This window comes from Lithobates pipiens, unplaced genomic scaffold (assembly GCF_037356315.1).
Source record: "Lithobates pipiens isolate NorthernLeopardFrog02 unplaced genomic scaffold, aLitPip1_a1.2 Scaffold_24, whole genome shotgun sequence".
Lineage (NCBI taxonomy): Eukaryota > Metazoa > Chordata > Amphibia > Anura > Ranidae > Lithobates > Lithobates pipiens.
Window position 1 is genome coordinate 9,399,528 of NW_027507786.1, and position 72,089 is coordinate 9,471,616.

The window sequence follows — 72,089 nt, forward strand, 5'->3', positions numbered from 1 at the left end:
GGCTGGGAGTGTGAAGGAGGGGCATTCATATACAGCACACTGGCTATAAAGCTGAACTCCAGTTCAATTCCTGTAAGATGATAATTGTTGGATCTGTGTGTAGATAGAAGAACCCGACACCAAGTTCAAAAAGTGATGAAGAGCAGCATTCCGCACCAGGGTGATCCACTCCGGCCTCTTACCAGAGAGCAAAATCCTCAATTGTAGAGTGGTCACAAGAGCTTCTGGTTATATTGGTATCCCAAACACCCCAGTAGCACCGGATGCTCCAAGGGTTAAAACATCACTTATTGACCAGCACAGATCCAAAGTGGGCAGGAATACCCTCAATAATGCAAAGAAACTTCCATAGTGAAGTACACTATATTACCAAAAGTATTGTGACACCTACCTTTACACGCACATGAACTTTAATGGCATCCCAGTCTTAGTCCGTAGGGTTCCATATTGAGTTGGCTCCGCCCTTTGCAGCTATAAGAGCTTCAGCTCTTCTGGGAAGGCCGTCCACAAGGTTTAGGAGCGTGTCTATCGGGATGTTTGAGCATTCTTCCAGAAGAGCATTTGTGAGGTCAGGCACTGATGTTGGATGAGAAGGCCTGGCTCGCAGTCTCCACTCTAATTCATCCCAAAGGTGTTCTTTTGGGTTGAGGTGCAGGCCACTCAATTTCCTCCACCTCAAACTCGCTCATCCATGGCTTTATGGACCTTGCTTTATTACTGTATTATTACTGTATTTTGTATTTTTATTTAAAGCAACCAATGCTTTGGATGTACCCGAATGTGACTTGGTATCACCCTCTTGCAGTCCCTGTAAAGCAGGGCTGGAGTGTAAGAAGCAGGGCAAGGGGCCAATTAGTTCACCTGCTGACAAGTTGCATGCTGATAGGAGGAGAGAGTAGACTGCCAGAGAAATGAGCTCGTCACGGCACTGCCTCTCTTCTCACTATCCAGTCATAGGCAGAGCTCCGAGGATGTAGGTTGAATGGCGCTGACCACCATCGAGTGCAGTGCTCCTCAACCCTGTCCTCAGGTACCTCCAACAGGCCATGTTTTGGGAATTTCTCTTAGATAAAATAGCTGTCCAAAATACCAAGCCATTGACTCTGATTTAAAGCACCCGTGCAAGATGAGGGAAAACCTGCAAACATGGCCTGTTGGGGGTACTTGAGGGCAGGGCTGAGGACCACCGATCTAGTAGAAGGAAAAAATAACATTATTTATGATTGTTAATTCTGTTTTCTTCTAGTATCGGAGCTTCAAGAAGAAGGCATTAATGCCATCAACCTGCCTCTTAATCCCATTCCATTTGAGCTGGACCCAGAGGACACCATGCTTGGTAAGTGTTTGTTGGTGTTGATTTGGGATGGGAGCGGGGGGGGGGGCATTGATAGGTCTATAGAAGATCTGGGGCTAGAGACCATAGCAGCGTAGTAAATTTGGGCGGGGCATACACATGTATATACAGTAATATTCATGTGTGTGTATATATCCCCAGAGAGCCCCCCCCCCTCCCCCACTTATATCAGGTCCCTAGAGAGCCCCTCCTTACATCAGAGTCCCCAGAGAGCCTCGTCCTTACATCAGAGTTCCCACAGGGCCCCCCACTTACATCAGGGTCCCCAGAGAGCCTCCTCCTTACATCAGAGTTCCCATAGAGCCCCCCACTTACATCAGGGTCCCCAGAGAGTCTATTCCTTACATCAGAGTTCCCACGGGGCCCTCCACTTACATCAGGGTCCACAGAGAACCTCCTCCTTACATCAGAGTTCTCACAGGGCCCCCCACTTACATCAGGATCCCCAGAGAGCCTCCTCCTTACATCAGAGTTCCCAGAGAGCCCCCCACTTACATCAGGGTCCCCAGAGAGCCTTCTCCTTACATCAGAGTTCCCACAGGGCCCCCCACTTACACCAGGGTCCCCAGAGAGCCTCCTCCTTACATCAGAGTTCCCAGAGAGCCCCCCACTTACATCAGGGTCCCAAGAGTGCCTCCTCCTTACATCAGGGTCCCCAGAGAGCCTATTCCTTACATCAGAGTTCCCAGAGAGCCTCCTCCTTACATCAGGGTCCCCAGAGAGCCTCCTCCTTACATCAGGGTCCCCAGAGAGCCTCCTCCTTACATCAGGGTCCCCATAGAGCCTCCTCCTTACATCAGGGTCCCCAGAGAGCCTCCTCCTTACATCAGGGTCCCCATAGAGCCTCCTCCTTGCATCAGGGTCCCCAGAGAACCTCATCCTTACATCAGAGTTCCCACAGGGCACCCCACTTAAATCAGGATCCCCAGAGAGCCTCTTCCTTAGATCAGAGTTCCCAGAGAGCCCCCCCACTTACATCAGGGTCCCCAGAAAGCCTCTTCCTTGCATCAGGGTCCCCAGAGAGCCTCATCCTTACATCAGAGTTCCCAGACAGCTTCCCCCTTGCATCGGGGTCCCCAGAGAGCCCCCCACTTGCATCAGGGACCCCAGAGAGCCTCCTCCTTATCAGAGTTCCCAGAGAGCCCCCCACTTACATCAGGGACCCCAGAGAGCCTCCTCCTTATCAGAGTTCCCAGAGAGCCCCCCACTTACATCAGGTTCCCCAGAGAGCCTCCTCCTTACATCAGGGACCCCAGAGAGCCTCCTCCTTATCAGAGTTCCCAGAGAGCCCCCCACTTACATCAGGTTCCCCAGAGAGCCTCCTCCTTACATCAGGGACCCCAGAGAGCCTCCTCCTTACATCAGAGTTCCCAGAGAGCCCCCCCACTTACATCAGGGACCCCAGAGAGCCTCCTCCTTATCAGAGTTCCCAGAGAGCCCCCCACTTACATCAGGTTCCCCAGAGAGCCTCCTCCTTACATCAGGGACCCCAGAGAGCCTCCTCCTTACATCAGAGTTCCCAGAGAGCCCCCCCACTTACATCAGGGACCCCAGAGAGCCTCCTCCTTATCAGAGTTCCCAGAGAGCCCCCCACTTACATCAGGTTCCCCAGAGAGCCTCCTCTTTATATCAGGGTCCCCAGAGGGCCTCCTCCTTAGATCAGAGTTCCCAGAGAGCCTCCCCCACTTACATCAGGGTCCCCAGAGTGCCTCCCACTTAAATAAGGGTCCCCAGAGAGCCTCCCCTCCCCTTGGGGACCCCTGCACAGACTCTGGGCTGTGCCCCAGATTCGGGGCTATAGCCCTAAAAGCCACCCCCTAGCGACACCACTGGATGAGAGGTTGGAAGGATGAACATTCCCTTTAATCCCTCTTTTCTGTTTTTGATTTGTAGAGGAGAATGAGGTGAGGACCATGATTGACCCGTACTCCCGGAGTGACCCCAGATTACAGGAACTCATGAAGGTACGTCCGTTTCCTATAGGGTTGCAGAATGAAAGTACCACACCACCATTCCCTGCTACTCAGCAGCGGCAGCCTGCATATGAGATGTCTAATATGGGTGGGCTTCGGTGGGTTTGCCTCCTTCCTTTTATCCCAGGAAAATTTCAGCGAGGTTTCCCATGGCGTTAAGGCCAGGTTCACACCGGAGCGATGCGGGAACGCCGCAAATCCGCAGCGTTTTCCCGCATCGCATGCCTCCCGCCAGCAGTTCACACTGCCCTATGCGGACTGCTGGGAGTGTCAGTGAAATGTTAATGACACCCCCAGATCAGTTCGCATATCGCAGTGCGATCTGCACACTCGCACAGGAATCGGATCGCATGGTGTGAACACCCATGCGATCCGATTCTGCTGCGGACCAAAAAAAGGGTCCCGTGCGAGTTTGCGGCGGGAGCGATGCGAATTCAGCCATACTATCTGTATGGCTGAACTCGCATCGCACAGAGATCGGATGTGATTTGCACTGCAGTGCGGCGCGAATCACATCCGGTTCTCGCTTCCGCAGCGGTGTGAACCCGGCCTAAGGCTGTATTAATCCAACAACATAAAATGTAATATATTGCAGCTTACCAATCATTAGATGTGACGGCTGCATTCGTTTTCTTCTTTTTTTTTAGGCTTTTTTCCCCCCTCTGTTTTCACCTGATGATCTGGCCAATAACACTCCTATTGTATTAGAGCACCACTCTGGATGAAGGAGCACAGGGGGCACCTTTGGACAGCAGCATTGTCAGTCTGTATTCGGATACATTGTATATATAGTGTAGTGGATATTTAGATACATTTTATATAGTGTATATAGGGGGATATTCGGATACATTATATATATAATGTAGGGGATATTTGGATACATTGTATATAGTGTATATGGGGGGATATTTGGATACATTATATATAGTATATATATATATATATATATATATATATATATATATATATATTCGGATACATTGTATATAGTGTATATAGGGGGATATTCAGATACATTGTATATAGTGTATATAGGGGGATATTTGTATACATTATATATAGTGTAGTTGATATTCGGATACATTGTATATAGTGTAACGGATATTCGGATACATTGTATATAGTGTAACGGATATTCGGATACATTGTATATATAATGTAGGGGATATTTGGATACATTGTATATAGTGTATATGGGGGGATATTTGGATACATTATATATAGTGTGTATATATATATATATATATATATATATATATATATTCGGATACATTGTATATAGTGTATATAGGGGGATATTCAGATACATTGTATATAGTGTATATAGGGGGATATTTGTATACATTATATATAGTGTAGTTGATATTCGGATACATTGTATATAGTGTAAGGGATATTTGGATACATTGTATATAGGGGGATATTCGGATACATTGTATATAGTGTAAGGGATATTCGGATACATTGTATATAAGGGGCTATTTGGATACATTGTATATAGTGTATATAGGGGGATATTTGTATATATTATATATAGTGTAGGGGATATTCGGATACATTGTATATAGTGTATATAGGGGGATATTCGGATACATTGTATATAGTGTATATAAATGGTTTGTCTTGGCTCTGTAACACATACATCTACGAGAGAACTTTTTTGGGGGGAAAGAAGGAGTGAGTGTTAGATGGACTAGCAGATTTAGATACACTAGCACGTTGAAGTCAAACTCCAGTTTACATTTTATAATCAGGTACAGCAAACAGTTTTCTTTTTTTTTTTTTTTTTTTTTTTGGGGGATAAAGGTTTTATATGAATAAATAAAAGTTGATCATTTTAAGCACCCCTGTCAGTGGTAAATGGTTTGTCTCCAGTGAGCTTTTCTGTTGAAAAACAACTGATTTGATGGCTGGATCACCAGGTGAAAATGGTCAATGGTTTGTCTTGGCTCTGTAAATCCCCTTTCACACTGGGGCGGGAGGTGCGTTGGCGGTAAAGTGGCGCTATTTTTACCGTCAGATTTGTGGCGCTATACAGCCGCTAGCAGGTTTTACCCCCGCTAGCGGCCGAGAAAGGGTCAAAACCACTGCAAAGCGCCTCTGCAGAGGCGCTTTGCCGTCGGTATAGCCGCGGTGCCCCATTGATTTCAATGGGCAGGAGCGGTATACACAACACTCCTTCACCGCTCCAAAGATGCTGTTAGTAGGATTTTTTATACCTTCCTGTCAGCGCACCGCTCCAGTGTGAAAGCCCTCGGGGCTGTTTCAGGTTTGTATGAAGCCAGCAGGTGATTCCCGTGGGCAACCAACACAAAATAGTGAAAAAGTTAGCTTTCGGGTGCAGTTGACCTTTAAAGTGGTTGTAAACCTCAGACATGAAATGTGAACAAAGCCTATCCCTCTATATCCCTCTATAGTGTGTAATCTTAATTGGGTGCTTAAAAACAAAACCCTGGATACTGTAATTCATGCGCCCGGTGCCCTGAAAGGGGCCGGACGCATGAATAGGGGGTGTCAGCCATGGATAGATTCATGCTATGCATGAATCTATCCATTGCATATAGGGGGTGGCCTGGAGAGAGGGGGCGGCGGCCGAGCCCCCCTAATGGGCCAAGAAACTAAAAAAAAAAAGTACAGCACACAGCCTGTGATTGACATCTTCATCTCTGTTCGTGCGCGCTGTGTGAAGGGGGTTTGTCCCTTCGCTCCAATCAGCTCTCAGAGCTCTCCTCACTGAGCGCTGCAGTGTGTAACTTCGGCTCTCCCTGTTTTCTGATATCTCAGACAAGCTGTATAAACTCTGCACTTTGAACGGCTGTAGAGAACAGGAGACAGCAGATACAACAGGTACAACTTATGTAGGAGGAATTGTTTCATCTCTGTGTATCACCTGAGGCCAGTTACTCCACCGGGTATATAGAAGGGTTTACAACCACTTTAAGTGATTTAGTGGGTTGAAGGTATGTTGTGTTGTGCTACTTTTTATTCAACTTTCAGACAACCTCTGCACTCCAGCTGCTGTGGAACTACAAGTCCCTTGAGGCATTGCAACTGTGAGAGCCACAGGCGTGACTCCCTGAGGCATAGGCATGATGGGTTTAGTAGTTTTTACCACAGCTGGAGGACCAAGGCTGCCTACCTCTCGGCTCTACATTGTCCACATTGTCCTATAAAATGGGGAGCTCACCTTTCTACGAGTAAAACGTTCCTTTTATTTGGCGCCTGCTAATGCCCATGGCTTTGTTTTCTCTATGTGCCCAGGTCTTAATTGACTGGATAAACGACGTGCTGGTTGGGGAGAGAATTATCGTAAAGGACCTCGCTGAGGATCTGTATGATGGGCAGGTGCTCCAGAAACTTTTTGGTAAGACGAACATTGTGCTAAGCCCGGAATTTTTGAAGGGTCAATTATCCCGATACAACCTAGTAAAGCAGGCTTTCCAAAATGTCTTAGGCAGGGACCTTGAAATTTTTTTAGCTCTTTAGGTACCCCTGCTGAAACCAATTGATTGGGGAAAAATGAGGGAAAAATGTCTCTTGCATTGGTGGCCAATGTAAAGAATGCTTCTTACATTTGTGGTCATTGGGAAAAATGCCTCTTACATTGGTGGTCAGTGGAATAAATGACCCTTTTACATTAGTAACCAATGGAAAAAAAATGACCTCCTTACATTGGTGGCCTGTAGGAAGACTGCTCCCCTTACATTGGTGGTCATTGGGAAAAATGTCTCTTATATTAGTGGCCAGTGGAAAGAATGACCAGCTAACATTGGTAGATAATGTAAGAAATGACCTCCTTACATTGGTGGCCAGTGGAAAGAATGAGCCCCTTACATTGGCAGTCAGTGGAAAGAATGAGCCCCTTACATTGCTGGCCAGTGGAAAGAATAACCCCCTTGCTTTGGTGATCAGTGGGAAGAATCATCATCTTATATTGGTGGCCAAGAAAAGAATACCCCCTTTACATTGATGGCCAATGGAGAGAATGATCCACTTACATTGGTGGCCAGTGGAAAGAATGTTCTACTTACATTGGTGGTCAGTGAAAAGAATGACCCACTTACAGTGGTGGCCAGTGGAAAGAATGATTCCCTTACATTGGTGGCCAGTGGAAAGAATGAGCCCCTTACATTGGTGGTCAGTGGAAAGAATGACCCCCTTACATTGCTGGCAAGTGGAAAGAATAACCCACTTGCTTTGGTGGCCAGTGGGAAGAATGATCCTCTTATATTGGTGGCCAAGAAAAGAATGGCCACTTTACATTGGTGGTCAGTGGAAAGAATGACCCACTTACATTGGTGGTCAGTGGAAAGAATGGCCCACTTACAGTGGTGGCCAGTGGAAGGAAGGATTCCCTTGCATTGATGGCCAGTGGAAAGAACGGCCCACTTACATTGGTGACCATTGGAAAGAATGACCCACTTACATTGGTGGTCAGTGGAAAGAACAGCCCACTTACATTGGTGGCCAGTGGAAAGAATGACCCACTTACATTGGTGGTCATTGAAAATAATTATTTCCTTACATTGGTGGCCAGTGAACAGGATGACCACCTTACAGTAGTGGTTAGAAATCCACTTTTACAGATGGCTAAAAAAGATCAGTGGTGGCCTGCAACTGGCTCCGCCACATGGGTGTCAACCATAGGACTACTCAGACCTTCCTGTAGCATGAGGATTGGACAGTGAAAGAGAATGATCACACTGATAAGGTCAACACTCTACTGATTCCAGCCAAATTCCCTGTCAGTAAGCAGAATGCCCCAAACAGGGGAAATCTTCTAAATTGAACCAGCGAACCCTATTAAAGTCTATAGGGACCTGAACAGAAAATAATCAAAAGTGCCCACTTTGAAGGCTTATAAACAAGTAATTGGGCATAAAATGGTTATGGGGGTCCGGGTACTGCCATGGGGGACATGTATCAATGCAAAATAATTTTTTTAAAACACTAGTTTTTTCAGGAGCAGTGATTCTTATAATGCTTAAAGTGCAACAATAAAAACAAAACTTCCTTTTGAATATAGTGCTGGGGGGTCCCCTTAGTCTGCCTGTAAAGTGGCGCATCCGTACGATGTATAGAACATGATGCAGCAGTCAGCAGGGAAGCCCATTTACAGCTGGCGACTCATCGGTTGTTAAGGACACCACAGCCGGCTTCCCTGGCCCCCTTCTTAACAACCAGCTTATACTGCTCCCTGATTGGGAAAAACTTTGCCCAATCAGGGCGCAAAATGCATTGTGCAGCACGCAGTGTACAGCTCATTCTTTTAGGAGATTGTTGTGCATACTCTATGTATAACTGTTGGGGAGGTGGAAAGATATAAATGTGTCCATGCACTCCTAACAATTAGCTGCACGGGGACCATTAAAGATTAACTCAACTGTTGTTGAGCAAAAAGCAGGGATTTTAACAAGCTTTGTTGCAGATTCCTGCCTTTTGTTATTCTGAAGAAAGAGCTATTTGTTTCCCTGTGTCCGTGTGCTAATTGAATGTGAATGGGAGCGATTTTATCATTTATCAGTCAGCTGCTGCACTTGCAGGGCTCTAATGAGGAAAGTGGCAGGGTCTGCATCTCTTTCGGAGCATTTCATCAAAAATTGTTGCAGGGGATGCCCAAAATCAGATGTGTGTATTAGTGCAGATTTCTGGGAAAATCAGTGAGCGAATCACACAAGCAGGAAATTACATATTTGGGGGCGTTCTGTATACCATCTGTGTACAGAATCCCTCCAGGCAGCCATATTGGGTTTAAAAGGATAACTAAAGTTCCTCTATTATTATTTTTTTTAAAACAAACATGTCATACTTACCTCCTCTGTGTAGTTGGTTTTTCACAGAGTGGCCCCGATCCTCCTCTTCTGGGGTCCCCCAGTGTCACTTCTGGCTCATCCTCTTCTCGAGTGCCTCATCGGAGAATAACTCTCCCTCACGGCACTCAGGCCGATGCACAGCCATGTCCTGTGTTGTGTCCTTTGACAGCAACAGGACTCAGCTCCCGCGTTATTGGATTTGATTGACAGCAGCGGAAGCCAATGGCTGCGCTGCTATCAATCTATCCAATTAGGACGTGAGACACCGACTGGACCGAGTGTGCTTGTCCCTGGTGCAGGAAGGATCAGGCTCAGGTAACTAAAAGGGGGGCTCTGGGGGGCTGGTGTATTACTAGAGGTTTTTCACCTCAATGCATAGAGGAACCCCTTTAAGGAAAATTACAGCGGCTGAAGATTGAGAAGGAAAGGTAATTTTTAATAACATTCAGTTGCAATATGACTAGAGGAGGATAAGGGAGCAGAGGGAGCTACACCATGTACAGTCTCTCACCTCAGGCAATATGGCCCGCATAGAGGATATGGAAAATAGACACAGGCGTAACAGTTGCAATATGACTTGTGTAACAATTGTGTATGCTAGATTATTTTTTTTTTATTTGCTAATTTTTTTTTTTCTCCATGAAAATGGAGTTACCCTCTAAATACCTAATTTTACCGCGCCATAGCCGAAAGACTGCTACAGCACAGCTCTCTCGTTCTGGGAGGGTGTCCATAGATGTCCTTCCAGAACCATGCGCTCCCTTGTGCGCTCCTCCGGCATGATCTGATCGCTCCCTTGTGCGCTCATACAGCACGATCTGATCACAAATCAGGGTAAAGGGCCAATCGCAGTGGCCCTTTACCATGTGATCAGCTGTGTCCAATCAGCTGATCACATGTGAACACACTTGCCGGTTATCGGAATTCTTTTCCTCACATGCTGTCAGGAGAGGAGAGTTGGTAACCACCAACTGTGACAGGCGACATGTACACAAATAATCAGGGCATTGGATGTAGGTGCAGCCCCATCAGTGCCCATCAGTGCTACCTATGAGTGCCTAACAGTGATACCTATCAATTCACATCAGTGCCGCCTATCAGTGCCTGTCAGCGCCGCCTCATCAGTGCCTATCAGTTCTGCCTGTCAGTGCCACCTCATCAGTGCCTATCAGTTCTGCCTGTCAGTGCCGCCTCATCAGTGCAGCCTCATCAGTGTCTGTCAGTGTACTTTAGTGCAACCTATCAGTGCCCATCAATGCAGTCTACCAGTGCCCATCAGTGCAGCCAGGAAGAAAATTCGTTATTTGCAAGATTTTATAACAGAAACTAAGAAAAACGTTTTTTTTTTTTAATTGACCTGGGCAAGAAGGGGGTTGACGTGCCTGGTATTGAAGTGGTTAAAGTTGACTTTTTTCACAGAAGGGATTCAAGGTTTCCTACATTATCTACAGGCTTTGGTTACATAACACAAATACCAGCTGATGGATCCTTTATATATGTCAAATTATTCCCGGCTGTTGTAAGGGCCGCATTATATGCTTGTGTCAATAAGCTGGGTGTATGGATTCCTCATTATCATCACAATTATTGCCTTCTCCACCCCCCCCCCCCCCCCACACTCCCTCCCATCTAACCTGTCCGTATCATTTAATGAAACCAATGAAGTCATTCATCAGTGCTGTAACCTTCCAGTGACCCAACGCATAAATGCTTCTCCCGAGAGCCAGGCTTCATGTTTCATCTATTATTTCCTCAGTAAAAATGTTAGTTGCATCTTTTCAAGCTTGTCTCAGAACCTGGTGACCCTGTCTGTGCTTAAGACTAGGCCCATTGATTTCCAATACGGCATCTTAAGGCGGTAGATGAAGGAGGATGCTAGTACGTCTGAGCTTTTAGCCTCTCCGCTTCCTCCTCCTCGCCGTGCTCAGATCTTTTTTTATCTTTCAGCCGCACCGTCCGGCTCTTCATCCTGCCATCTTGCCGGAGCCCACTTAGCATCGTGCCACTTCACGCTGTCTTTAATGTCGGTAGTCGGGAGGCTTTGGACATTTCGTCTACTGCTGCAGTATGCTATAGTCATTTGTCTGTGCGTCAGTTAATGTTTTATTTTTTTCTTCTTCCCCATACTTGGGATATTATTCGCTGCAGTGGACCTGCAATGGAATGTTCCTTCAATGAGTACACACTTGGGCCAATATCGTCTTTCAAAGATGAACTCCAGGCAGATTAAATCTGACTTGGATACCACCAGTTAAAATTGGCATATCCTTTCACTTAAATTTGACTCATCCTTTCACTTAAATGTCCAAACTTATATTTTGAATCTTCAAAGTGGTTAAAAACTTAAAAAATTTGAAGATTCAAAATATAAGTTTGGACATTTAAGTGAAAGGATGAGTCAAATTTAAGTGAAAGGATATGCCAATTTTAACTGGTGGTATCCAAGTCAGATTTAAAAACTTGGCATATCCTTTCACTTAAATTTGACTCATCCTTTCACTTAAATGTCCAAATTTATATTTTGAGTCTTCAAATTTTTTAAGTTTTTAACCACTTGCAGACCGTACCATTTTGCTGGTCAAAGACCAGACCACTTTTTGCGATTCGGCACTGCGTCGTTTTAACTGACCATTGCGCAGTCGTGCGACGTGGCTGCCAAACAAAATTGACGTCCTTTTTTTTCCCACAAATAGAGCTTTCTTTTGGTGGTATTTGATCACCCCTGCGGTTTTTATTTTTTGCGCTATAAACAAAAATAGAGCGACAATTTTGAAAAAAACGCATTATTTTTTACTTTTTGTTATAATAATTATCCCCCAAAAATATATAAAAAAAATTTTTTTCCCTCAGTTTAGGCCGATACGTATTCTTCTACATATTTTTGGTAAAAAAAATCGCAATAAGCGATTATTGATTGGTTTGCGCAAAAGTTATAGCGTTTACAAAATAGGGATAGTTTTATAGCATTTTTATTAATTTTTTATTATTTTTTTTTTACTAGTAATGGCGGTGATCAGCGATTTTTTATTGTGACTGCGACATTGTGGGGGACCCATCGGACATTTTTGACACATTTTTGGGACCATTGTCATTTATACAGTAATCACTGCTATATAAATGCAGTGATTCCTGTGTAAATGACACTGGCAGTGAAGGGGTTAACCAGTGGGTGGCAGTGTAGGGGTTAAGTGTTCCTAGGGGTGTGTTACTAACTGTGGGGGGGTTGGGCTTTCATTTAGTGAACACTGATCTCTGCTCCAATCACATGGAGCAGAGATCAGCATCACTAGTTGCTAGGCAGAATGGAGAAATGCTGTTTACACAGCATTTCCTCCATTTAGCCGCCCCGTAAGACGATCGCGGGTATGCCCGCGGCAATCGAGTCCGCAGGTCCCGCGACCGGACTCACGGGGGTCCCGACCAGCGCGGGAGCGCGCCGCCGGCGGCGTGCTCCCGATGGCAGGGCGGCATTGAAGATTGGACGTACCTGTACGCCAATATGCCTGCCCGTGCCATTCTGTCAACGTACATAGTCGTGCGCTGGTCGGGAACCAGTTAATCTTCAATTTTCAATCTTTCGATTTTCAATCTTCAAATTTTTTAATTTGACTTATCCTTTCACTTAAATTATCAATCTTAAAATTGGCATATGCTTTCCCTTAAATTTCACTCATCCTTTCACTTAAATGTCCAAACTTATATTTTGAATCTTCAAAGTTTTTAATCTTCAATTTTCAATCTTTCAATTTTCAATCTTCAAATTTTTAAATTTGACTTATCCTTTCACTTAAATTATCACTCTTAAGATTGGCATATCCTTTCACTTAAATTTGACTTATCTTTTCACTTAAATTTCCAAACTTGTATTTTCAATCTTCAAATTGTTAAAATTTTCAATCTTCAAATGTTTAAATTTGACTTATCCTTTCACTTAAATTATCAATCTTAAATTTTAAGTCTTCAAATTTTCAATCTTAAAATTGGCATATTATTTCACTTAGATTTTCAATCTTAAATTTTTAATCTTTCAATCTTCAATTTTTAATTTTCAACCTTCTTAAACCACTTAAATTTCCAAACTTATATTTTCAATCTTCAATTTTCAATCTTTTAATTTTCCATCTTCAAATTTTTAAACTTGACTTATCCTTTCACCTAAATTATCAATCTTAAATTTTCAGTCTTAAACTTTCAATCTTAAAATTGGCATATTATTTTACTTTAAATTTGACTTATCCTTTCACTTAAATTTCCAAACTTATATTTTCCATCTTCAAATTTTTACATTTGACTTATCCTTTCACTTAAATGATCAATCTTACATCTTCAAATTTTCAATCTTAAAATTGGCATATCTTTTCACTTAAAGGGGTTATAAAGTCAAATTTTATTTTTTTAAATAATAAACATGTTATACTTACCTCCACTGTGCAGCTCATTTTGCACAGAGTGGCCCCGAACCTGCTCTTCTCGGGTCCCTTGGTGGCTGTCTCGGCTTCCCTCACGTTCATGCGAGCTCCCTTGCATGGTGAGAAGCACTTGCGGGCGCGCTCCCGTGATAGAGCCGGCGGCTATAGCCGCTCACTTATAGCCGCTCACTTAAATATTTACTTATCCTTTCACTTAAATTCTCAAACTTCAAATTTTCAATCTCTAAAGTGGAGAAAATTTTTTAAAGTCAGCAGCTACAAAAAGTGTGAGGTCAGGACTCTGTGCAGTCCAGTCAAATTCCTCCACCCCAAACTCGCTCATCCGTGTCTTTATGGACCTTTCTTTGAGCACTGGTGCGCAATCCTGTTTGAACAGGAAGTAGCCATCCCTAAACTGTTCCCACAAAGTTGGGCGCATGAAATTGTCCAAAATGTCTTCGTATGCTGATGCCTTTTCAATCTTCAAATTGTTAAAATTTTCAATCTTCAAATGTTTAAATTTGACTTATCCTTTCACTTAAATTATCAATCTTAAATTTTAAGTCTTCAAATTTTCAATCTTAAAATTGGCATATTATTTCACTTAGATTTTCAATCTTAAATTTTTAATCTTTCAATCTTCAATTTTTAATTTTCAACCTTCTTAAACCACTTAAATTTCCAAACTTATATTTTCAATCTTCAATTTTCAATCTTTTAATTTTCCATCTTCAAATTTTTAAACTTGACTTATCCTTTCACCTAAATTATCAATCTTAAATTTTCAGTCTTAAACTTTCAATCTTAAAATTGGCATATTATTTTACTTTAAATTTGACTTATCCTTTCACTTAAATTTCCAAACTTATATTTTCCATCTTCAAATTTTTACATTTGACTTATCCTTTCACTTAAATGATCAATCTTACATCTTCAAATTTTCAATCTTAAAATTGGCATATCTTTTCACTTAAAGGGGTTATAAAGTCAAATTTTATTTTTTTAAATAATAAACATGTTATACTTACCTCCACTGTGCAGCTCATTTTGCACAGAGTGGCCCCGAACCTGCTCTTCTCGGGTCCCTTGGTGGCTGTCTCGGCTTCCCTCACGTTCATGCGAGCTCCCTTGCATGGTGAGAAGCACTTGCGGGCGCGCTCCCGTGATAGAGCCGGCGGCTATAGCCGCTCACTGTATCACTTGGCCCCGCCCCTAGCACGCCGCATCATTGGATGTGATTGACAGCAGCACGAGCCAATGGCTGTGCTGCTTTCAATCCATCCACTCTAGCCAATCAGCGGCCAGGCTGAGAGGCTGTCGGAGGTGAGCATGGGACTTTCGAGGGGTCAGGTAAGTAAAACGGGGGGACTGTCAGATGTTTTTTCACCTTAATGCATAGAATGCATTAAGGTGAAAAAATATTTACCTTTACAACCCCTTTAAATTTTCAATCTTTAATTTTTAATCTTTCAGTCTTCAATTTTTAATTTTCATCCTTCAAATGTTTCAATTTTCCTAATTCTTTCAATGAAATTTTCAGTCTTCAATTTTCAATCTTAAAACAGGTATACCCTTTCCCTTAAATATGACTTACCCTTTCACTTAAATTTTCAATCTCAAAATTGTTAAAATTTTCAAATATTCAATTTTTTAATCTTTCAAATTTCAATCTTTTCATTTTCAATCTTCACATTTAAATATTTACTTATCCTTTCACTTAAATTCTCAAACTTCAAATTTTCAATCTCTAAAGTGGAGAAAATTTTTTAAAGTCAGCAGCTACAAAAAGTGTGAGGTCAGGACTCTGTGCAGTCCAGTCAAATTCCTCCACCCCAAACTCGCTCATCCGTGTCTTTATGGACCTTTCTTTGAGCACTGGTGCGCAATCCTGTTTGAACAGGAAGTAGCCATCCCTAAACTGTTCCCACAAAGTTGGGCGCATGAAATTGTCCAAAATGTCTTCGTATGCTGATGCCTTAAGAGTTCCCTTCACTGGAACTAAGGGTCCAAGCCCTACTCCTGAAAAACAACCCCGCACCATAATCCCCCCCCCCCCCTCCATCAAATGATTTCGACCAGTGCACAAATCAAGGTCCATAAAGACATGGATGAGCGCGTTTGGGGTGGAGGAACTTGTCTGGCCTGCACAGAGTCCTGACCTCAACCCAATAGAATGCCTTTGGGTTCAATTAAAGTGGAGACTGCAAGCCAGGCCTTATCCAAAATCAGTGCCTGACCTCACAAATGTGCTTCTGGAAGAGTGGTCAAACATTCCCATAGACACACTCCTAAACCTTGTGGACAGCCTTCCCAGAAGAATTGAATCTGTTATAACTGCAAAGGGTGGGCCAACTCAATATTGAACTATACGGACTAAGACTGGAATGTCATTAAAGATCATGTTCGTATAAAGGCATGTGGCCCAACACTTTTGGTAATATAGTGTATTTTACTGCTTTTCTTATCATTAATACATTCCATACAAATTAATTGACACCACAAAATTAAACTTGGTTGTATATTCTCTAAAAGGGGTAGTACTGAGAGGTGGGTAGGGTGTAGAACCAAGGGACAGTGCTTGGAGGTGGGTAGGGGGTGGAGCCAAGGGACGGTGCTCAGAGGTGGGTAGGGGGTGGAACCAAGGGGACAGTGCTTGGAGATGGGTAGGGGGTAGAACCAAGGGACAGTGCTTGGAGGTGGGTAGAGGGTGGAACCAAGAGACCAAGGGACAGTGCTCAGAGATGGGTAGGGGGTGGAACCAAGGGGACAGTGCTTGGAGATGGGTAGGGGGTAGAACCAAGGGACAGTGCTTGGAGGTGGGTAGAGGGTGGAACCAAGAGACCAAGGGACAGTGCTCAGAGATGGGTAGGGGGTGGAACCAAGGGACAGTGCTCGGAGGTGGGTAGGGGGTGGAACCAAGAGACAGGGCTTGGAAGTGGGTAGGGCGTGGAACCAAGGGACAGTGCTCGGAGGTGGGTAAGGGGTGGAACCAAGGGACAGTGCTTGGAGGCGGGTAGGGGGTGGAACCAAGGGACAGTGCTTGGAGGTGGGTAGGGAGTGGAACAAGGGACAGTGCTTGGAGGTGGGTAGGGGGTGGAACCAAGGTACAGTGCTTGGAGGTGCGTACGGGGTGGAACCAAGGTACATTGCTTGGAGGTGGGTAGGGGGTGGAACCAAGGGACAGTGCTTGGAGGTGGGTAAGGGGTGGAACCAAGGGACAGTGCTCAGAGATGGATAGGGGTTGGAACCGAGGGGACAGTGCTCAGAGGTGGGTAGGGAGTGGAACCAAGGGACAGTGCTTGGAGGTGAGTAGGGGGTGGTGGAACCAAGGGACAGTGCATGAAGGTGGGTAGAGGGTGGAACCAAGGGGACAGTGCTTGAAGATGGGTAGGGGGTGGAACCAAGGGACAGTGCTTGGAGGTGGGTAGGGGTGGAACCAAAGGACAGTGCTTGGAGGTGGGTAGGGGGTGGAACCAATGGACAGTGCTTGGAGGTGAGTAGGAGGTGGTGGAACCAAGGGACAGTGCTTGGAGGTGAGTAGGGGGTGGTGGAACCAAGGGACAGTGCATGAAGGTGGGTAGAGGGTGGAACCAAGGGGACAGTGCTTGAAGATGGGTAGGGGGTGGAACCAAGGGACAGTGCTTGGAGGTGGGTAGGGGTGGAACCAAAGGACAGTGCTTGGAGGTGGGTAGGGGGTGGAACCAATGGACAGTGCTTGGAGGTGAGTAGGAGGTGGTGGAACCAAGGGACAGTGCTTGGAGGTGAGTAGGGGGTGGTGGAACCAAGGGACAGTGCATGAAGGTGGGTAGAGAGTGGAACCAAGGGGACAGTGCTTGAAGATGGGTAGGGGGTGGAACCAAGGGACAGTGCTTGGAGGTGGGTAGGGGTGGAACCAAAGAACAGTGCTTGGAGTTGGGTAGGGGGTGGAACCAAGGGACAGTGCTTGGAGGTGAGTAGGGGGTGGTGGAACCAAGGGACAGTGCTCAGAGATGGGTAGGGGGTAGAGACAAAGGGTGGCTGGGAAGTGGGGGTGTACCTGCACCTATTCTCTGAGGAAAAAAAAGCCCTGGTTACATGTATTGGAAAAAGAGGACTGGATCACAATCAGAAATGAACTTCTAACATAGAGATCCTCTTGTTGTTTTATACAGAGAAGCTGGAAGGGGAGAAGCTGAACGTAGCGGAAGTGACACAGTCTGAAATTGCTCAAAAGCAGAAACTGCAGACTGTGCTGGAGAAGATCAATGAAACCTTGAAGCTACCGCCAAGGAACATCAAGTGGAACGTGGACTGTGAGTCTTGCCTTCTATTTATCCCAATCCTAATTATTTGACCTTTTAGCCCAGTCTTTCTCAACCTTTATTACAAAAATAACACATTTTTCACATCTCCGGGAAACTCCTATTAATATTCACTATATTAACAGCTGACGATACATAAACAGGAACAGTCAATTGAGACAAAAAAAACAAAACAAAACTGATGTCATCAACATAATAATTCTATTCTTATCTATTCTTCTTTTTCTATTCTATTCTTACCATCATCTTATTTCACTTTTCTTACCTTACTGTATTTATTGCAATATGTTTCTTTTTTTAATTCAAATTTATTTTCAAATCTATTTGAAAATAACGAATATACAAAACTAATTTCCGTAAACAAATCAGATCTATTGTTGTAATTCATTTTCTAATTCATTTTCTAATTCAGATCATTTGTTATTTTGTTACCTTATTTTGTTTCGTTATAATTTTTATTTCACATTTGAATTTCGGAAAGTGGCTATATTTGTTCTATTCAATTTTTTTCTATTTTTTTTTATTATTTTCTATTCTATTCTTTTATTTTCTATTTTAATATATTCTATTCTTTTCAATAAGATTTTTTTCTATCGTTTTATTTACTATTCTCTTCTATTTTTTTATTATATTATTTTCTATTCTGTTCTTTTATATTCTGTTTTTTCTGTTCAATTCTTTTCTATTCTATTCTATCATTTTCTGCACCATTCATTTTTTTCTACTGTTTTATTCTTTATATTCTATTATGGGTTTTTTTTAATTCTTTTTCTTTCAATCTTATTTCACTTTGATACCTTACTGTATTTATTGCAATATGTTTTCATTTTGAATTCCAATTCATTAATTTCATTTCAAATTAATTTGGATAATTTATTATTTTGTTACATTATTTCGTTTTAGTTCTAACTTATTCTGGATTCATTAAAATTCTTACTATTGTAATTTAGGAATTTCGGATTAGACATGTTCAGTTTGTTTCATTCCAGATTGAAATTCGGACAAATTGTTCATTATTGCAATAGTAACAAATTTGAACAAATCCAAAATAACAAAACAAATTATTCAACAAAATTTGAAATTAAAATTGTTTTCGAATCGAAATTTGAATATTTTTATAATTCAAATTTGAATTGTTTTTGAATCAATTTCGCATTTACAAAAGTAATAAAATAGAACAGAAAGTGAAGGAAAAGAATAGAAAATAATAGCATAGAGAAGAATAGAATAGAAAATAAAAGAATAGAAAAAATAGAAGAGAAAATAAAGGGATAGAATAGAAAATAAAATAATATAAAAAAATAGACGAGAACATAAAGGGATAAAATAGAAAATATAAGAATATAGTAAAAAAAACAGCAGGATAGAATAGAAAATAAAGGAATAGAAGAAAAATTAGAATAGAATAAAATAGAATTTATTCTATTTGAAATTGGAATTTCAGAAGATGGCTATATTCTAATTCAAATACAACAGGAAAGAATAGAATAGAAAAAAAGAATAGCATATGATAAAATAGACCCTAATCTTCTTCCAAAATCCGAATTTTGAATAGAATAATTAAAAATTTGAATAGAAAAGAATATAATTAGAACAATAGAATAGAAAATAATAACATAGAATAGAAAATAAAAGAATAGAAAAAAATAGAAGAGAAAATAAAGGGATAGAATAGAAAATAATAGAGTAAAAAAAGAACAGAATAGAATAAAAAATAGCATAGAATAAAATAGAGTATAATCATCTTCTGAAATTCCAATTTCAAATAGAATAAATTCAAATTCAAATACAACAGAAAAGAATAGAATAGAAAAAAGAATAGAATAGAATAAAATAAACCTTCTTCCAAAATTCGAATTTTCGAATAGAATAATTTAAAATTTGAATAGAATAGAAAATAATAGAATTATAAAAACAATAGAATAGAAAGAATATTACCAAATATCCCAAATTCCAAATAGAATATATTCGAATTTCAAGAGAACACATTTGAATTTGAATAGAAAAGTAAAGAATATAACAGAAAAATAACAATAGAATAGTTACATTAGTTAGGTTGAAAAAAGACACAAGTCCATCTAGTTCAATAGAACGGAATAGAAAGAATATATCCAGCTTCTAAAATTAGAATTTCAAATAGAATAAATTTGATTTAAAATGAAATTCAAATCCATTTGTAGTTTCCGAATTCGATCGAATTGAGTTCACTTCGTCCGAATTTGGAAAATTTGAAGCGATTCGATTTCGAACAAACAAAATGAATTCCTAAAACGAATTAAAACGAATGTAACAAAACAAACTTATGTAAATACCGAATTGTAAGAAAACAATTTTTTTCATCCTGCACATGTCTAAGTCGGATACATTCGAATCTCCAATTAATGAAAATTCCGTCTGGATTTCAATGCATTGACATGGGCTTATATAGGGTGATAGAAGAGCTGGATGAAATATTTACTTATTCTGTAGAACGGGGGTAGGCAATCTGGGGCCTTCCAGCTGTTGCAGAACTACAAGTCCCATCATGCCTCTGGGAGAAATTGTAACTGTCAGCCTTGCAATGCCTCATGGGAAATGTAGTTCCACAACAGCTGGAGAGCCCCCAGTTGCCTACCCCAGCTGTAGAGAATACTTCTCTGGGCTTCCTCCTTTTCTCATCCACTGACTTTGAACAAGAACACAGCCAGTGAAGTCCTGATCTGCCAGGTCAGTACTTGAAAAGCCAACACCTACCTACTCCCCCATCCCTCCCCCCACCCCCACCCTACCTATTTCTTTATTATTTTTCTATTAAAGTCATTTGTATTTTTCAGCTGTTCATGCCAAGTCCGTGGTGGCCATTCTTCACCTGCTGGTCGCGTTGTCTCAGTACTTCCGGGCTCCGATTCGACTTCCGGATCACGTCTCCATACAAGTAGTCGTTGTACAGGTATGAAAACCTCCCAAGCTGGCCGAGACATGACATGGTGCGGAAAGATCTTGTTAATTAAACTGAATGTAAAGCCCAAACTTTTTTTTTTTTTTTCATTTGGGTAAAATAGGGAAAGATTTAATGGCTGTTTGTGTCCCCCAAATATGATGGCCATTGGCACCGAAACAGAAATCCAACATTTTACAGCGAAAATCTTCTAATGGGGGCGCTTGTTCCGGTGGTGACTGTCTAAGATGGTAATTTTTGTCCCTTTGGAGAGATTTCCTCTGACTTCCTGTTGCGTCTCCAACACAGGAAGTGAATGGAAATCTGGCAGGGGTTAATAAATGGAAGTCCAAAATAAGTCCAAAATAATTAGAACCCTCCTTCCCCCCGACATTGGGGGAAAATATTAGAATTTACAAATTTTTAGAATTTCCAGATTTTCTAATTTACGAATTTCCGGATTTACGAATTTTCAAATTGATGTATTTTCAAATTTACAAATTTCTGGATTTACCAATTTCAAATTTACTCATTTCAAATTTATGAATTTTCAAATTTACCAATTTTCGAATTTACGAATTTTCGAATTTACAGACTTTCGAATTTACAGAGTTATGAATTTTTGAATTGACGTATTTTCTAATTTCAAATTTTCTAATTTCAAATTTACAAATTTTCGAACTTACGAATTTTCTAATTTCCGGACTATCGAATTTCAAATTTTCTAATTTCAAATTTACAAATTTTTGAACTTACGAATTTTCACATTTCTGGACTTTCAAATTTACGAATTTTTAAATTTTTCGAATTTCCGGATTTCCTTATTTTCGTATTTACAAATGTGGATATTTCCAAATTTACTAATTTGTCAAAATTCTTTAAAAAACAAATTCGGAGATAAACATGTCTACACAAGATATAATGGTCGTTATCTGTGGGGGAATCTAATAGAGGGTAATACCTAAACCCATGGTCTTGCCGCAGCTGGCGCTCTGGTCTTTCAACCCCAGAATTTGGGCAGGGCACTCCAGTGTCATCAGAACCCATGTAAGGCCAGTAATGGCGGGTAGTCATGCATTGTATAGGATGATGATGTTGGCAGCAGGGGTTGGGGTTGGGACACGACTGGAGAAGATGGGCATCTTTGAGTACTGGTTGTCACTATTGAAACCAACGTAGAGAAAGCCGGCAGGACCCAGGGATAAAGTAACCAATTCTTCATATTCGACCCACCAAGATGAAACCAGCATTATATGTGGCATATGCTGGGGAGGGGTACATTTTCATATTTTTTTGGGGACAGCCAGAAGTTCCAGTTTTAATGTGTACTGCATAAACACAAATGCTCATATTGCCTTGTTGTGCCGGTTTATTTGCGCAGCAGTTAAAGAAAAGCTAAATTCTCCGCAGTTGACCATAAAATCTGCTATAATGCGCATGTATATACAGCATACTTGAACTTTATTTATTTCAGGGACTTATATAGCACTGTCAATTTACGCAGTGCTTTACACATGTATATTATACATTCACATCAGCCCTGCCCTCGAGGAGCTTACAATCTAAGGTTCCTAACTCACATACATTCACTATATCACCAAAAGTATTGGGACACGTCCTTTACACGCACATGAACTTTAATGGCCTCCCAGTCTTAGTCCGTAGGGTTCAATATTGAGTTGGCCCACCCTTTGCAGCTATAACAGCTTCAACTCTTCTGGGAAGGCCGTCCACAAGGTTTAGGAGTGCGTCTATGGGAATGTTTGACCATTCTTCCAGAAGCACATTTGTGAGGTCAGGCACTTATGTTGGACGAGAAGGCCCGGCTTGCAGTCTCCGCTCTAATTCATCCCAAAGGTGTTCTATCGGGTTGAGGTCAGTCAAGTTCCTCCACCCCAAACTCGCTCATCCATGTCTTTATGGACCTTGCTTTGTGCACTGGTCTAAGGCCGCGTACACACGGGCGGACTGTCTGACGGACTTGGTCCGCTGAAACACGTTTCCGCTCGTGTGTGGGCTTCAGCTGACTTTTTCAGCAGGCAGTCTGGCGGACTAAGTCTTTCGGAATTTCCGTAATATTGTCCGTCCAACTTTGGTTTCAGCGGACAGTCCGCTCGTGAGTAGGCTAGTTCGACGAACTAAGTATGGCGCATGCTCAGAAAGGATTTACACGGCAGGTTGCATTGCAGTGTATTGGACGTCGTATTTCTAGTCCCGTCGTACGCGCTGTACACGTCATCGCGCAAGCTTTCGGCGGACTGTCTGTTCATCGTGTGTGGTCAAGTCCGTTCATTCGAAAGTAGGACGGACTGTCTGTCGGATTGTCTGACGGACTTAGTTGGACGGACAATCCTCTCGTGTGTACGTGGCCTAAGTCATTTGGTGGAGGGGGGGGATTATGGTTTGGGGTTGGCCCCTTAGTTCCAGTGAAGGGAACTCCTTAAGGCGTCAGCATACCAAGACATTTCATGCTCCCAACTTTGTGGGAACAGTTTGGGGATGGTCCCTTCCATCTTCCATCTGACTGTTGTTTTTTACGGTTTTACTAACACATGTCAAATTTGGGAAATGCTGCTTAGGCATTTCAATTTGTCTTACCCCTACCCGTGAAGGGATCAAAGAGAACATCTTACAATGAATGTGGATAACAGTAACAATGTTTTCCTAAATATATTATTAGTGAAACCCAAAGGCTTTGTAGAGTGTAACTCTTCATTGCTCTGACCCTCCACTGTGCAGACCCATCTTCCCGACACCTGGATGCATTTTGCGGAGCTCTTATAGTCTTCTTAGTTGTTTAAAGATAGGTGAGAAGCACCGTGTATGAATAGATCTGTGACAGTTTTAATCATGACGGGTCCTTAGAGTGGATGCTCTCAAATCAGTGTAGATTGTGGAGGTAGGCGAGGAGCACCATGCGTAAATAGATCTGCGACAGCTTAAGTCATGGAGGGTCCTCAGATTGGGTCCTCTTAAGCAAGCACAGATTGTAGAGGAATATGAGAAGCACCATGCTTGAGTAGGTATGTGACAGCTTGAATCATGGAGTGCTTAGTCTGGCTCCCTTAAAGCAAGTGTAGATTGTGGGTGTAGGTGAAGAGCAGAGAACCTTGTGTATATAGGTATGTCACCGCATGAATTATAGAGGGTTCTCCTCACGGGTCCCTTCAATCAAGGGTAGATTGTGAAGGTAAGTGAGGATCACCATGCATGAGTTGGTACAGTGCCTTGAAAAAGTATTCTTACTCCTTGAAATTGTCCACATTTTGTCATGTTACAACCAAAAACGTTAATTTGTTTTATTGGGATTGTATGTGATAGACCAACACAAAGTGGCACATAATTGTAAAGTGGAAGGAAAATGATAAATGGTTTTCAATTTTTTTTAGAAATAAATATGTGAAAAGTTTGACGTGCTTTTATATTCAGCCCTTTTATTCTGATACCCCTAACTAACATCTAGTGCAGTCATTCTCAACCAGGGTTCCGTAGAACCCTAAGGTTCCTCCAGAGGTTGTAGGGGTTCCTTCGGCATTGGGCAATTTCTGACTCTCAGATAAGTTCCCACTGACACCATTGATCTTTTTAGCTATCTGTAAGGAGGTAATTCTTCCCAATGACCACAAGTGTAAGGACCATTCTTCCCACTGACCATCACACTAATGTATCATGAGTTGTAAATTTCAAATTTTTAGCAGGGGTTGCTCAAGACCGGAGAACTATTTCAAGGGTTCCTCTGTGTTGAACAGGTTGAGAAAGGCTGATCTAGTGGAACCAATTGCCTTCAGAAGTCACCTAACTAGTGGTCCACCTGTGTGTAATTTAATCGCAGTATAAATACAGTTGTTTTGTGAAGTTTGTTAGAGAACTTTAGTAATCAAACAGTATCACGAAGGCCAATGAACACACCAGACAGGTCAGGGATAAAGTTGTGGAGAAGTTTTTAAGCAGGGTTAGGTTTATAAAAAAATATCCCAAGCTTTGAACATCTCACGGAGGGCTTTTCAATCCATCAGCCGAAAATGGAAAGAGTGTGGCAACACTGCAAACCTACCAAGACATGGCCGTCCACCTAAACTGACAGGCCGGGCAAGGAGAGCATTCATCAGAGAAGCAGCCAAGAGGCCCATGGTAGTTCTGGAGGAGCTGCAGAGATCCACAGCTCAGGTGGGAGAATCTGTCCACAGGACAACTATTAGTCGTGTACACCACAAATCTGGTCTTTATGGAAGAGTGGCAAGAAAAAAGCTATTGTTGAAAGAAAGCCATAAGAAGTTCCTGTTTACAGTTTGTGAGAAGCCATGTGGGGGACACAGCAAACATGTGGAAGAAGGTGATCTGGTCAGATGAGACCAAAATTTAACTTTTTGGCCTAAAAGCAAAACGCAATGTGTGATGGAAAACGAACACTGCACATCACCCTGAACACCCCATCCCCACTGTGAAACATGGTGGTGGTAGTATCATGTTGTGGGGATGTTTTCCTTCAGCAAAGACAGGGAATCCGGTCAGAGTTGCTGGGAAGATGGATGGAGCTAAATACAGGACAATCTTAGAAGAAAACCCGTTAGAGTCTGCAAAAGACTTGAGACCGGGGCGGAGGTTCACTTTCCAGCAGTAAAACGACCCTAAACATACAGCCAGAGCTACAATTTCAATGGTTTAGATCAAAGCATCGTCATGTGTTAGAATGGCCCAATCAAAGTCCAGACCTAAAATCCAATTGAGAATCTGTGGCAAGACTTGAAAATTGCTGTTCACAGACGCTCTCCATCCAATCTGACAGAGCTTGAGATATTTTGCAATGAAGAATGGGCAAAAATGTTCCTCTCTAGATGTCCAAAGCTGGTAGAGACATCCCCAAAAAGACTTGCAGCTGTAATTGCAGCGAAAGGCGGTTCTACAATGTATTTACTCGGGGGGGGGGGGGCGCCATACAAATGTACCCCCCACACTTTTCACATATTTATTTATAAGAAATGTTGAGAACCATTTATTATTTTGCTTCCACCTCACAATTATGTGCCACTTTGTGTTGGTCTATTACATAAAATTCCAATAAAATAAATTTATGTTTTTGGTTGTAACGTGACGAAATGTGGAAAATTTCAAGGGGTGTGAATACTTTCTCAAGGCACTGTACAAGAGCTGAGAAGATGGTCCAGCAAGGAAACGGTCAGGTTGGATCGTATTTCCACCACAAAGACTTTGGGCAGTACTGGGCTTCAACCCAATTCATCTCCGGTGCCGATATTGACCCTATGATAAGATATGCTGCCACTCATTTCTTTGTGTTTTTTTGTGCTGTATTTTCCAAAGTGTTTTTTTGACTCATTTCCAATCCTGCTCTCAGTACTTCAGTCCCCTTTACTGTTGAGTACAAAAAGGGATTTTAAACAGAAAATGTAGAAGATTTCTTAAAAATGCATGAAAATTATGGGGTTTTTTTTCTCTTTCACCTTGGGCGAGATTCAATTTGTGTCCCTTTTTTTTTTTTAACACAAGACATCTATGTCTGACGTGCGCAATTAATGAGTGCTACACTTGTTGCCAACCTCCCAACCTGATTATCCCCATTTGTAGGACTATATTGAGATGTGCACTAGCTCGCTTGACACTTAATAAATAGCCAGCACGTGGGTAATGGTCTGCAGAGCACACTGCAATTAGCCTGTCAGATTTGATTTACTACAAAGTGTATCTGATTTTAGGTTGAAACGGGAGCACGTAATGACTGTTGTGTGATGTATGTTAATTTTAAGCATTTAAGGACAGCCACATACAAAAGTATTTGTTTTTCCCTTACAGTATCTTCAAGAGCTGAGTTTTCTATTAACAATAAATGAATAAAAAATTTAATTTATTTTTCTTTTGTTGGAATTAACAAAAAATAAAAAATCAAGCTGTTCAGCAAAACCCGGGGAAATCAAGCACTGCCTTCTTAAAATGGAAGCTGTTTATATATCATCCTTGGCACATATTTACTATTAGCAACATTAGGATTCCTCTACTGTAACCTTTCTCAACCTTTTCAACACAGAGGAACCCTTGAAATAACTTTCTGGTGTCCAGAAGCCTCTGCTAAAAATGACTATATCTACAACATGATACATTAGTGTGATGGTCAGTGGGAAGAATGTTCCTTATACTTGTAGACATTGGGAAGCATTACCCCCTTACAGATAGCTAAAAAGAACAATGGTGTCTGTGGGAACGTATCTGGAAGGTAGAAATTGCTTATTGCTCGAGGAACCCAACCACGACACAACACTACCTGCCTGGAGTTTGCATGTTCTCCCTGTGCCTGTGTGGGTTTCCTCCAGGTACTCTGGTTTCCTCCCACAATCCAAAGACATGCAGGTAGGCTAATTGGCTTCTGTCCAAAATTGGCCCTAGTATATGAATGGGGACCTGAGATTGTGGGCTCCTTGAGGGTAGGGACCCATGTGAGTGTACAATGTACAGGGATAGGGACAATTGTAGACACTTACTCAGGTTGAACTGGATGGACTGGTGTCTTTATTCAACCTTACTAACTATGAAACTATGAAATCCCTAGCAACATTTAGAGGAACCATAGGGTTGCATAGAACCCTGTCCGAGAAACCCTACTCTATTGGGGTTATTGCTTCCATGGAATCCTGTCTGAGAAACCATATTCTATGGGGTTATTGCTTCCATGAAACATTGTCTGAGAAACCCTACTCTATGGTGGTTATTGGTTCCATGGAACCCTGTCTGAGAAACCCTATTCTATGGGGTTATTGCTTCCATGAAACACTGTCTGAGAATCCCTACTCTATGGTGGTTATTGGTTCCATGGAACCCTGTCTGAGAAACCCTACTCTATGGGGTTATTGCTTCCATGGAACCCTGTCTGAGAAACCCTACTCTATGGGGTTATTGCTTCCATGAAACACTGTCTGAGAAACCCTACTCCATGGGGGTTATTGGTTCCTACTCTATGGGTTATTGGTTCCATGAAACACTGTCTGAGAAGCCCTACTCTATGGGGGTTATTGGTTCCATTATTTCTCTGTCTGAGAAACCCTATTCTATGGGGTTATTGCTTCCATGGAACAATGTCTGAGAAACCCTACTCCATGGGGGTTTATGGTTCCTACTCTATGGGTTATTGGTTCCATGAAACACTGTCTGAGAAGCCCTACTCTATGGGGGTTATTGGTTCCATTATTTCTCTGTCTGAGAAACCCTACTCTATGGGGTTATTGCTTCCATGGAACCCTGACTGAGAAACCCTATTCTATGGGGTTATTGCTTCCATGGAACAATGTCTGAGAAACCCTACTCTGTTGGGTTATTGCTTCCATGGAACCCTGTCTGAGAAACCCTAGTTCATATTGTGATCACATAAAGCAGCCAATGTATATTGGAGACTAAACCGCTCCCCAAAATACACTGGTTGTTTTAACTACTTGAAGACTGCCTAATGTACGGATTTCAAGTGGTTTTCCCGGGATGATGCTTGCAAACACTGTCTGAGAAACCCTATTCTATGGGGGTTTTTGGCTCCATGGAACCCTGTCTGAGCAAGCCTACTCTATGGGGTTAATCCTTCGATGGAACCCTGTCCGAGAAACCCTATTTTATGGGGTTATTGCTTCCATGAAACACTGTTTGAGAATCCCTACTCTGGGTGTTATTGCTTCCATGGAACCCTGTCTGAGAAACCCTACTCTATGGGGTTATTGCTTCCATGAAACACTGTCTGAGAACCCTACTCTATGGGGGTTATTGGTTCCATGGAACCCTGTCTGAACAACCCTACTCTATGGGTTTTTTGCTTCCATGGAACCCTGTCTGAGAAACCCAACTCTATGGGGTTATTGGTTCCATGGAACCCTGTCTGAGAAACCCTTCTCTATGGGGTTATTGCTTCCATGGATTCCTGTCTGAGAAACCCAACTCTATGGGGTTATTGCTTGGAGTGCCAAAGGTTGGATGTCTACAGGCGCCAATGATGGAAATATAGACCCTTGTCACCCACTTCCAACAAAATCATGAGGGTATATAAAGTCAATATTTTATATTTTTGGATAGAATACTTAAAAATTAAAAACCATGCCGTGTTTTGGTTGCTCAAAGCATAAATATACAACAAGAGCGCCAAACCAAATGGTTAGAGTCCAAATCGCTTTAATGGTTCTTATTGTGATCACATAAAGCAGCCAATGTATATTGGAGACAAAACCGTTCCCCAAAATACACTGGTTGTTTTAACTACTTGAAGACTGCCTAATGTACATATATGTTGCGGATTTCAAGTGGTTTTTCCAGGATGATGCTTGCAAACATTGTCTGAGAAACCCTATTCTATGGGGGTTATTGGTTCCATGGAACCCTGTCTGAGCAACCCTACTCTATGGGGTTAATCCTTCGATGGAACCCTGTCCGAGAAACCCTATTCTATGGGGTTATTGCTTCCATGAAACACTGTTTGAGAATCCCTACTCTATGGGTGTTATTGCTTCCATGGAACCCTGTCTGAGAAACCCTATTCTATGGGTTTTTTGCTTCCATGGAACCCTGTCTGAGAAACTCTACTCGATGGGGTTATTGCTTCCATGGAACCCTGTCTGAGAAACCCTACTCTATGGGGTTATTGTTTCCATGGATTCCTGTCTGAGAAACCCTACTCTATGGGGTTATTGCTTCCATGGAACACTGTCTGAGAAACCCTACTCTATGGGGTTATTGGTTCCATGGAACCCTGTCTGAGAAACCCTACTCTATGGGGTTATTGGTTCCACGGAACAGTGTCTGAGAAACCCTACTCTATGGGCTTATTGCTTGGAGTGCCAAAGGTTGGATGTCTACAGGCTCCAATGCTGGAAATATAGACCCTTTACAACCACTTCCAACAAAATCACAAGGGTATATAAAGTCAATCTTTTATATTTTTGGATACAAAGATTAAAAACCAAGCCGAGTTTTGGTTGCTCAAAGCATAAAAATACAACAAGACGCCAAACCAAATGGTTAGAGTCCAAATCGCTTTAATGGTTCATATTGTGATCACATAAAGCAGCCAATGTATATTGGGGACCAAACCATTCCCCAAAATACACTGGTTGTTTTAACCACTTGAAGACTGCCTAATGTACGTATATTTTGTGGCTTTCAAGTTGTATACCGGGATGGTGCTTGCAGCTACACACATCATCCCAGTATTGTTTTTTTTCAGGAGGCGATCGGGTTTTTTTTGGTAAAAGCCATCCTAGCAGCTTATTAGCCGCTGGATTGCTTTGACAGGCGGCAGGAGGGGTCACGAGGTCCGCCAGTGCCTCTCTCGACTCTACCGTCCCACCGGCAAGCCCAGAATTATTGCACCAGATTCCCATAGAGCCGATCGAGTACCAAACGGTCCCTGATCATCTCTATGGTATAGTAAACTGGAAGCGATGAGTATTTTGTCACTTCCAGTTTCCCCAAATGTAAACAGCTCCATTTTTTAATTGTGAAAGCATCAGATCACACCGATCTTTTAAGGGCAGAGGTCTAATAAACCCTAGATCTCTCCATAAAGAGTACCTGTCACTGCCTATGGCTGTCTCAAGGGATGTTCACACTCCTTGTGACAGCAAAAAAAAGTGAGTAAAAAAAATGTAAGAAACAGTGTAAAAATAAAATAAATAATACAGAAAATGTTAAAGCGTCACCGCCCTTTTGTGCTCGCACGCAAAGGCAAACGTACGCATTGGTCCCGACATATATACGTAAACAGCCACACATTAGAGTATTGCCCGCAAACATCAGAGAGCAATAATTCTAGCGCCGGACCTCCTCTGTAACTCAAAACTGGTAACCTGTAAAAGCTTTTAAAGCGTCACCTATGGAAATGATTAAGTACCGTAGTTTTTCAGCGTTTCACGGGTGTATGCAATTTTAAAATGTGACAGGTTGGGTATCTATTTACTCAGCGTAACATCATCTTTTTATTTTACAAAAAAACTATATTGTGTTTGTGTTTCTTAATACCCACCAAAGGGGGTCCATGTTTCATGCAAGCAGCCTGGTTAGAGCCAAGGAGCTCCCAAAAAACGATGTTCTCCTAAGACATTTGATCAAAAATGTTGAAGTTCTAGAGCCTCCTAGAAATTTTCTTTTGGAGTATTTATTGCTATCTGTGTCCTCCTCAGTGGGAGATTCACCCTCTATAATTGTCCTAGTGACCATTGTCACCAGGAGTGACTGGAAATGAGTTGCCACCAGAAGAATCGTTGAGGGGAAATCTTCCAACAAAGAAACTTGTTCTGATGACAGATGTCTAAGCCCTTGTACACACGGTCGGAGATTCCGACGGAATGTGTCCGATCGGACCGTTTTGTCGGATATTCCAACTGTGTGTGGTCTACATCGGACTGTTTCCGTCAGAGTATTCGACGGACCAAGTTTTCCAACTTGTTGGTAAAATTTTCCAACAAAATTCTCCGATTGGACAAACTCCGATCATGTGTAGAGAATTCCGATCGGACAAAGTGCCACGCATGCTCAGATCAAATTCCTACACCAAAGCTATTGGCTACTAGCGTGAACGTAGTCTTGTCGTAACGAAATAACATCATCACGTCGGATTTTCCGACAACTTTGTCCGACCGTGTGTATGCAACAGTTTCGGACAAAATCCGACGGATTTGCTTGTCGGAATCTCCGACCGTGTGTACAAGGGCTAAGGGAATAACCCTCAATTTATAGAGATGTCCTCTTGAGTACTTCACATGCAGTGAAGGAACATTTCTCCAATGGGATGTGGACAATAAAAAATAGCCAGGGTATTTTGTGACCTTGTGATAAATTGTGCTTTCAAAACCGCTTGTTTATAACATTAATATTACAGCTTACATTCAGCTGTGTTGGCTATCATCAGAGGAAGATATGGAAACCATGGCGTCTGTGGGGCAGGGCTTGGTTGAGGTATACCCCCATCTTTTTTTTGGGTGTTTGTTGGAAGTCATAACAGGTACCTGATTTTTGTTTCGAGGAGCCAATTCTGTACCATTTTGTCAACCAAATGTTTTGGTTCCTTTGGTCACACTTCACCAAACTTACTTTGGTACTTCAATACATGCTTCTTATAGTATTGGTAAACCATTATTTAAACTTTGCCATGCATTTGTAGCTGTCTTTATCACTAAATCCACCCCTTTGTCTTGCTAACTATTGTCATCAGGAACAGTAAGTCATGGGGAACCCAAAATTTTATGGTTGTGGACAGAGCAGGTGTTGAGTCTTCCAATGGAAAGCATGTTCCAGTGACAGCTGTCTTAGGCTTGCCACACACTTATGTTTTTGAACAACCGCTCATCAAATATCGTTGGACAGAGCATTCGATGCGCCCACCATTGACTTCCACTGTTACTAATTTTTATTGGAGTGTCATACAATTGTATAGAATTTTACAAATACAATTTTTTGTTCACAGTCAGAATTTAATTGATGATAAAGTGTAACCACCCTGAGCCTTCACATTTCCTCATCCATATGGTTGAAAATGATCATTGATTTGCCCCTATTAACCATTAGAAAATCGTTTGAGCGATTCAAAAGTAGACCTTTAGGAGCAAAATCCTACCAGTGCATGGACAGCTTAAGAGGGGGCTTATCTTTACTTTGGAGAGATTTGCTCTCACCTCCTGCTGTTTATCTAGGACTATGGCTCGCGGGCCTTTGCTTGCAATTATATAGCCCTTGGGGCACTATTCCTTCCACTGGCATCAATGATAAGGCACTATTCCTCCCACATATACCAACGAGGCTGCACTATTCCTCCCCGTGACAGCAATGTTGGAGCCCTATCCCTCCCAGTGACACCAAAGAGCCCATAGGCCGAATTTGGCCCTTTGCTTACTTTTATCCGGCCCTTGGGGCACTATTCCTCCCACTGACACCAACGATGGGGCACCAATCCTCCCACTGACACCAACAACAGGGTGCTATCCCCCCCCCCCCCATGACACCAAAGATGGGACTTTTTTCCTCCTCACACGGACCACCATGTCAGAGGAACTGTGTACTCCCACCAATACCAGGACAATTTTCTTTATCCATTGGCCACGGTCTGGCCCCCCTCACTGTAAACTGGCCCTTCGTTTGGAAAGTTTGGAGACCCCTGCCCTAAGCCCTAATGTAACTGGCAAGGAAGGGGATAACACTAAGGAGCGATTAAGGGGTTTAATGTGTTTCCTGGGAGGTTTTTTGTATGGGGGCTGGGCTGACTGGAGGAGGAGAGAGATCGCTGTTCCTCATCACTAGGAACAGCAGATCTCTCTCTAACTCCCCTGTCAGAATGGGGATCTATCTGCTTACATTGGCAGATCCCCGTTCTGGCTCTCGTTCCCGTGATCGCGGGTGGTCAGGCACATCGGGCCCTCCCCCCCCTCTGTACAGTGGGCACGCACCTGCTACGGCTCTTTGAAGGAGCCAACATACCCCTGCCCTAGGACAGGAAGTTAATGCAAACCTCATTAGCCGGACACAGATATCCCCAACCCAACCAGGGTTTAAACCAGGCTTTCTCAACCTTTTAACCCTAGAGGAACCCCAAAAATATTTTTTTATGTCTCGAGGAACCCGTCCTAAAACCAAATCATCAGGGTTCAATAGGAACAATGCTGCTTATATCAGGGGTCAATAGGAAGATATTTGGTGTCATGCTGCTGGCTTTGCTAAATGGTGCTGAACCTTGAACTCTGTAGACATCATCAAATAGGTGGTTCATCAGCCACAGCTCAAGGAACCCCTAGCCACCTCTGGAGGAACCCCAGGGTTCCACGAAACCCTGGTTGAGAATGGCTGGTTTAAACCATTCCCTTGTCTATGCAAATCTAAAAAAAATAAAAGAATTTAGCTTACATATAATTATATTGTAGATTGTGCCTATTCATGCATGCAGACAACTTTCCGCCGCTTTGAAAGATGTTCGTGGGACTTTTGGGGAGATTTTCGTTCCAAGTGTTTAGCATATGTAACAAGTAATGTTAACTCATCACCTCTATGAATGCTTTTTTTTTTTTCCCTGTACAGAAGCTGGATGGAATGTTGCAGTCGCGCCAGATTCAGGAGGAAATCACTGGTGACACAGAGTACGTAATACTACCATTTAATCGGACGCAGATGTCTGTGAGAAAGGGGCGGCTCATGCGTTGATGCTAATGAGGACCTGCGGTGGTGGAGGTGGCGGTCAGTGTCCTCTTACTTGGCTCGTGAAGTGGCCCAGAAGGGATGGGCATAGGGGAAAGCACAAGGGTAATTGTCCCAAGGCTCGTTTTTACAAATGAGAGCAGAACTAGAACTAGAGGGAATGAGGTCATTCTATGGCACTGAACATGCTGTACATGAAGAGGACCTGCCCTGTTTCTAAAGTTACTTTGATGGAAACAAGGACTTTTTTAAAATATTTACCATTAGCCAAAAAAGTCTATTTTCAGGATTCGTTTTTTCTACGGAGACAGATGACCTGTGCTGAGACTCTGGTCTATTTTAGGACATTTACACACTTCTGTTCTACATCAGTCTTCCCCGTAACCTCCGTCATCCTTCCAAGCAATGACACCTCCTCCATGCTGCAGCCTTTAAGAATACCAAATAATACAAAAAGGAAGCCACTGCCCCCACCTATAGCTGGCCATTGCAACACGCAGCATTGGTCGGTAACAGGGCCGTCTTTAAGGCAGGGCAAAAGGGGCAGCTGCCCTGGGCCCTGTCATTGTTGTGGGGCCCAAAGCAGCTGCTTCATACTTGCCAACTATCCCAGTTTACATTCCCTTGTCCCTTAAAGTTTTATTCCTGTGCTGTGTCCTGATACCTCAGTGTGAAGTGCTGCTACTAATGCTGCCCAGCTCTGCCCTATTGTTTTGTACAGATGACTCACCTGCAGACCCTGTGTTTACATGTAAATAACCGGCATTCATATGTAAATAACAGTGACATGCATATGTAAATAGCTGAGGCCAACGGCATTGATATGTAAATAAAGGCAGCATTCATATGTATATCCTCCCCCCCTGCAGTGAGGAGATGATGTGATGTAACCAATAGCATCCAGTGAGCAGTATTACTGTACAGTAATCTCTAGCAGCCAATCAAGAAACGGAATTCATGTGCTGTAACCTCTAGCAACTAATCAGTGAGCCGTAATGTGTGCTGTAACCTCTAGCAACCAGTCAGTAAGCAGTAATGATATGCTGTAACCTCTGGCAACCAATCGCAATCGCTGCCTGATCTGATACAGTAAACTGATTTTAAGTCTAGCTGCTATTTATTGTATGTCTCAGAGAAGGTGGAGAGTGAAATTGCATGGTGGGAGGGGGGCCCTAAGAAAATGTTTGCTCAGAGCCCAATCAATATTAAAGACGGCCCTGGTCGGTAAGCAAGCTTGGAGCTTTCCTTGGATTTAACCTTGGCCTTTTAAGGATACCAAACCTTAAACGTGGATGCATTGCCAAACCTTGTTAATTGGAACCCCTGTCAAGTCTGTTTTGCCAAACATGTAAAAAGGATGAAACGCTGATGGTCATAGAGTTCAGAATGTTATTTTGCCTAACAAGTGCCGACACGTTTCGGGAGTTCACTCTCCCTTCATCAGGGCTTACAAATCTTGTGACCCTAAAATTGACTGATAATATTTGTGTAAGAAAAAAAAAACAGATACTGCCACCAGCAGGTTGTACAACTTGCTGCTAGTATTGGATTTTACATACACATGTATTATCAAAATCCCACTGAGACCAGTGAATTTTGAGGTCATATAATATATATAAGCACTATAGAAGGGGCAGTGTCTGTACCCTTGAAACATGATGGCTTTCTTTTTTCATGTAATTGTTTTCATAAAAAATATTTAACCACTTAATGACCAGGTCGTTTTTATCGATACGGCACTGCGTTGCTTTAACTGATAATTGCATGGTCATGTGACGTTGAACCCAAACAAAATTAACCGTCCTTTTTTTCCCCACAAATAGAGCTTTCTTCTGGTGGTATTAGATCACCTCTGCGGTTTTTATTTTTTGCGCTATAAGAACGAAAATAGCAAAAATGTTGAAGTTAAAAAAAAATTTGTTATAATAAATATCCCGTCAGCAGCCCCCTTACATCAGATTCCCATCAGCAGCCCCCTTACATCAGAGTGTCCCCCCTCCCGCATGTACTCACAGTTCTGAAGGCAGCTTCTTTTCTTCCTCTCTACAGTCATGTGATAAGTAACAAGTGATAAGGGGAGAGAGGAAGGAAAGTGTGCCGGCCGTCTATCTCCCCCTGCAGGCTGGAGGGAGCATAACGCCAAATGCTCTCTCCAGCATATGACAGAAACTTCTCCTCCTGACAGGACTGAAATCGCGATCACTCACTGTCAGAGAGCAGCGGCTCCAGGACTGCACTTGACCGGCCCACTGAGTCATCGGCCCACCGGGAATCTCCCGGTAGTCCCGATGGCCAGTACATGCCTGCCCTCAGCCCCCCCCCCCAATGAAAAAGCATAGAGGCTGTGTGTAGATAAGAACTCCTGACGTTTATGTTGCACTTTTTATGGATCCAAGACTTGCAAATGATTGAAGGTAGAGGGTTACCTCCCCCAAAACTGTAATATTATATTTAATCGACTAAACCCAGCAATGCATGGTCACTCTACAGAGCTTGCATGTCATTGCTGTACTCATCGTCTGTCTGTAGACAGTCAAGCTTTCTTGTTTTTTTTCTTATTTTTGAGATAATAAATAATTAGGTAGAAATGACTAAAGTTCTGTTGTAATCTGAAGATCATTTTTAATCAGTTTTTTTCTTCTCTCTCCAAAGGGCCTTATCGGGCAGACATGGTAAGAATTTATATTTTAGAATTGTCTTTTTTTTTGCATTTGGATTTTGCATGATACACATTTCAGAGGGTCCCTGGACCACCCTTCACACATATCACTGCACTCTTCGAATAACACTTTAGAACTCAATGTGGAGAATAATTTGGGGGAAATTAGTAGTTGTGGAAATTAGTAAAAGTCATATTCTGCATTGCTCATCACATAAGCCTGCGGGGGGCACAACTTCAACTCCAGATGAGAGGACCTGCTCTCAAATGTAAGGATTCGAGAAAAGGCTGAAATGTGTTCCTTTCCTGGTGAAAATGCTGCTCCTGGATCCCTGCAGTAGGACGCGCACAAAAACGCTACTAAAAAGCAGAATTAAAACTCTGATCCTTGGCTTTAGGAGACCAAATGTCCAGGAGTTTGATCATATGATGAGCATTTTGTCCAGAAAGGATGAAGTTGAACTTCAGGCAAACAGATACCTATACAAAAAATGTATTTAATATACATTAAATACAGGGCGGCACAGTGGTGTAGTGGGTAGCACTCTCACCTAGCAGTAAGAAGGTCACTGGTTCAAATCCCAACCATGACACTACCTGCCTGGAGTTTGCATGTTCTCCCTGTGCCTGTGTGGGTTTCCTCCGGGTACTCCGGTTTCCTCCCACAATCCAAAGACATGCAGGTAGGTTAATTGGCTTCTGTCCAAAATTGGCCTTAGTATATGAATGCGGACCTTGGATTGTGGACTCCTTAAGGATAGGAACCAATGTGGGTGTAACAATGTACAGGGAAAGGGACCATTGTAGACACTCACTCAGGTTGAACTGGATGGACTGGTGTCTTTATTCAACCTAACTAACTATGAAACTATATATATACAGTATCTCAATTATTTTCTAAGCATTTCAATACCAATAGATATATATATTTATATATATATATATATATATATATATAGATATATATAGATATATATAGATATATATAGATATATATATATATATATACACATACATAGACACTGTAGCAAAAGTGAGTACACCCCTCACAATTTTGTAAATCTTTTATTCTATCTTTTCATGTGACGACACTGAAGAAATGACACTTGTCTACAATGTAAAGTAGTGAGTGTACAGCTTGTATAACAGTGTAAATTTTCTGCCCCCTCAAAATAACTCAAAACACAGCCATTAATGTCTAAACCGCCGGCAACAAAAGTGAGTACACCCCCTTAGTGAAAATGGCTAATTGGGCCCCCGATTTGGACATTTTCCCTCCCCGGTGTCATGTGATTCGTTAGTGTTACGAGGTCTCAGGTGCGAATGGGGAGCAGGTGTGTTAAATTTGGTGTTATCGCTCTCACTCTCTCATACTGGTCACTGGAAGTTCAACATGCCACCTCATGGCAAAGAACTCTCTGAGGATCTGATAAAAAAAAATTGTTGCTCTACATAAAGATGGCGTAGGCTATAAGAAGATTGCTGAGACCCTGAAACTGAGCTGCCGCACAGTGGCCAAGACCATACAGCGGTATAACAGGACAGGTTCCATTCAGAACAGGCCTCACCATGGTCCACCAAAGAAGTATAATTACAAAAATGGGAGGGGTGTACTCACTTTTGTGAGATTTTATATATATATATATATATATATATATATAAAATGTGTGTGTGTGTGTGTGTGTATATATATATATATAATTTTTCCTGCCAATTAATTTCTAACTTTGTCCATCCAGTCTTGGTCCTGATATTTACACAGTTAATAGTTAAAGTTAGAAAAAGCTAGCTTTCACTGTTCTTAAAAATGTTCTGTTCCCCCCTCCTACCTATCCTGTGTACCCTGTATATAAAAGATCGGTGTACTTACCCTGTTTTAAATCCGGTCCAGTCATGTTATCCCACAGCTCTGGCTCCCCTGTGTCAACGAGTGGCTGCTGCAGGGGAGAGGAAGGAGCAACAACAATGGACCATAGGCGTCTGTGGATGAGGTCATGGCTTTGGGAAATCACATCTGTTGAGAGTTCTGTGACACAGTTGGAGCTGCTGAATCATGTGACCGGACTGTATTGTTAAAATTTAAGTACACTGATCTTTTTTTTTTTTCTTTTTTTTATACGGAGTATGCAGGATAGGTAGGAGAAGAAGGGAACTTTTTTAAAGAATAATTAGCCTTTAGTACCACTTTAAAGCAGTTGTAAGGGTAAACATTTTTTAAATTGCACAGAGCGGCCGCAAACCTCCCCTTCTTGGGTCCCCCCCGCCCCCCCCCCCCCCCACGCCGGTGCTCCTGGCCCCTCCTCTCTGTCCAGTGCTTCCCATGGGGACACTTGTTCTTGTGCGTGCTCGCTCCCGAGCCCCGCTGCTGCGTCCATTAACACAAACAGCGGGACTCGTCCCAGCCCCCCCCCCGCTCCCTCATCACTGGTTTTGATTGACAGCACTGGGAGCCAGTGGCTCCCGGTGGCTCAGGAAAGCCAGGGAGAACCCGCAAGTGAGGGGAGAGAAGAGCTGCAGATGTGCACAGTGCTGGATCGAGTGAGGGCTCAGGTAAGTAAAAGGGGGGGGGGTGAAGGGAGAATGCGGACACCTAAACATTTTTTTACCTTAATGCAAGGAATGCATTAAGGTAAAACATGTTTAGGCTTCAGAACCACTTTAGATTCTACAGCACATATTTGTTTAATGGAAGACCGTAACTCTAAGAGGTGAATTTATCAAATAATATGTGTGCTCCAGCACTGCTTATTGAGTTTTTATATGTTTTTTTTTTCTTTCCTCCTTCCAGAAAGAGATGCATTTGATACGCTTTTTGACCATGCACCGGATAAACTGAATGTAGTGAAAAAGGTTAGATGTAGTTCTTTTCTAAGTGTCCTTGATCTTGGCCTTTTGGGATATGTTGGATACGTTACTAGTGAGTCTTTTTGGGGTTCACAAGATCATTGCACATTGATTTTCTTATGTTAACATCAGGAAAAGGAATGGAGCAAAGCTCAACATGCAAAGAGACCACCTTGCTTGATTTGGTTTATCCAAAGGTAAATTTTTCTGGTTTTGGATTGAGCAGGGAAGGGTTAAAACTCCTCTCTGTGCCCCCATTGGGGGGGATTTCCTTGTCCTGTCTAGTAAGAACATTTACCATTTTGAGTTGCACTAAACCAGGAGTCTCCCAATGGGGACACTTGTTCTGGTGCCAACTCTCTAAGCTGGAGTTTTACTCACTTTTTCGAGAGGTCTTCTCTTACATCCTATTCTGTTGGTAGACAGAAAGTGGAGGAAAACATTCTGGTTCCCCCGAATTTTTGGGGTCCTCCAGAACCTGTTTCACCTCATAGCCCTTGGGGGGGGGGCTAAGTTAGCTCTTCTTCATTGCCCAACCCCAGGTCTTTACCCTCAGCAACATTAACTGGCCACGTATCTCTTCTAATAGACGATAGCCAAGGCAGGAAGAAGCGCTTGGTCTTCTTACAAGAAGTCATAAGCCTTGTACACACGGTCGGAGAATCCGTCGGAATGTGTCCTATCGGACCGTGTCGTCAGATAATCCGACTGTGTGTAGTATTGTGTGATTCCCTCCGAATCTCCGTCGGACCCAATTTTCCAACATGTTGGAAATATTTCCCGACCAACTGGGCCGATCGGACATACTCCGATCATGTGTAGAGAATTTTGATCGGACCAAGTGCCACGCATGCTCAGATCAAATTCCTACATCAAAGCTATTGGCTACTAGCCTGAATGTAGTCCCATCGTAACGAAATTACGTCATCACGTTCTGAAAGATCAGATTTTTCGCCAACTTTGTCTGACCGTGTGTATGCAACAGTTTCGGACAAGATCCGACAAACAAAATCCGACGGGCAAAATCCGATGGATTTGGTTGTGGAAATCTCCGACCGTGTGTACAGGGGCATAGACCGTATGAATCTGATGTTAGTCAACAAAAAAAAAATGTCTTAGCCCTTGTTTACACGGCGTCGGACATTCCGACAACAAAATCCGTCGGATTTTGTCTGACGGATTTTGTCCGAAACTGGTGTTGCATACACACGGTTGGACAAAGTTGTCGGAAAATCCGATCGTTCTGAACGTGATGACGTTATTTCTGTTACGACGGGACTACGTTCAGGCTAGTAGCCAATAGCTTTGGTCTAGGAATTCGATCTGAGCATGCGTGGCACTTTTGTCCGATCGGAATTCTCTACACATGATCGGACAAAGTCCCATCGGATCATGTTGTCGGAAAGTTTTATAGCCCAGCTCTCAAACTTGGTCTGTCGGATATTCCGACGCAAATAGTCCGATGGAGCCCACACACTGTCGGATTATCCGACAACACGGTCCGATCGGACATTTTCCATCGGAATGTCCAACCGTGTGTACAAGGGCTTACTCCCAACCCAAATTTTTGAAAAATATGGGTACCATGGCTTAATTACCTTCTTTACACCTTGCAAGTCTATCATATTTCTAGCCTTATGTTTGGACAGGAACTCTTTATAAACCCTTTGTCATGGTTATGCAATAGAGTTGGTCTGCTTACCTGTCTCCATGTGTTCATTTCTAGAGACCAGCCGACCCTCGCCTGTCTGCTTTTATAATCCATCCTCTGGCATGGCTCCACCCTAGCTCCTATCAGAGAACTCTATATTAACCTGTGCACTGCAGGCCAACCCTGCTGATCAACCTTTGTGTGTTAGCTTCCTGTTACCTGCCGTGTGCTCTTCTATTGTTTTCCGTTACCGACTTTGGCGTATCCTTGACTATCCCTGTTTGCCTGTGATCCTGACCTTTTGGCGTGTCCCCGACTTTTCCTGTCTGCTTGTGGCCCCGACCTTGGCTTTGTCCCTCACCATCCCTATCCTCCTGTTGCCTACTGTGGGTGTGAGGCTGGGGGACCCTGGGGGTCGCGACCTGGAGCCAGTTGCAGCCAAGTCCATCCTCACCACTCGAGGCTCTGGTGAACACCTGCTGGCTCTTAGACTCCGCTCCCCAGGGAATCTTACGCTCTAACCCCGGTGGGATCCATCTTGGTGTTCTGGCAGCCCTGCCTTCCTATCACCTTGACCCCCATCCGCAGCAGTCAGCCGTAGGGTCCACAACCTTGCAGTGCACTCCTAATCCCTGCGGTGTGCATCTGTCACCTGGCCCCAAGGTGACCTGACACCCTTCTTTACTTTTTCCCTCCTCCTTTTTCCCTCTCATCCCTTTTGCTTTCTTTTTGTTCTCCTACTCTAAACTTATTTTTACCACTGAAAAGAACCCTTCAACCCCTTGGGGGAGCCCACTTGGCCTGCAGACCCCCAACTCTGATGCAAACCTTGAACACTCTTCCCCTTGGGAGTCTTGATCCATGTGTTACTTCTGTGTTGACCTCTGTTTTCTACATATGTTTTAGCTCTTGCGTGGGCTTTCCAGTTGTTCATCTCCTTTGTGGAAAAATCAATAAAATTATTGAATGAGAAAGTGCGGGAAAACCTCCTCATAAAAAAGGGACAGGGGTTTAAAACCCTTCCCTTCTTTATGCAAAACAAAGAGAAATAAAAAAATGGCATTAGATACACAGTACTAAACTAACCCATGGAACTCTGGGAATCCTTTGTCATGTGTTAAATATTTATTGATAAAACAAAGATTGTATATCGTCCATCGTTATAAAAATGTAAACAGCATCCAAACTAGTAATAAGAAAACATTAGAAAGCAACCTCAAACCCACCGATATCACGCCAGGATAACAAAATAAAAAAATGCATCAAATAAATAAAATCAGTTATCGTAAAACTGAACCCAAACCATTTTGTTTTCCATTCGAAGTGGATTCTGCTCATTTTCTCAAACTATCGCTCGGACACCAAGTATTTACTGTATGTTTTTAATCTGCGTTGCAGACTTTGATCACGTTTGTTAACAAACACCTAAATAAGCTGAACCTGGAAGTGACGGAGCTGGAGACACAGGTGAGATAATATATTGGTCTAGTTCAGGGGTATTAAATTAAAGTTTATGGAGGTCTGATCAGTAAAATTTTCTTCCAACAGAGGTCCGAATCGCATGTTTATGGGAAGACTCAGATCCTTCCCTTTACAGCCCCCCCCCCCCGCCCCCCGTCCTTACTTCAGTGTTCTTAGTCACAGTCACCCCCCTTCACAGTAGTCTACTGAATCGCCTTTATTCAGAGTCCTCAACCATCTATTCATATCATCACCCCACCCCCCAACCCAGGGTACTGTCCCTTGCCTCCCTTCACATCACCACACCCCCCCTCCACCACACAGCACTGCCCCCTTCACATCACCTGTACCCTCTTCTCAACACCCCCCCCCCCACACACACACACACACACAGCACTGCCCCCTTCATATCACCTGCCTCCTCTTCACATCACTCCCCACAGCACTGCCCCCCTTCACATCACCCCCCCTTCACTTCACCCCCCCACAGCACAGCCCCCCTTCACATCAACCCCCCCCCCCCCACAGCACTGCCCCTCTTCACATCACCCCCTCACAACACTGCTCCCTTTCACTTCACCCCCCACAGCACTGCCCCCTTCACATCAACCCCACCACAGCACTGCCCCCTTCACTTCACATCACCCCCCACAGCACTGCTCCCCTTCACTTCACCCCCCCCCACAGCACTGCCCCCTTCACTTTACATCACCCCCCCACAGCACTGCCCCCCTTCACATCACCCCCCACAGCACTGCCCCCCTTTACATCACCCCCCCCCCACAGCACTGCCCCCTTCCCTCTTCACAAACCTCCCCCCCACACATACACACATACAGCATTGCCAACCTTCACATCACCTGCCTCCTCTTCACATCACCCCCCACAGCACTGCCCCCTTCACATCACCCCACCCCCCACAGCGCTGCCCCCCTTCACATCACCCGTTCCTTCTTCACAATACCCCCCCCCCACACACACATATATAGTATTACCATCATCCACATCACACATCTCCTCTTCACATCACCCCCCCCTCCCACACACACACACACAGCATTGCCACACTTTACATCCCCCCCACACACAGCACTGCCCCCTTTACATCACCCATCCCCTCTTCACAATACCCCCCCCCCCCCACAGCACTGCCCCCTTTAAATCACCTGTACCCTCCCCTCACCCCCACAGCACTGCACCCCTTCACATCACACAACCCCTCTTCAAAACACCCGTCCCCCTACACACAGCAATGCTACCCTTCACATCACCCATCCCCTCTTCACATCACCCCCCTCAGCACTGCCCACCTTCGCATAACCTGTCCCCTCTTCACATCACCCCCCCCCCCCCCTCAGCACTGCCCACCTTCACATCACCCGTCCCCTCTTCACAACACCCCCCCCCCCCCGCCCACACACACACACAGCATTGCCACCCTTCACATTACAACCCCCCCCCCCCCACAGCATGGCCCACCTCACATCACATATACCCCACACATACACACAAAGTAGTGTGCTCTGCACTCTTCACATCACACCCCCACAGCATTCCCCCCCCCCCCACCACACATCACCCCCGCTCCCTTTACATCACCTGCCCCCCTTTGGTTTTTCCTAGACATGTGCAATTCGTTTCGTTCCAAATTAGTTTTTTAACGAATTTCAACAAATTCGTTAATTTGGAAATATCCCAATTAACGAAAACCCGTTTAACAAATTTTTCAGAATATTTGTAAATTCAAATATTTGAATTTTCGAAAATTTGAGAATGCGAAAACCCTAAAATTTGAACATCTGAAATAATAACTAACTAATAATAACTTAACTATTGCTAACTACTAAATGATAGGTATTGAAATTTAATTTGAAATTTGGCTCTTAGTAAACGAATACGAATTTATCCGAGGTTACGAATTATCCGAAATAATGAATGCCATATCTAAACGAATGGAAAGTAATGAGTTAATAATAATAAATGACAATAATAATGAAGACTTTTTATTATTATTATTATTATTAATTCATTCCATTCAGTTTGTTTAGATACGGCATTCGTTATTTCGGATAATTCGTAACTTCAGATAGATTCGTATTCGGTACGTTGACTAACAGCCAAATTTGAACGTAAATTCCAATACTTATAATTTTAATAGTTAGTTATTATTAGTTAGTAATTCTTTTGAATTTTTGGATTTTCTTTCTTATTTTTGAATTTCCGGATTTTCGGATTTATGAATTTAGAAATTTCGATCATAACGAATGACCCGAAAAAAGAAAAGAAGACTAAACAAATACTTTTTTCAGCAGTGGGCATGTCTAATGGCAGCGAATGGCAGCACTGCTCTCCAGCTGCTCTCATTCACAACACAAGTCGCCAGCTACTACTGTAGTCCTCTCCAACTATCTGGTCGGCTGTGGGAGGTTGCGGATTCAGGCTTTTCTCCAGTACAAAGTGGCCAAGAGGAGGGGCTATATGGCGAGCAGGGACATAAAACAGAGAGGGGTCTGTGCCTTCAGTGTTACCTGTACTCTTTCTGCCCCCCTGCCCCTCCCTTTTCCCAAAAGGATTGCCAATAATTTGGGCTTCTGTCTGGGGTGGAGCTACAGAAAGTACTGACTGAAGCAAAAATGTACATTTATTTCTGAACCCCTGCACAGATTTCAACAGGGACAAGTGTTCTGTGCACTGGGGCCCCTGGAGGATTTAGGAAGATTTTTTTTATTTTTTATTTCAGGTGGGAGTTTTTCTGTAAATACACCTGTCCTTAGCTGTGTACAAATTTGGAAGTTGGGAAATTTGTTTTGCAATATGTTTGTGTTGGTCTCAGTTTGCAGATGGTGTGTATCTGGTCCTGTTGATGGGTCTTCTGGAAGGATACTTTGTTCCCCTTTACAATTTCTTTCTGACTCCCGACAGCTTTGAACAGAAGGTAACCATTGGCTGGAAACCTGCAATAGTTTAATACAAAAGTAGAATTGATATCATTCATGTAAATTAGTTACATTGTCTTTGTTTTTTTCTGCAGAACGCATGTAAGAATTAAAGTTATCATTTATATTTGTAACTAGAAAGTATAACTTGACAGGTCATTTTGAGATGGATTTAAAGAAACCTAAAAACTTTTTCTTAACCGTTTACGGACCGCCCCCCACACGTACATTTACTGCGGCAGGGCGTGCCCTTTAGCGCAAAATCACATACCTGTACATGAGTCTCGACTTTGGCTCTCGTGCGTGTGTGAACAGTTCACCAGAACAGCGGTCTGCCTGGTTTACATAGCCAGACCACCGTTCTTCCTCTCTGCGAATGATCGCCGAAGACCCCCGCTGTGCGGGGTCTCCGGCGGCCACGATCGTTCATAGAGAGGAAGAGCGGCGGTCTGCCTATGTAAACAAGGCAGACCGCTGTTCTGCCACAAAGGAAAATGGAGATCTCCTGTTTCTGCTAAGCCAGGAACACGGATCTCTGTTTTCCTTTAGTCAATGCATTCCCCCCCTACAGTTAGAAAGCACTCCCTAGGGAACACATTTAACCCTTTGTGATTTATACCATGTCAGTGCAATTTTTTTTAGGACAGATCAGTGTATTGGTGTCACCGGTTCCCAAAAAAGTGTCACTTAGTGTTCAATTTGTCTGCCGCAATGTCGCAGTCCCGCTAAAAATTGCTGATCGCCGCCATTACTATTAGAGGAAGAAAAAGTCCCTAAATCTATCCCATAGTTTGTAGACGCATTAACTTTTGCACAAACCGATCAATATATACATATATAATTTTTTTTAATTTATTTTTTTAACTACATGCTTTTGTTAAAAATCCCACTAAGCGTATATTGATCGGTTTGTGCAAAAGTTAATGCATCTACAGACTATGGGATAGATTTAGGGACTGTTTTCTTTCTCTAATAGTGTTTCTTTTCTTTTCTTTTGGTGGTATTTGATCACCTTTTTATTTGTTGCACTAGAAACAATTTTGAGGAAAAAAAAATATATATAATATATATATATATATATATATATATATATATATATATATATATATATATATATATATATATATATATTATTTTTATTTCTTTTTTTCAAAATTGTGACACTTTGGTGGTATTTGATCACCTTTTTATTTTTTGCACTAGAAACAATTTTGAAAAAATATATATTATACATATATATATATATATATATATATATATATATATATATATTGTTTATTTTTATTTTTTTCAAAATTGTTTATAGCACAAAAAATAAAAAGGTGATCAAATACCACCAAAAGAAAGCATGAAATAAGACCGAGACAGAAGTACCGTTAAATCGCACTTGTTTAATAATAAAAGTAAATAGAACAAACGTAGTCAAAACATAGCCAGAGTTCAGGAACCGGAATGGATTGTCAGACAAGCCAAACATCAGGGACACAAGTCTGTACTTGCCAAATATGCTGCAGAAATCTCCCACCACTGAGTCTGGCTGCAGCCATTTTAAGTGTGGGCAGCTGAAGCTGTTGCCTGTTCACTTCCTGGATTTACACAGAGGCACGCCTCCAGCTCTGCAGCTCTCATTGGCCCTCTTATGACTCCACCCCCTTCCTGGCAAACTCCTACCAGAGTGAGAGAGAGAGCTGTGTATGATGTCATAAGCCTAGGCTAATGACCAGACAAGAAACAGGAAGTGGGCTGTATGAGGGATTTACTGGCAGAAAAAAAAATGTTTTACTATTCAAAGTTAAAACATCAAAAAGGGCAGAAGATTTAATAGATGGAAAGGGAAAGGGATTGGACAAGGGCTACTCCAAAAATTGCCCTCAATCACCAGTGGTGAATAAGACTATCATGGTACCCGATTACACAAAAGAACATTAGTAAACATAGCATTTATTACAAAATATACAAAGAAATACACATAGATGACAGCAAAAACATCAAAGCAATTGTTACAAAAATCATAATCACAATACATTTCAATTTTTTTTTTAAATATACAATTCCCATAGATATGTAGAGGCACAATGACGTTGGCATAGACGTGAACCTCAACAAGTTTCGAGGCCAATGCCGCTTCCTCAGGAGGCGTCAACCAAAACATCTATAAAAGATATAATGCAAAATTATAATAGCACAACGGTCAAGGACACAACTAAGTTGTTGCCTAAGGCTTATTTATATTGGAGTATTAAGTAAAACCAGTATGACTCACCAATAGAGGCCCACTAGGGCAACAGACGGCATAGACTAAGACATCAGTGGAATGGGTGTTCCCCCTGGGGGCGGACACGGGGGGGGTGGTTTTGGAGAGGACTAAAATTGTAAACAGAATGAAAATGAATATCATGTGGGTTTCAATACAGAGCTTGCACAAGGGGAAGGGAATCAGAGAAGCGGAGGATTGGGAAGAAAAAAAAAAGGGAAAGGGGGGGGGGGGGGCGAATAGATGTAAAAATGACTGAAATTCCGCTTTAAGTTTCTAGAGATGACTCTTATTAAAGACTCTTATTTAAAAATCAATGCCCCCCCCCACCTCACTGCTGTGTCCAAGGGCCACACCCACCTCAAACACCAACGGGGGTGGGGGGCTGCATGTGGCCCTGGGGCCACAGGTTGGGCATTAGGACTTTAGACTGAAAACCAAATTAAATGTAGAGGGTTTAATTATTATTATTATTTTTTTTTGCCTTAAACTGTTCTTGGATAACAAAAAACAAAAAATTATTTTCTTATTGTCAGGTCCTCAATGTATCGTTTTCCTTTGAGCTCATGCAAGATGGCGGTCTGGAGAAACCAAAGCCAAGGCCGGAAGGTCGGTTGTGTTGTTGTTGTTGTTGTTGTTGTTGCCGCCGCTAATGTTTCTTTTGAATTGAATTCTGACCTCGTGGCTTTTGTGTTCTACCTGCAGACATTGTCAACTGCGACTTGAAATCCACCCTCCGCGTCTTGTACAATCTCTTCACCAAGTATCGGAGTCTGGAGTAAAAAAAAAGCACTCGACCTCCGGAATTCACGTCTAAAGATAATGATCCATCCATACTTCATTCCTGTTAGCGGTGTTCACTTACCGCTGGAGAAAAAGGAGAAAAAAAAAGGGAACATTTTTGTATTATTTTTATTTTCTATCGTACAAAGAAACTTGATATTGTGAGTCGTATATAAAAAAAAAAAAAAAATAAGGCGACTTCGCAAGAAAAAAGAAAAAGCATTTCAAATTTAGCGAGGGCTAACGAAGTTACCCCGCTGTATAGGGATCATTTATTAATCTGTATGGTTAGGATGGCGGCAATCGCTCTTGAATCACGCTAATTCTGGCTGCTGCTTTTAGTCACAGTCATGATTGTTTTTGATTTACAGGTTTAGCCTGCCAAAAACTCAAAGAGGTGTATTAAAAAAAAAAAAAAAAATATGCATAGCCGTCCGTCTATTAAAACTGCATGTCAATTCTGCAGATCAAATGTTATCTATTGAAAAAAAACTGTGCGTTAAGGGAAAAAAATACTGCATTATGGCCACTAGATGGAGATGAGGAGCCTACTTATTTTTCAAAATTTACAGCACCATCTAGTGGCCTTAATGCATTTTTTTCCCCCTTCACACAGTTTTTTTTTTTTTTTTTTAATTAATAACATTAGTTTTGCAGAGAATATAGCCTTGGTACGTTTTTGCCCCATGTACACAGATCAAATTTTCATGCAGTTTTTTTTTTTTTCTGTTTTTGTTTTTTTCATAACTACACCTCAAAGGGATTTACAGGGTTAGCCTACCAATAACTCAAAGAGGTGTATTTATTTAAAAAAAAAAAAAAAATGAGGAGCCTACTTATTTCCCAAAATATTCAGCACCATCTAGTGGCCTTAATGCAATATTTTCCCCTTCACGCTGTTTTTTTTTTTTTTTTTTTTTTTAATAACATTCATTCTGCAGAGAATAGAGCCTGAGGACATTTGATTGCCCCATGCACACAGAACAAATTTTCATGTAGTTTTTTTTTTTTTATATAAATACACCTCAAAGGGATTTACAGGGTTATCCTACCAAGAACTCAAAGTGGTGTATTTATTTGGGAAAAAAATGCTTAGCTGTCCATCTATTAAAACTGCAGGTCAATTCTGCATATAAAATGTTATCCATTGAAAAAACTGTGTGCGCGAGGACAAAATGCGGCATTATGGCCACTAGATGGCAATGAGGAGCCTACTTATTTCCCAAAATATTCAGCACCATCTAGTGGCCTTAATGCATTATTTTCCCCTTCACACATTTTTTTTTTTTTTTTAATTAATAACATTTGTTCAGCAGAGAATATAGCCTCAGTACATTTATTGCCCCATGCACACAGATCGCATTTTCATGCAGTTTTATTTTTCTTTTTTTTTTTTTTTTATAATACACCTCAAAGTGATTTACAGTTTTAGCCTACCAAAAACCCAAAATGGGGTATTTATAACAAATAAAAATAAAAAATAGATACCTTTCCATCTATTAAAACTGCATGCAAATTCTGTAGATTGAATGAGAAAATACTGCATTATGGCCACTAGATGGAGATGAGGAGCCTACTTATTTCCCAAAATATTCAGCACCATCTACTGGCCTTAATGCATTATTTTGCCATTTCACACTTTTTTTTTTTTATAATATTTGTTCTGCAGAGAATGTAGCCTGAGAACATTCCATTGCCACATGTACACACATTTTCATGCAGTTTTTATTTTATTTCATTTTTTATAAATACACCTCAAAGTGTATGTCTGGGGGGGGGGGGGGGGACATGTTTAGTTTCTGGTAAAAAAAAAAAAAAAACATATTCAGTACATCTCAGCAATAAATGTACCGTTTCCAATGTTTCAAGTGACTGTGGATCTGTCAGTATTTTTGAATATTTTTGAATTAAAAAATATCAGGAGTCTAGTAAGCTCCTAACCTCCCATAGTGGCAGACAATGCAAAATGAATGTTGTCCTCGTTCTCCTGTCCTGAATTACAGAAGTCCTACCTCTTATATTATGGCAATGAGAAGAGGTGGAAGGTGTTTTTTAGTCCAGAAAAAGGGAAAAAAAAGTCAACATATATATGTGGAGAGGAAAAGAGAGAGGGAGGTGTATAGGTATATTGCAGAAATGGACTGAATATGTATTTTATTTTCTATTTTGCCAAGTCATGCACTTAAAAAAAAAAAAAAAAAAAAATATATATATATATATATATATATATATATATAATAATGTGCCTTTTTTACTGAAATTTTCACTGTTGATTTATGCAATCCATCATAAAGGTCCGATATTTTCAAAGGAGGGAGGTTGAAGGTTTCTTTAGCTGGCATCATTTTTTATTTTTTTTATTTTATTTATATATATATATATATATATATATATATATATATATATATATATATATATATATATATATATATATATATATATTCTCTATGTTTAGTACATCTGATATGCCTTTTGTCTTTTTTAACTCTACATTTCACTTTTTTTATAGAAAAAGAATTGCCTGTTATTTTTTATTTTTTTATTTTTTTGAGAAATGAAAAGCAGCTCTCTATAAATTGTCAGAACTTGTTTTTGACGATAGGGTTAGCACCTTGTGAAAATGGTCACATAGCTCAAAGATTATTATTTTTTTTTTATTTTTTATTTTTTTTAACTGTATTATTAATCAGAAACAATAAAATATTGTGTCTTCTATATTATCTTTTATATGTTTGCCCTGAAGAGGTGGGAAGGCCTTCACCCCCCCCCCCCCCCAAAAAAAAAAACACATTGGCATTTCCTAATCCAAAAATATTTAAATATTACTGTATTATTAATCAGAGAAAGCATAAATCAATAAAATATTGTGGAAGGTGGAAAATAGTAAAATTGTCTTTATCTTATATATGTTTGCCCTGAAAAAGGAGGGAGATCTTTTTTTTTGCCCCAAAAGATTTTGGGGCAAAAAAAAAGGACTCTCTCCTTTTTTACTATTTTCCACCTTCCACGGTATTTTATTGATGCATGTCTTCTCTGATTAATAATACAGTAATAATTAAATATTTTTTGATTAGGAAAAGCCAATGCGTTTTTGGGGCAAAAAAAATAAAAAAAGGACTCCCTCCTTCTTCAGGGCAAACGTATAAAAGATATTAAGGAAGATGATTTTACTATTTTACAACATTCACAATATTTTGTTGATTCTTGCCTTCTCTGATTAATAATACAGTAATATTTTTTTTTTTTTTTAGATTAGTTAAAGCCTATGTGTTTTATTGGGGGGGGGGGGGAGGCTTCCCCCCTTCTTCAGGGCAAACATATATAAGATAATAAGGAAGATGATTTTACTATTTTCCAACCTTCACAATATTTTGTTGATTCATGGCTTTTATGATTAATAACATAGTAATATTTAAATGTTTTTTGATTAAGAAGAGCCCATGCATTTTTGGGGCAAAAAAAAAAAGGACTCTCCCCCCCCTTCTTCAGAGCAAACTTATAAAAGATGATAAAGAAGACAATTTTACTATTTTCCCACCTTCCACAATATTTTATTGATTCTTGCCTTCTCTGATTAATAATACAGTAATAATTTTTTTTTTTTTAGAAAAGTAAAAGCCTATGTGTTTTTTTTTGGGGGGGGGGCTTCCCCCCTTCTTCAGGGCAAACATATATAAGATAATAAGGAAGATGATTTTACTATTTTCCAACCTTCACAATATTTTGTTGATTCATGCCTTTTATGATTAATAACATAACAATAATTAAATGTGGGGCAAAAAAAAAAAAGACTCCCCCCTTCTTCAGGGAAAATATATAACAAATGATAAAAAAGACAATTTTAGTATTTTCCCTCCTTCCACAATATTTAATTGAATCATGCCTTCTCTGATTAATAATACAGTAATAATTAAATATTTTTTGGTTAGGAAAAGCCAATGCGTTTTTTTTTTTTGGGGGGGGGGGGGGGGGCGGGAGACCTCTCCCCTTCTTCAGGGCAAACATATATAAGATAATAAGGAAGACGATTTTACTATTTTCCACCTTCCACAATATTTTATTGATTCATGCCTTTTATGATTAATAACATAGTAATAATTAAATGTTTTTTGATTAAGAAGAGCCAATGCGCAAAAAAAAAAAAAGAATCCCCCCTTCTTCAGGGCAAAACGTATAAAAGATGATAACGAAGACAATTTTACTATTTTTCACCTTCCACAATATTTTATTGATCCATGCCTTTTCTGATTAATAATACAGTAATAATTTAAAAAAAATTGATTAAGAAAAGCCAATGCATTTTTGGGGCCAAAAAAAAAAAAAAAAGGCCTCCCCTTCTTCAGGGCAAACATATATATAAGATGATAAAGAAGACAATTTTACTATTTTCCACCTTCCACAATGTTTTATCGATTCATGCCTTTTATGATTAATAGTATAGTAATAAGAATAGTAATTATAAAAGGCATGAATCAAAAAAATAATAATATTGCGAAAGGTGAAAAGTAGTCAATAAAAATTGTACAGTTGTATCAACTACTTTCCATCACATTTTTTTTGGGGGGGGGAATGAGGCCTCTCCATTCTTCAGGGCTAACATATAAAAGATAATAGGGAAAACAGAAAAAAATAATAATAATAATAACAGTATATTTTTTTCTCTGTCTTCTCTCTTATCTTTTATATGTTGACCTTTAAGAATGGGGAGGCCTTTTTTCCCCCCCTAAAGATGTTGGTGGAAGGTGCAAAGCAGTTGATAAAATTGCACAGTTCCACCTTCCACAGCACTTTATTATTTTATGCATTTCTTGATGAATAATTTAGTAATAATAATCATAAAAGGCAAGAATCAATAACATATTGCGAAAGGTGAAAAAATAGTCAATAAAATTGTACAGTTTATTAAGTAATTTCCACTTTCCACAATATTTTATTGATCCGTGCCTTTAATGATTAATAATATAGTAATAATAATAGTTATAATAAAAGGCAAGAATCAATAAAATATTGTAAAAGATGGAAAATAGTCAAAAAAAAACTGCTCAATTAATGAACTACTTTTCACCTTCCACAATATTTTATTGATTCATGCCTTTTAATGATTAATAATATAATAATAGTTATAGTAATCATAAAGGATGGGAATAGTCATCATAAAGGACGGACTTAAAATATTGTAAAAGATGGATAATATTCAACAAAACTGTACAAATTATGAATTACTTTTCACCTTCCACAATATTTTATTGATTCATGCCTTTAGTGATTAATAATATAATAATAAGTATAATAAAAATAAAAGGCAGTAATCAATATAATTTTGTAAAAGGTGTAAAATAGTCAAAAAACGTGTGCAATTTATTAATTACGTTTACGCTTCCACCAACACATTTCAGGGGGGAAAACGGATACAGAAAAAAAGTATACAGAAAAAAATAATAATATAGTAATAAAAGTCGTTTTTGTTTTTTCTGTATCCTCTATTATTTTTCAAATGTGAGCCCTGAAGAATGGGACACTTTTTTTTTTTTTTTTTTTTATGTGAGCCCTGAAGAATAGGGACACCTTTTTCCCCTAAAACATAATGATTATTCTTAATCAAAAAATATTTTTTTAATAATTGTCGAGCTGTGTGACCATTCCTACTGGGAGCTCTTATTACTATACTCAAAAACACATTATTTGTTGTGTGGCAGCCAAAGACTTATAACAGGTCTCTATATATCAGACCTCCACTCTAGGTTGGCCTCCTTTAAAGGAGAACCACCTTTCTGTACAGATAAAATCTCAACTTTCATTCCAGTGCTACCTTACATCCACTAGATATCAGACTCAGGGCTATTTCCAACCTTCATTTCATAAACAGAAGGGACTTTATCTAACAAGAATAGTACATTCTAATTTAATACACAAATTTCAGGTAAAGAAAATGCATGTGCCTATTACTTTAAATTAATTAAATTAAATATTATTTTAAGATGGAAAAATAGACACAAGAAATGGTTCTACACACAATCGTAAAGAGGAAAAAACAATCCCAATTTTACAAAGTTTTTTTTTTTTTTTAATTTGTGATGACTGCTTTTTCAAAATGTGACTTTTTATTTTATTTTATGTTCTACACTCAATTTGAAAAAGGAAAAACAATCCCAGTTTTACAAAGTTTTTTTTTTTTTTTTAATTTGTGATGAGGAAGTGATGGGGAAATGTGACACAGAAAAAAAAAATCCAGGGTTTTTAACCTTTTTCTACTCCATCCAAAATGCAAAAAAATATTTGGGCATTAGATGTACTTTAATTATAAAATGATGCTTAAGGCTGAACTCCAGATTTCACAAAAATATTCTTCCTTGAAACTTGGTGAGTTTTGTGCAATTTCTACCTGTGCAGGAATCCAGTGTGAGATTTCCTGTATTAAAGACCGCTCCCTGCTGCTCTCTCTCCTTGTACAGGGTGACTGGTCTTGTCTCCGCCCCCTCCTGCAGTTTCCTGCAGGCAGCCTGTTGTGGGTGGAGCCTGCTGGGCCCCTTCCACATCTCTGCTTTCTCTCTCCTTGTGCGGGGTGACTGGTCTGGTCTCCGCCCCCTCCAGCAGTCTTTTTTGCAGGCAGCTTGTTGTAGGTGGAGCCTCCCACATCTCTGCTCTTTTTCCTTGTGCAGGATGGCTGGTCTGGTCTCCGCCCCCTCCTGCAGTTTTCTGCAGGAAGCCTGTAGTGGGTGGAGCCTCCTGGGCCCCATCCCACATCTCTGCTCTTTCTCCTTGTGCAGGGTGACTGGTCTTGCCTCCGCCCCCTCCGGCAGTTTTTTCGCAGGCAGCCTGTAGTTGGTGGCGCCTGCTGGGCCCCTCCCACAACTCTGCTCTCTCTCCTTGTGCAGGGTGACTGGTGTTGTCTCCGCCCCTTCCCGTTGCTCTCTTTAGTGGGTGGAGCTTGCTGCTCTCTGCACAGGATATGCACAGCACAGTAACGATGTCGCCGCTACTTTAACAAGATAATGTCTGGATTTACAAAGGCATTTAGCTCACACAAAGTGGATTTATATCCTTTGTGGCCATTATAGAAAAAAATATATATTTCAATTAAATATTTTTTGCGTCTGAGTCCAGCTTTTTATTTTATTTTATTTTTTGGAGTCCAGCTTTTTTTTATTTTATTTTTTTATTAATTTTTTTTGGAGTTCAGCTTTAATCTAGCATTCCGGGTCCAATCTAAATATTTTCAGCCCCTTTCGTTTCCATCTAGGAATTTTCTGCCGGATTGCAGACAGTTCTTTGCCGCTTGACAAATGAAAACCTGCAGCTGGTTCCCGCTAATAATATAATAGTTTTTTTTTTTTTGCAAAACTCTGCTAATGAATAATGAGTGCAAGCTTATAATTACCCGCTGGGAGAATTAAGACGGAGAAATGTATATATGAAAAAAAATCACGCTGCGCGCCATTAATCTGCCTCCGATACACAAAAACACATACCGCCCCATCACAGGCTCTCAAATTATGATCCATAACAACGTTATTAACCCCCGCAGGGTCTGTCAGATGGGTTAATTACCAGTCATGTTCCCGTGTGAAAAGGTGCTATGTTTATCCACGTTTCACACGCCACGAATGTACTACACAGGTCGTTCCGGTAATAATATAGAAGTATCATGCCTATTGTGATAATTGCCGCATAACCTTGAAAATTAGCTGCTTTCCATCAACCGCCAATGCTTTTTTTTTTTTTTTTTTTATTTCCTGCATTCTTTTATGAGTTTAATTATTTTTTTTTCTTTTTAATTGTGACACTTAAGGCTGAAAATATTTTTAGACGCTTTTATTAACCACATGTATTTATTTATTTTTTTAATAGTCTTAATTGCATGTAAAGAGCCACAAATAAGAAGACATTTGACAAAATTATTTTTTTCCCTGTCTCGTATATATATTGTCAGAATTATTCACTTAAGTGGTAATTTTTAAATTACTTGCAGCATACTTTAAAATTTTAAACCATTTTTATTTTTATTTTATTCCGTATATATTCCGTTTTTATAAAGCTAAATTGTATTTTATGAGCTAAAGATGTATTAATAACAGGTTTAAAGGGAGACACAACTGTAAAGAAAAATATATATTTAATTTTTTTTTTTTTTTATCTTGGCCATAGGCAAGCCAATGTTTCGGAAGCAATGCCACGCACTCATGCATTAAACAAAGTTGCAGCTGGCAACGACAGTCAGGTGACCATGCACATTATATTCCAACCCAGCGTTTCTCAACCTTTAAAACATGGAAGGGAACCCTTGAAATAACTTTCTGTTCTCAGGGAACCCCCGCTAAAATGTACTATATCTACAACTCATGATAGATACTGTCATGGTCAGTGGGAAGAATTCTCCTTACGCTTGTGGTTATTGGGAAGAATTACCCCCTTACAGATATCCAAAAAAGATCATTGGTGTCAGTAGGAACTTATCTGAGAGGCAGAAATTGCTCATTGCTCAAGGAACCCCTAGGAACCTCTGGAGGAACCCTAGGGTTCTATGGATCCCTGGTTGAGAAACCATGGTCTGGACCAAACTTTCTCAGCCCTTTTACCCCAGAGGAACCCACTGGTGGTCAGCGGGAAGAATGGCCTTTACATTGATGGTCAGAAGGCCACCCTTCCCAAGAGTTAAAAAGATCAATGGTGTCATGCTACTGGCTCTGCCAAGTGGTTTTGGACTAAGGGGTCATCAGATGAGAGGTCAGTCAGCCACGGCTCAAGGAAACCCTAGAAACTTCTGGAGGAACCCTACGGTTCTATGGATCCCTGGTTGAGAAACCATGGTCTGGACCAAACTTTCTCAGCCCTTTTACCCCAGAGGAACCCACTGGTGGTCAGCGGGAAGAATGGCCTTTACATTGATGGTCAGAAGGCCACCCTTCCCAAGAGTTAAAAAGATCAATGGTGTCATGCTACTGGCTCTGCCAAGTGGTTTTGGACTAAGGCGTCATCAGATGAGAGGTCAGTCAGCCACGGCTCAAGGAAACCCTAGAAACTTCTGGAGGAACCCTACGGTTCTATGGAACCCTGGTTGAGAAACCCTGCTGAAAATTGTTCTCTGGCTCAGCAGCTGTGCATAAAAACAGCGGTGTCCTCACATGGCAAGGAAGATCATGCTGTTTTGTTGGACGTCTGTGAAGGTTCTCATTTATCCAGGTCATGTTTATCTAGTAGTAATACTTAGTCCCAGTCAAGCGGTGCTTTAATGTTGAAGATGTTTCAAAGCTTCTCCAAGCCATTTCTTCAGTTCTAATAAGATTCAGAAAGCTACCGCAGCCCTTATATCCACACAGGTAACATTGACACATTCGTCCAGGGTTTCTCAACTAGGGTTCCCCCAGAGGTTGCTCGGGGGTTCCTTGAGCAATTTTTGCCTCTCGGATAAGTTCCTACTGACACCATTGATCTTTTGATGGACACCATTGATCTTTTTAGGTATCTGTAAGGGGGTAATTCTGATAACCACAAGTGTAAGGAGCCTGACCTTCACAGTAATCTATTATGAGTTGTAGATATAGTCATTTTATCAGGGGTTCTTTCAAACTGGAAAGTTATGTCAAGGGTTCCTCTGTGTTGAAAAGGTTGAGAAAGCCTGATTTAATCCAATAATAATGGAACTTGTCAAGGTAGATGTTGATTGTCCAAGAACAGGTTGGAGGTGGAGCCACCCTGTTTTAGTTACATAACTCCAGCCTTGGTGGCAGTCTGTTTATGTGTTATGTGTTAGAGTCACGTGGCTTTGTAGATCTCCTCACACCAAGGTTGGGATTATCTAACTATGCCTCAGAGTTGGTGGTCAGGAGTAATAAAAAAATACAAATCTGTGGTAAGTGAGAAGAGAAAAAATGCTCCATCCTTGTTGATCGTGGAAAAGATCTCCTGACACCAAGGTTGGGAACATTTAACTAAGCCCCAGGGTTGATGGTCAGGAATAGTAAAAAAATAATAATCTAGCATCTGTGGTGAGAAGACGAGTAATGCTGCATCCCGACTAACCTATGTAACTATGTGGTGAAGGATTTGGTTTCTAGGATAAGGTGTATATGGGATTGTATTTTATTTTATGTTATTTTTTGGGTTGAACTAGATGGACTTGTCCTTTTTCAACCTGACTATGTAACTTTGTAACTATGCATCCTTGATGATAGTGGCACAAACAGTGCTGGTGTGGGTGGGAGGAGTAGGACCCTATCAATGGTATCATGCTACTGGCTCTGCCAAGTGGTTTTGGACTAAGGCGTCATCAGATGAGAGGTCAGTCAGCCACGGCTCAAGGAAACCCTAGAAACTTCTGGAGGAACCCTGGTTGAGAAACCCTGGGTGCGATAGTGCCCATCAATGGTGCCAATAAGAGGAATAGTGCCCCATCGTTGTTTTTATTGAGAGGTATAGGTCTCCATTGTTGATGTCAAAGGGAGGAATAGTTCCCCATTACTGGTGTCATTGGGAAGAATTTAACCCAATCAGTGGTATCAGTGGGAGAAATAGTGCCCATCAATGGTGTCAGTAGGAGGAATAGTGCCCCATCATTGGTGTTATTGGGAGGAATAGTAATACTTCATATTCCCATCGCACACGTTCCTGGTATAAGCTCTCAAGGTTTGGGTTCTGCAGCAACAACCAGCGGGATACTGGTTCAAGTCACAACGTAGATATTTGCCAGCACACCAAGGATCGGCACAAAGTGGCATCCAAACGTGTTGGTTTATTGCATGATCACAACACAAGAAAGGTGCAACGCTTTGGAGTCACGTAGGACCCCTTCGTCACATGCCTGATGAAGGGGTCCTGCGTGACCCCGAAACGTTGCACCTTTCTTGTGTTGTGATCATGCAATAAACTACCCATTTGGACGCCACTTTGTGCCGATCCTTGGTATGCTGGCAAATATCTACATTGGGAGGAATAGGACCCAGTCAGTGATCTTAGTGGGAGAGGAATAGTGCCCAATCGTTGTTATTGGGAGGAATAGGTCCCCATCGTTGATGTCAAACGGAAGGAATGGTGCCCCGTTGCTAGTATCATTGGAAGGAATAGGGCCTCATTGTTGGTGTCAGTGGGAAAAATGGTGCCCCATTGTTGGTGTCAACTAGGGTGTTTTCACAACTTGCACAACTCCCATTCTGTTCTTGGGCAATCACCATTTGCCTTGACACATTTCATGGTGATTGGATTTAGGTGTCTGTTCTACCTGTGGTGATATAAATGTTGGGGTATCCTCCTGACACCCATTAGAACTGTGAAGCCACCATTGAAGAAGTGGCTTGGAGAAGCTACGAAACATCTTCAACATTACAAAACAAGCCCAGTTGAATGTGACCAACTATTACTAGATATGTGTGGTTGGACATTTTATTGTGTAGACGTTTATCCTTATTTGCCTGTGTGTGGCTTGCATCGGTCTGGGCATTGTAGAATTGCACGGCATCACAAAAGCTGGTTGATTGAAGGCATGTATATTAACGTAACTCTGCACGTAATGGTAATATTAGATTGTTGCTTGTGCACTTCTTCGCTTTACTAAATTTTTGAAGGTACTGTCCTGTTAGGCAGGCCACTTGAGCAACATATAGCTTGTATAATCAATACATGGGAGATTTTAGTTTGCAGCCCCCATCAACAGTTTTCCAATCTGTTTTTAGCTAAGTGGCCTAAAGACACACTATCCTTTGCCCATTTAGGATAATAGTCCTGATAGCCAAACCCCACCACCAAGGAAAACTAGCCCATCTATGCTCCCTCACCACCCGTCCATTGTTCTGCCTTCTCCACCTTCTCCACTCCATGGTGGCAGAGATTACCCAAGTGGATGACGTGACCAACCTCCCACCCAGTGTAAGAGTTAAGGCCTGACCCATGCTCCCCCATGTTCACTGTTCTTCAGAATTTAGGTGGGGCAGATGGGTAGTCGAAAATTCCCTGGCATTGGTAGTCAATAGGAGTAAACAACCTCCATTCCTCAGTGGGGAACAGGGATAAAAAAAATGCCCCAGGGTTTGTGGTCAGGAGTAGCAAAAAATAATCTAGCATCTGTGGTGAGAAGAGGAATAATGCACCATCCGCGATGGGAGTTGAACAAACAGGGCTCCATCTTTGGTGTCAATGGGAGGAATAATTCCCCATCATTGATGTCTATGGGAGGAATAATTCCCCATCCTTGATGTCTATGGGAGGAATAATTCCCCATCATTGATGTCTATGGAAGCAACAGTGCCCCTTAGTTGGAGTCAGTAAGAAGAATAGTTCCCCATCGGTGGTGTCAGTGGGAGGAATTGTGTCCCATCATTGATATCAATGGCAGGAATAATGCCCCTTGATTGGTGACTATGGGAAGAACTGTGTCTCACCCTTAGTGTTATTGAAAGAAATAACGCTCCTTTGTTGGCGTGAATGGAAGTAAATGTGTCCCATCATCGATGTCCATGGGAGGAATAATTCCCCATCATTGGTGTCTATGGGAGGAACAGTGCCCCGTAGTTGGTGTCAATGGCAGGAATTGTATCCCATCATCGATGTCCATGGGAGGAATAATTCCCCATCATTGGTGTCTATGGGAGGAACAGTGCCCGTCGGTGGTGTCAATGGGAGGAATTGTGTCCCATCATTGATGTCCATGGGAGGAATAATTCCCCAACATTGGTGTCTATGGAAGGAATAGTGCCCCATAGTTGGTGTCAGTAGAAAGAATAGTGCCCCATCAATGGTGTTAGTGTGAGGAATTGTGTCCCATCTTTGATGTCAATGGGAAGAATAATGCCCCTTGATTGGTGACTATGGGAGGACAGGTTTCTCATCCTTAGTGGCATTGGAAGATATAGTCACCCTTTGTTGGTGTCAGGGTAAGGAATACTGCTCTATCATTGGTGTCAATAGGGGGAATAGTGCCCCGTTGTTGGTGTCATTGGAAAAAATACTGCCCCGTCAATGGTGTCATTGGATGGAGTTGTGCCCTACGGGTGGTAACAGTGAAAGGGACTAGTGCCCTATTGTTGGAGTCAGTGAGGGGAATTGTGTGCCATGGGCTGGTTAAAAGAAAGGAACGGGGAGGCATCTAACTAGCAGGCCAAAAGGCCCCCACCATTGGTGTCACTGAATAGTGGCGCATCATTGGTGTCAGTGGGAGGAATAGAGCCCTGTGCTTGGTGTCATTGAGAGCAGTGGTGCCCCATTGTTTGTGTCATTGGGAGGGATAGTGTCCCCATCACTGGAGTCATTGACAGAAATAATGCCCCATCAATAGTATCAATTGAAAAAATAGTGCCCTAAGAGTGTTGACAGCGGAAGGAATAGTGCCCCATTGTTGGAGTCAGTAGGGGAATTGTGCCTCATGGGCTGATTAAAAGAAAGCAAAGTGAAGCATCTGACTCGCAAGCTAGGGACCACGGTTAGGGACCACTGCTTTCACGTAAGCAAAAATTCAGTAAAAAGCTTGCTATAGTCCTCCTCTCCTGTGAAGGTTCCTCCTGCCTGGCATTAGTCACCTGACTCTTTTTCAAGGCTGATCCCAACATTTTGGCCTTTACCCCCATGACTGACACCAGTGCACCAATTTTAGGGTGGGGATAGACAGCACTGGGGAGGCGTTAATGGTTTCCATATAGGTCTGTAAGAGACAGCAGTCCATCGCCAAGGCCAAAGTAAAAGGGAGGACAATCAAAAGGTTCCCTGATCTTTCCAAATCCCATGGCTCCATGCCGCATTTCCTTCCGATAGGTCATCCCATTGGGGCCAATCTAGAAAGGAATCAAAGTGGTAGCAAGTATTTTCGGCAAAATGTATGTGTTTTAAAGTGGTTGTAAACCTCAGACATAAAATATGGACAAAGCATATCCCTCTATAGCGGGGGTCCTCAAGCTATGGCCCAAAAGTTGTTCAGGAACTGCAATTCAGGAACTACAATTCAGGAACTGGACTCCCCGTCTGTGAACGCCATAGTTTCACAAGGCCTCATGGGACATGTAGTTTTGCAACAGATGGGGGGGCCGTAGTTTGGAGATCCCTACTCTATAGTGTGTGTGCTTGTCTCAGTCCAAAGCACTACGGGGTTGATTTACTAAAGGCTAGACATGTGCAATTCGTTTAGTTCTGAATTAGTTTTTTTAACAAATTTTAACAAATTAGTTAATTCCAAAAATTTCCGAATTTTTCAATTTCAGAAATTTCAGATTTTCGAATTTCAGAATTTTCATGTATGCTTACATCCTTTTCCCTTCCAACTGTATGTTGCTGCTTCTAGAATGAAGAAAATTATATTTATACTTTGTATCACAGAATATGCTTTTTCACTCAGAATAAAGAAACCTATTCACTTATGACTGTGTGCGCTTTTTCTTTTATTTTTATTTTTTTTATTATTATCGCTCTTCAACAACACATGACTAATTCTAGGCTCTTGCGTTCAGAAATGTTAAATTAGGCCTATTATTAAATATTATTATTATTATTTAAAGGGTAAAAATACTATTATTATTATTATTATTATTATTAATAAATATATTTTTTCATTTTCATTTTTTGTATTTTTTTTTTTTTTTACATTTTTTTTTTTTCATTTTAAGTTAACACAGGCTCAGTAATGTGTCAGTACTCAACACTTTCAGGTATGAACCTCTCACAGAGTACTTTCCTTCACAATGCCTTTTTTCTTATTATTTTAATGTATTTTTATTTTTAAATCATTTTTTTTTTTTATATTTTTATTTTTTTTCTTCGTTTAACCACTTCACCTCCGGAAGATTTACCCCCCTTCACGACCAGGCCATTTTTTGTGAGACGACCCTGTGTTACTTTAACTGACAATTGCACAGTCATGTGACGCTGTACCCAAATAAAATTGATGTCCTCCCCCCCCCCCCCCCCCCCTCCACAAATAGATCTTTCTTTTGGTGGTATTTGATCACCTCTGCGTGTTTTTTATTTTATTTATTTGTATTTATTTGTACAAACTTTCCTGTGGATTTTTGTGCAAAGGGTGTTGGCCGTGAACTTGTATTGCATACACACGGCAGGACTTTTTCAGCCAACTTTCACCAAATCACGTGGTTTTTCTGCTCTTTACCGCCACCTTTGGTCAACTTCTGTATTGTCTGATCTTTTGCATTGGTTCTGAGCATGCCTGTTTGTACTTTGTACAAAAGTCCTGTGGTTTTGTGTACACACGATCGGACTTTGCTCCATCAGACTTATGTTGTCAAAAAGTTTGTCCGTTTGCACAGCCAACAAATGTCTGATGAAAACCGAAAAAGTTTGTCCGATGGAGCGTACACATGGTCGGATGTTGCTCCAAAATTTAATTTGCATGTTTGTTGTCAAAAAATCCGATCGTGTGTACGGGCCTTTTTGTTGGCTGCGCGAACAGACAAACTTTCCAGCAACAAAAGTCTGATGGAGCAAAGTCCGATCGTGTGTACAGAAAACCACAGGACTTTTGTACAAAGTACAAACACATGCTCAGAACCAATGCAAAAGATCAGACAGCAATACAGAATTGACCAAAGGTGGCAGTAAAGAGCAGAAAAACCACATGATTTGGTGAAAGTTGGCTGAAAAAGTCCTGCCATGTGTATGCAATACAAGTTCACAGCCAATGCCCTTTGTACAAAAAATCCATGGGAAAGTTTGTACAAAGTCCAATCGTTTGTTGCCGGAAAGTTTGTCTGTTCGCGCAGCCAACAAAAAGGCCCGTACACACGATCGCACTTTTTGACACCAAACATGCCATTTAAATTTTGGAGCAACATCCGACCGTGTGTACGCTCCATCAGACAAACTTTTTCGGTTTTCATCGGACATTTGTTGGCTGTGCGAAGGGACAAACTTTTTGACAACATAAGTCCGATGGAGCAAAGTCCGATTGTGTGTACACAAAACCATCGGACTTTTGTACAAAGTACAAACAGGCATGCTCAAAATCAATGCAAAAGATCAGACTACAATACAGAAGTTGACCAAAGGTGGCGCTGGAGTAATTGAACATCCTCTTTTGAAGTGTCGTCAGTACGTTGTGACGTCACTACGTTTGTGTTTGTTGCCTAAAAAGTCTGATCGTGTGTATGCAATACAAACTTACGCCCTTTGTACAAAAGTCCACGGGAAAGTTTGTACAAAGTCCGATTGTGTGTATGAGGCTAAAGTCCGTTGAAAACCGAAAAAGTTTGCCTGATGGAACATACACACGGTCAGATGTTGCCTTAAAACGGCTAATTTGCATGTTTGTTAATCAAAAAGTCCGATCGTTTGTGGGGGCCTTAAAGCCTCATACACAAGATCGGACTTTGTACAAACTTTCCCGTGGATTTTTGTACAAAGGGCGTCGGCCGTCAACTTGTATTGCATACACACAGCAGGACTTTTTTCAGCCAACTTTCACCAAATCACGTCTTTTTTTCTGCTCTTTACCGCCACCTTTGGTCAACTTCTGTATTGCTGTCTGATCTTTTGCATTGGTGCTGAGCATGGCGTGTTTGTAGTTTGTACAAAAGCCCTGCGGTTTTCTGTACACAGGATCGGACTTTGCTCCATCGGACTTTTCTTGATGTGAAAGTTTGTCCGTTCGCACAGCCAACAAAAGTCCGGTGAAAACTGAAAAAGTTTGTCCGATGGAGCGTACACACGGTCGGATGTTGCCCTAAAACAGCTCATTTGCATGTCAAATTGTTGTCAAAAAGTCTGATCGTGTGTACGGGCCTTTGGAATGGCCCAGTCAAAGTCCAGACTTAAATCCAATGGAGAATCTGTGGCAAGACTTGAAAATTGCTGTTTACAGACGCTCTCCATCCAATCTGACAGAGCTTGAGCTATTTAGCAAAGAAGAATGGGCAGAAATGTTCCTCTCTAGATGTGCAAAGCTGGTAGAGACATCCCCAAAAAGACTTGCAGCTGTAATTGCAGAGAAAGGCGGTTCTACAAAGTATTGACTCCGGGGGGCGCCATACAAATGCCCCCCCCCCCACACACTTTTCACATATTTATTTGTAAAAAAAATGTTAAAAATCATTTATCATTTTCCTTCCGCTTCACAATTATGTGACACTTTGTGTTGGTCCATCATATAAAATCCCAATAAAATACATTTACGTTTTTGGTTGTAACATGACAAAGTGTGGGAAATTTCAAGGGGTATGAATACTTTTTCCAGGCGCTGTATATACGTCGCTCAGCTGCGCGCGGTTAAAATAATCCAACACTTTATTTATAACCAGCTCAGCGTATAGGACTGAAATATACGATGGATCCACTTTACATTTAACAACAAAACAGCCAATGATGTTCTCCAGACGGAGGCGGCGCGCACAGCTGCCATCTTAGCTGCCAGAGAGAAAAATGCGCACAAATCCCCGGCGCTCCGTGTCAAGTTTTACGAACGTTGACACAAAGCCAGTTCCGAGGAAAGGATCCTGAACCGGGGCCAAGATCCGCAGACTTCATTCCATACTTGGTGGCTGTGTGCAGCGTGCTGCTGGAAGGAGACGTTATTACGGCATCGTTAATCACCGCCGACCGGGACTTTGTCTGGCTTAGTTATAAATGCACGGTCATGATAGGACGGTGCGGGGGGGAGATCGCTGTGACATCGCATTAAACGTCTTAAGCTTCTTCCCTCTTTTAAAGTGACGCAAGAAGCGGCTCCTGTTAGAAGAGCCGGCCTTGGCGGCAACGAAACTCGAGGGACCGTAACAGCTTTTATACACCAGATCCTCTTCATGTGCTGAAAGTGTCACTAAACCCACAAGAGTGAAATCAGTCTGTATATGCAGTAAAGCACGCTTGTTATACCCACTGTGGAACCTGAAGGGGTTAATACTCTGCAGTGGCGACTGGTGCTCAAAATTTTTTGGGGGGGAGCAAAACAAACTGAAAAATTCTGAAAAAAATCCCCATCAAATGCAGCCACTGTGCCCTATAAAATGCAGCCACTGTGCCCATCAATTGGCGCCACTGTGCCATCAAACGCAGCCACTGCGCCCATCAATTTTACGCCACTGCGCCATCAAACGCAGTCACTGTGCTCATCAAATGCAGCCACTGTACCATCAAACACAGCCACTGCACCTATTAATTGCAGCCACCGTGCCCATCAAATGCAGCCACCGTGCTCGTCAATTGCCGCCACTGTGCCCATCAAATGCAGCCACTGTGCCATCAAACGCAGCCATTGCACCCATCAATTTTATGCCACTGTGCCCATCAAATGCAGCCACTGTGCTCATCAAATGCAGCCACTGTGCCATCAAACACAGCCACTGCACCCATTAATTGCCGCTACCGTGGTCATCAAATGCAGCCACCATGCTCGTCAATTGCCGCCACTGTGCCCATCAAATGCAGCCACTGTGCCATCAAACGCAGCCACTGTGCCATCAAACGTAGCCACTGTGCCATCAAACGTAGCCACTGTGCCATCAAAAGCAGCCACTGTGCACATCAATTGCCACCACTGTGCCATCAAATGCAGCCACTGCGCCCATCAATTGCCGCCACCGTGCCCATCAAATGCAGCCACTGTACTCATCAATTGCCGCCACTGTGCCCATCAAACGCAGCCACTGTGCCCATCAAATGCAGCCACTGTGCCCATCAATTTCCGCCACTGTGCCATCAAACGCAGCCACTGTGCCCATCAAATGCTACCACTGTGCCATCAAACACAGCCACTGTGCCCATCAAATGCAGCCACTGTGCCATCAAACGCAGCCACTGTGCCCATCAAACGCAGCCACTGTGCCATCAAAAGCAGCCACTGAGCTCATCAATTGCTGCCACTGTTCCATCAAACGCAGCCACTGCGCCCATCAATTGCCGCCACCGTTCCCATCAAATGCAGCCACTGCGCCCATCAAATGCAGCCACTGTGTCATCTACCACAGCCACTGTGCCATCAAACGCAGCCACTGTGCCCCATAAAATGCAGCCACTGTGCCCATCAATTGCCGCCACTGTGCCATCCAATGCAGCCACTGTGCCCATCAGTTGCGGCCACTGTGCCATCATACGCAGCCACTGTGCCCATCAATTCCCGCCACCATGCCCATCAATTGCTCCCACTGTGCCCCATCAAACGCAGCCACTGTGCCATATCAAATGCTGCCAGTGTGCCCCCCCCCTCCCTGCTGGCCTGCCATCTGCACCTACCTGTCTTAGTCGGACAGCTCCTCGATGTCTTCTCCCATCTTCTCTTCCCGTCCTCTGCTATGATTGGACGCCTGGCATCCAATCACAGCGCCTGTCGTTTCAGCCAATCAGATGACAGGTAACAGATCCGAGCACCTGATTGGCGGCTGAATAGGAGGTGGCAGCAGCGGTCATAGATAGATTCATGCCCTTATGGACCCGCCACCACAGATCCTCTGCATTGTGTAAAAAAAAGGCTTATGGCAAAGGACCCAAATAGCAGCCCCATCCAGCAGAATTGGATGCTTGAACATAAAAAATGTCTGCTTCAAGTCATTCCTCCTCACTGTCCCCTCAAACCCAGGGTTATACGAGCCGCCTCCGCCCACAGACCAAGAAAACAAAACTCACCCCGGAGGGAGAGCTGCCATCCACATTTATTAGGAATGATATCCACAAGCCTGAAATTGACAGCCCTCATTTAGGACCATCCCACTAATGCCACGTCCACACGATTGGAATTTCGGCCAGCAAAAGACAGCTGAGAGCTTTTCATCGGAAAATGCGACCGTGTGTACGCTCCATCGGAATTTAGCTGTCCGAATTCCCACCAGCAAAAATTTGAGAGCACGTTCTCAATTTTTCAGACGGAAAAACTTTCTATCGGAAATTCCCGATCGTGTGTATGCAATTCCGACACGCAAAAACTCACGCATGCTCAGATTCAACTACGAGATGGATGCAATTGGCTACTGGATATTGAACTTCCTTTTTCTAGTCCCGTCGTACGTGTTGTACGTCACCGCGTACTTGACGGTCGGAAATTTGGCATGAACGTGCTTATGCAAGACAGCTTTAGCGAAATCCAGTCGGAATTCCGTCAGGAAAACCATCAGAGCTTTTTCCGACCAAAATTCTGATCGCGTATACGCAGCATAATAAGACGTTTCACCCATAGGGCTTCGTTAGTAGGCCCTATGGGTGAAAAACGTTAGAGAGGTGGTCCAAGACAAGTACTGTCAATGTCAAGCTTGTGAATACCGGTCCTGATAAACGTGGACACCAGTGGTCCCTCCAGTGGCTTCCTTCTTCGCACTCACCAAGCACAAGTTTCATTTCCAGAATATGTTTTTATTTTGAGGTTAGATGGAGGAGTCCACACAGAAATTGCCTTCAACTCTTTACTGGAACGCATTTGGTTTATATCCTTTCAGTCTTCTCACTGGCCATAGCTCATTCCTTAGTTGCCAACAGAGAACATAAGAGATGAAAGCAAAGTCAACGAGGTGCCCATAACTTTAGGGGTTTGCTATCCCATGCCAAAGGGATGAAAATACGCCCATTGGTCCTACACCTCTCTCTCCATGGTCTCCTGCATAACGGGAAGCTCCCAGAATCTAGAGCAGTGATGGCGAACCTTGGCACCCCAGATGTTTTGGAACTACATTTCCCATGATGCTCATGCACTCTGCAGTGTAGATGAGCATCTTGGGAAATGTAGTTCCAAAACATCTGGGGTGCCAAGGTTCGCCATCACTGATCTAGAGCCACCAAGATTTCATCTGTGCACAGGGCAACCATCAGAAATTTTGGGGCCCCTTACAGAGCTTTAGGCCTTGGCCCCCCTGTGCATACCTTGGTCCTCTAGAAGGAGCTGGTGCTCCGAGCGCGTAGCCTATCATCTGCCCAACCGGTCGTTCGGGCCGCGTTCCACGCTGGTTGTTGGTTCCTGTTTCCTGGTGCCCACAGGGCACAAAGAACCATATCCATCTGTCCACACAGCCTGGAGAGTGACAGAGAACCCTTAAGGATGCCAAAAGGCTGAAACATCTCCTTCACCCTTGGACTTATGAGCCTGAACTACCTTTTATCTCGTAAGTGTTATTCAGCTTTGCGCTAATAAACCATTTTAATCTCTGCACTTAGGTGGTCGTTTCACCCTTTTCTCCTCCCTTCATACCTTGGTCCTTGCGTTGCTTCCCATGACCAACTAGCTATGGTCAGACTCCCACCAGACTATTTATTTTCTGAAGATGCCCCAAACTGGCAGGGGCAGGGCTGACACTTCCTCACTATCTATGTTACACCCCACTCACTACTGTGAGAACCACTAGTGGCTACCTAGGCACTTACACTGCTTAGAATCCCCAACCTTAACTATCTAGTGGCCAGTTTTGGAACTACACCGGACAACGTTGCACCTGTACTCTACATACAGTATGTATGAATGTGAGATAGGGACCGATGTGAATGTGCAGTATGTAACGTTTAAATTGTCTGCTACACTGGATTTTGAACTTGTTTTTATTCATATTTCCAGTTCAATGTGTATGATGTTTTATTTATTTATTTATTTATTTATTTATTTATTTTTGTTTGTTAAGAAAAATTAATAAAAATGATTTCTAAAAAAAAAAAAAAAAAAAAAGGTTAAATTGTTTGCACTATTTAAAAGCTTGCAATAATAAATAATAATAAATAATAATAATAATAATAATAATAATTACAGAATAGAAGAACACGGGAAATAAAGAGTAATGCCCCATACACACGGTCGGACATTCCGACGACAAAATCCGTCATATTTTTTTCTGACAGATTTTGGCCCAAACTTGTCTTGCATACACACGGTCGCACAAAGTTGTGATTCTACCACATAAAAAAAAACACCAACACATTTCAGGTGGAAACTCCCCCCTCCCACCCTTCATCAGGGCTTAGAAAAAAAAAAAAAAATAAGGACATGAAAGGAAATGATATTGCCCTGTACACACGGTCGGACATTCCGACAACAAAATCCGTCTGATTTTTTTTCCGACAGATTTTGGCCCAAACTTGTCTAGCATACACACGGTCACACAAAGTTGTCGGAAAATCCTATCGTTCACAACACGTACGACTGGACTATAAAGAGGGCAGTGGCCAATAGCTTTTGTCTCGTAATTTATTCTGAGCATGCGTGGCACTTTGTCCGTCGGAAATTGTCTATTTGTCTATTTAAACGATCGGATTTTGTTGTCGGAAAATTTTAGATCCTGCTCTCAAACTTTGTTGCGTCGGAAATTTCCGACGGAAAAAGTCAGATGGAGCCCACACAGGATCGGATTTTCCCACAACAAGATTCGATCGCACATTTTCCTGTCGGAAAGTCTGACCACGCGTACAGGGCTTTAGTCAACTGATGAGTTTCAGCCTGTAAGGCCTTAGTCATAAGTCTATAAGGTTATGACTAAGGCCTTATAGGCTGAAACCCGTCAACTGACTTAATCTGCGTTTGATCACTGTGGCTATTCAATAAAATGTAGAAATTTTAAGAGCAACAACCGGAGTGCGGTTGATTTTTTTTTCTACATTCATGTACTCAGCCAGCGACTGCGGATCGAGCACCTGGGAGATCTGCTATCTATGTAGTCGGAATTTCCGAACCGCAAGTACAGGGCATTACACTAACCATGTTCAGCGTCAACTCCTCTGTTATATCATGCTGGCTGACAACACAGCAGAACAGAAGGGGGTAAGCTACTGTTGCATCATGGGAGCATGCAATTATTATTTTTTTTTTTTTCCCCCGTTTAGACCTGGTCCGCTATGAGGAATAAGAGCAATCATACACTTTGGCTAGAATTGAAATCCCTTCAGATGCGGATGACTGATGCATAGCTAGGCCTTAGGAACATTTTTTCGGGATAGATTGGGGCCCTTAAGGCCACAAAAACAACAGCCTCTTTTTTTTTTTTTTGCAGCGGTTGCACACATAACCCACCTACAGCATTCTGCCCAAAATCTGAATGCAAACCCCTACAAACAGCATCATGGGCACAGCTATCCTCACTCCCGAAGCCTGCCTGCAAAATTGCTGTACAAATAGAAAAAAAAAAAAATCCATCCAAATGTCAGCCTGACTCCCGGTTTCCTTAGCAATCAATGCACAAGAGAGCAAGTCGATAACAACCCCTTGGGTCCCCGCCAGATATGTTCCACTTGTGTCCTTGTTTTCCCAGGAATGTCCTTTGTTTTGGTCCTGGAAGCATTACGATAATTGGTTTACTTCTCTTCTCATGGTAAATGCAAATGTACAACTAACCCCTTAACCAAAGACAAAAAAAAAAACCCCCAAAAAACAAAAAAATTCTTTAAAAAAAAATAAAAAAATAGTAATAATGATAGCAGAAATATGTAAACAGATGTTTAAAGCGGTAGTAAACCCGCACATTTTTTTTTTTTTTTTTAAACCTGCAAAGCAAAAGGCATAATGAGCTAGTATGCACCGCATACTAGCTCATTATGAAATACTTACCTTAGAACGAGGCCCCGACATCTGGCCCGATCCACGCCGGGGAGCTGACATGCTCCCTCGGCGTTTCTTCCGGGTATCGCGGCTCCGGCGCTGTGAGTGGCCGGAGCCGCGATATCGTCACTCCCGCGCATGCGCGCGGGAG

At 42.0% G+C, this 72,089-nt stretch overlaps 1 protein-coding gene across 1 annotated transcript; it reads left to right on the forward strand.

Annotated features, from left to right (window-relative positions):
* The first annotated feature begins 1,250 nt into the window (after positions 1-1,250).
* Positions 1,251-50,277, forward strand: PARVA (parvin alpha). Its single transcript, XM_077453590.1, has 12 exons — positions 1,251-1,336; positions 3,248-3,318; positions 6,589-6,691; positions 17,701-17,841; positions 20,664-20,779; positions 33,812-33,870; positions 36,581-36,600; positions 39,376-39,437; positions 42,481-42,549; positions 45,377-45,478; positions 48,270-48,342; positions 48,439-50,277. Exons 1-12 carry the CDS (start codon positions 1,330-1,332, stop codon positions 48,513-48,515), a joined length of 900 nt encoding a protein of 299 aa, XP_077309716.1. The 5' UTR covers positions 1,251-1,329; the 3' UTR covers positions 48,516-50,277.
* The last annotated feature ends 21,812 nt before the right edge of the window (positions 50,278-72,089 follow it).

Excerpts from the sequence above, each read along its gene's own strand:
- PARVA (XM_077453590.1), top strand. Across the intron at positions 33,871-36,580 it reads GAAATCACTGGTGACACAGA|GGCCTTATCGGGCAGACATG; the intron begins GTACGTAATACT and ends CTCTCTCCAAAG. Across the intron at positions 45,479-48,269 it reads CCGACAGCTTTGAACAGAAG|GTCCTCAATGTATCGTTTTC; the intron begins GTAACCATTGGC and ends TCTTATTGTCAG.